Source organism: Rana temporaria, chromosome 4 (assembly GCF_905171775.1).
Source record: "Rana temporaria chromosome 4, aRanTem1.1, whole genome shotgun sequence".
Classification (NCBI taxonomy): Eukaryota; Metazoa; Chordata; class Amphibia; order Anura; family Ranidae; genus Rana; species Rana temporaria.
The window spans coordinates 470,742,589-470,809,826 of NC_053492.1; the positions used below are offsets into that span (position 1 = coordinate 470,742,589).

The following is a 67,238-nucleotide window of genomic DNA, read 5'->3' on the forward strand; positions in this document are numbered from 1 at the left end:
TGTCCACGCTCCAAAAATAGGTTCTGAGTGAGTGTCCACGCTCCAAAAATAGGTTCTCAGTGAGTGTCCACGCTCCAAAAATAGGCTCTCAGTGAGTGTCCACGCTGTAAAAATAAGTCCTCAGTGAGTGTCCACGCTCCATAAATATGTCCTTAATAAGTTTCCACGCTGTACAAATAGGTCCTCGTGAGTGTCCACGCTCCGAAAATAGGTCCTTAGTGAGTGTCCATGCTCCAAAAATAGGTTCTCAGTGAGTGTCCACACTGTAAAAATAGGTCCTCGGTGAGTGTCCAAGTTCTAACTTTTTATCGTTAGTTAAGAAAATAGAAGAGGAGATCAACTCCCAGCCTGAGATCTTAAACTGTCTTTAGTTTGATGTGTCCTGACCCGGCTTTACCTCCCCCATACTATGCCCATTATTACATAGGACCCCTCCCCCATACTACCCCCATAATTACACATGACCCCCTTCCCCCCCATCCACAGACTCCTGTATTGCCCCCCCCCCCCCCCCCCCAAGTGATCTCTGATTGATTGATAGCGTCTAAAGGATGTCAGACGAACACCAGGCACACCCCACGGAACCACCCAGCGAAGAAGTTCTTCGGTGGGCCGATGGTCTGAGGCTTGTCGGGGGTCAGTGTGACTGTTCCTGGGAGCTACAGGAGCTTTCCCTGGACAAGGTTTGCCTTACCGAGCTGGCCAATCACAGCACAGGTTGCTGACGTAACACTCAACCTATTACCAGCGTCCCGAACATTTAATTCCACCCTCGTCTCCGGAGTAATAGCCAAATCCACTTACCAACTATTTATGGGCAGATCGGGTTCAAGGAGCAGCTGCTTTGAGCCCCAAATAATGCCTGGGCCGAGGGCAGCTGCCCCACGTTAGAGTTAGGGCTGGGGGAAAGGGGCTCTTTCAAGTGAACCTGTCACTTTATGCATGTAAAGTTTCTGTAACCTTCTGCCCTATGGCACCAGATGTGACCTCATTGTGATGCATGAGCAGGATTAGCCTACATGGTGATGCTAAATGCACCAGATACACCGCACACGTCATTCCATACTTTACCTTGAAGGATCAGCAAATGTTATGAGTCTGATGAGAGATTGGAAGCTTTGGAGTTACTGTATGTCTGGCATCATATGATCTCCGTTGTGTCTCCAGGATGGCGGGAAGCACCTGCTGGAAGGGATGTCGGAGAACAAGACCCTGCTGGAGTTTGATCTGCGGCTGACCGATGTGGGACAGGAGAGCGAATTCTTCATAAACCAGGTTCTGAGAAGCAATCAAGAGCGGGCCCGACTACAGAGCCAACCAAAAACGGCACCAAGCCAAACCCAGGCTCTGCCCCAGATGTACTAAAAATGATGTTTCCATCACTAGGAGACAAGAAACGTTCTAAAATCCTCCAGTGTGATGTCTGGTTAGAGCCAGCCAGAGGGGTGAGGGGGCACAAATATACATATACCAAGTACATAATAAATTATATGCACAAAAATGTACAGTGTTGTTGGATTGTTTAACCACTTAAGACCCGGACCAATATGCAGGTTGGGGACCTTGCCCCTTTTTGCGATTCGGCACTGCGTCGCTTTAACTTACAGTTGCGCGGTCGTGCGACGTGGCTCCCAAACAAAATTGGCGTCCTTTTTTTCCCACTAATAGAGCTTTCTTTTGGTGGTATTTGATCACCTCTGCGGTTTTAATTTTTTGCGCTATAAACAAAAATAGAGCGACAATTTTGAAAAAAATACAATATTTTTTACTTTTTGCTCTAATAAATATCCCCAAAAAAAAGATATACATTTTTTTTTTTCCCTCAGTTTAGGCCGATACGTATTCTTCTACATATTTTTGGTAAAAAAAAATGGCAATAAGCATTTAACGATTGGTCTGCGCAAAATTTATAGCGTTTACAAAATAGGGTATAGTTTTATGGCATTTTTATTAATAATCTTTTTTTTTACTACTAATGGCGGCGATCAGCGATTTTTTTTCATGACTGCGACATTATGGCGGACACTTCGGACAATTTCAACACATTTTTGGGACCATTGTCATTTTCACAGCAAAAAGTGCTATAAAAATGCATTGATCATTGTGAAAATGTCAATTGCAGTTTGGGAGTTAACCCCTACAGCGCCCCCTAGTGGTTAAGTGTGACATCATATGTGTTTCTAACTGTAGGGGGGCGGGGCTGGACGTGTGACGTCAGTGATCGTCTTTCCCTATATCAGGGAACAGACGATCAATGACAGTGCCACTGTGAAGAACGGGGAAGCTGTGTTTAGACTCACCTCTCCCCGTTCTTCAGCTCCTGTGACCGATCGCAGGACACCGGTGGCGATCGGGTCCACGGGTGCCGCGGTCACGGAGCTTCGGACAGGGTCGTGTGCACGCTCCGGCGGCGCGCGCGACCCACGGCTGGGCTCTTAAAGGCGACGTGCCTGTGCTTAGCCGTGCCATTCTGCCGACGTATATGTGCAGGAGGCGGTCCTTAAGTGGTTAGAGAACATTTTCACATGGGGTAATGATAATACATGTAATACCCTGTCAGAACACAACAGATCAGTGGGGGAGACCGCTGAACTTCATGCAGTGTCAGGACAAGATCATCCAGTGCCCAGGGCAAAGATGTCAAATTGTGCCCCCCCCCCCCCTTCATTAGGAGCACGCTTATGAGGAGAAGGGGGAGAAAGAGCACAGCCTGCACCTCCTCCTCTTCTTGCCGCTTCCAGCGCTGACATGACAGAAGTAGTGATGCTGCTGTCACTACTCCTGTCAGCCTTATAGTAGAAGGAACTTGTGGTGCCCCCCCCCCCCATAATACACTCTATGCCCAGGGCAGCCTTACATTCTGCCCACCCCTTGTCCTGGCTCTTTAGTCTGTCAGCTCCTTGGGGGCAGAGCCTGCTGAGAACGTACAGCCTGTCTCTGCGTTATATAAATACCTGTAATAAATAATAATCAATAAAGAGTTCAGAGTCCGGCTGTGTTTGTGAACCGTCTGTGACTTTATTACACAGATGTCATTTACAATCTTCAATATTGCAACCAAAAGGCAACATTGTGGTAAAAGCTATATACATATATTTATATAATAAGAGAAGTAAAGAAAACACATAAAAAAATTGTCACAAAACATATTGTAAATCTGGATGTGCAGTGCAGAGACTACGGTGCCAACCCTCGCTGAATGGTTTGGGTCACATGATACTGAGAATGACTGGGGGGGGGGGGGGGGGTAATATGCGATGACGGTTCTGGCCTTCTGAGTGAAGGTGTGATATGGTGGTCACCATTGCGGGGTCCCTCCATCCAAATACATACAGGAGAAGGCCAGCGCAGGGTGTCCCCTCTCAACTGCCAGAGGAAGGTGTCATGGGGATGCTCGGTAAGGCCTCATTCACCCCGGAGTCACCTGAATGAAGGAGAAGCCTGTGAATGAGCCCGGCACTCAGATTCTTGTGTAGAGCAAATCATCGTCCCGCTATTAAAGAGTCACTCCTCCCCAACCTGATATGTTATATCTATGAGCGGTATGCCTCCTATCTTTCAGGGTCTCTATTGGTGAGTTCCTTGCTCTGCACACCTGCTGTGCCCATTATGAGGGGTTCCCACCATCCCTTACTGAATTTCTAGGTCTGCACACCTGCTGTGCCCATTATGAGGCATTTCCATCATCCTGTGCTGAGTTCCCATGTTTGCCATGCCCATTATGTGGGATTTCCTCCATCCCGTTGCTAAATTCCTGGGTCTGTACACCTGCTGTGCCCATTATGAGGGGTTCCCACCATCCCTGTGCTGAGTTCCCGGGTCTGTACATCTGCTGTGCTCATTATGAGGGGTTCCCACCATCTCTGTGCTGAGTTCCCGGGCCTGTACACCTTCTGTGCCCATTATGAGGGGTTCCCACCATCCCTGTGCTGAGTTCCCGGGCCTGTACACCTTCTGTGCCCATTATGAGGGGTTCCCACCATCTCTGTGCTGAGTTCCCGGGCCTGTACCCCTGCTGTGCCCATTATGAGGGGTTCCCACCATCTCTGTGCTGAGTTCTCGGGTCTGTACACCTGCTGTGCCCATTATGAGGGGTTCCCACCATCCCTGTGCTGAGTTCCCGGGTCTGAACACCTGCTGTGCCCATTATGAGGGGTTTCCACCATCCCTGTGCTGAGTTCCCGGGTCTGTACACCTGCTGTGCCCATTGTGAGGGGTTCCCACCATCTCTGTGCTGAGTTCCCGGGTCTGTACACCTGCTGTGCCCATTATGAGGGGTTCCCACCATCCCTGTGCTGAGTTCCCAGGTCTGTACACCCGCTGTGCCCATTATGAGGAGTTCCCACCATCCCTGTGCTGAGTTCCTGGGTCTGTACACCTGCTGTGCCCATTATGAGGGGTTCCCACCATCCCTGTGCTGAGTTCCCGGGTCTGTACACCTGCTGTGTCCATTATGAAGGGTTCCCACCATCCCTGTGTTGAGTTCCTGGGTCTGTACACCTGCTGTGTCCATTATGAAGGGTTCCCACCATCCCTGTGTTGAGTTCCCGGGTCTGTACATCTGCTGTGCCCACTATGAGGTGTTCCCACCGTCCTTGCTAGATTTTTATTAAGAAAGATGTAACCGGAAGAGTAGGAATGCCTCAAGCAGGCCAAAAACTGGGCTGGGGAGATCTCACGCCAAAAACAGCTAGGGAGTGATTTCGCCCATTCGACTTTGCATGCAACTGACATATCAGTCAGTGAACTGGCCCTTTAATACAATTTTTTTTTCCTCCCCGAATCAGGGCGACACTCCTCCCGGATCAGGGCATTACTCCTCCCTGGATCAGGATGGCACTCCTCCCCGGATCAGGGCATTACTCCTCCCCGGATCAGGGCATTACTCCCCCCGGATCAGGGCGGAACTCCTCCCCGGATCAGGGCATTACTCCTCCCCGGATCAGGGTGGCACTCTTCCCCCGTTCAGGGCGGCACTCCCCCTCGGATCAGGGCGGCACTCCTCCCCGAATCAGGGCGGCACTCCTCCCCGAATTAGGGCGGCACTCCTCCCCAAATCAGGGCGGCACTTCTCCCCGAATCAGGGTGGCACTCCACCCGGATCGGGGCATTACTCCTCCCCGGATCAGGGTGGCGCTCCTTCTGTTGAATCGTAGAGCTTTCCCTCAAACATCACTCTATTACTATCTGCAGAGCAATACATTTAGTAAATAAATTCGGTGGAGCTCTGATGCCATTTCCCACCACTGACCTGAAACTTCAGTTTGCGCTCCACCTGACGGACGCACCCAGGGGCGGACTGACTATTAAGTCACTCGGGCACTGCCCGAGGGCCCCATGCCACTAGGGGGCCCCATCAGGGTTGCCAGGCTCAGCAAAACCAGGGACAGTATGTAAAAATCTGTGTTTTTTTTACATCTTTCCCTGATATGTCCGAAACCGACATGCTTTTGATGTGAAAATCCCGAGATTTTAGCTGCCCGCCTCTGCACTGCCTCCTGGCATGGTGGCCATCTGTAAGCCCAGGGGCCCCATAATCTTCTATTGCCCAGGGGCCCCATGAGTTGTCAGTCTGCCCCTGGACGCACCGTTCCCCATTCACACAAGTGTCAGCTCTAATTGTTAAGTCACAGCACTCGTTTCCCATCCATAAACACTACAACGGGGTCACCAGGACCGTCTATAGAAGACTCAACTTTCTGGGACAGAATCTTTTCCATATAAATCTGGAACTGTGAAAAAAAAAAAAATCCATTAACGCTCCCTTCACACCTCAGCGCTCTGGTTCATGGCGGTAATGTGACACAACATGCATTATCCCGAGTTGGATTAAGGCAGCTCATTCATCTTGAATGGACTGGCAACCGACCACAACGCAGGAAAAAAAGAACTGCAGCTGATGTTTATTACAAGGCATTGGATGGGCAATGTAGCATCAGCTCCTACAGAGCCGTGTGCATTGCCATGGAATTCGTATATGTGCAGTACAACGTGCTTTAAAGTGGTTGTAAACCCTTCTATATATCCAGTGAAGTGAGTGGCCCTTAGGTGATAAACAGCGAATAAACAAATCCTCCTACAGTAGTTGTACCTCTTTATCTATAGCTGTCTTTCCCCTACATCCATTTAAAGTGCAGAATTTACACAGGATCTCTTACGGCTGGTGGTACATTTTGCGGGGGGGAGGGGGGGTTGGCAAACAATACACCCCCCCCCCCCCGGTCAGTCAGTCACAGGCAGCAAGCCACCCCCCCCCCCCAGGTCGGTCACCAAGTGCTATTGTCACACAAGTGGGTGGGCATGGGGCGCAGTGCTCTGCGCCCCGAACCCACCCTTTTCTGAAGCCTATTAGAGCATCTGGCTCTAATCACATGCTTAAAAAAAAAAAAAAACATTGAAATCCATGGCCCGGATTCACGTACAGCCGCGTATCTTTGAGCGGGAGTAACGTATCCTATTTACGTTACGCCTCCGCAACTTAGACGGGCAAGTGCAGTATTCTCAAAGCACTTGCTCTGTAAGTTGCGGCGGCGTAGCGTAAATAGGCCAGCGTAAGCCCGCCTAATTCAAATGTGGAAGATGTGGGCGTGTGTTATGTAAATGTTATGTGACCCCACGTAAATGACGCTTTTTACGAACGGCGCCGTCCGTGGACCTATCCCAGTGTGCATTGCTCCAAACTACGCCGCAAGGACGTATTGGTTTCGACGTGAACGTAAATTACGCTAGCCCCATTCACGGACGACTTAAGCAAACGACGTAAAATTTGACGCGGGAACGACGTCCATACAGATTGGTACGCCGCATGTACGCCTCATATAGCAGGGGTAACTTTACGCCGGGAAAAGCCGTAAACGTAAATGGTAAACGGCGTATCTGTACTGCGTCGGCCGGGCGTACGTTCGTGAATTGTCGTATCTAGCTGATTTACATATTTCTAGGTGTAAATCAGCGTACACGCCCCTAGCGGCCAGCGTAAATATGCAGTTAAGATCAGACGCCGTAAGAGACTTACGCCGGTCGGATCTAATACAAATCTATGCGTAACTGATTCTATGAATCAGGCGCATAGATACGACCGGCCGGACTCAGAGATATGACGGCGTATCTGGAGATACGCCGTCGTATCTCCTTTGAGAATCTGGGCCCTTGTGTCCGGCGTCCCACATGTAGATTAGGGGGCTGGACACATGGATTAGAGAAGCCACTGATCTCTTAGCTCTGAAAAGCAGGGGTCGGAGAGTTACATCAGTGAGGAGAGCTCTGAGAGCTGATTGGAGGGAACTGACACCCCACTTCCGCACAGCTCACAGATACAGAGTTGAGGCTGTCAATCAGCTGGAGGTCCCTCCCCTGTCACCATGTGTTTCTTGGTGTCAGGAAAACTTGTGAGAAGTGACTCATTTTGATAGCAGAGGAAGAAAGCAGCAGACAGAAATGGCGCCTAGTGCTCTGGACTGAGACAAGTACACACTATAGAGGGATACGCTATGTTCATATTTCATGTCTGAGGTTTACAACCACTTTAATACAACACATAGGAAGACAGTCTAAAGGAAACCTTTCCTGAGAGACACTTGGGAGCTGCCTGCCACTGTGTACAACTTTCTGAAGATGCTGCATGCCTGGCAACTACACTGACCAGCTAAATAGGACTGATAAAATGGGCCCACGGACCGATGGAAAGGTCCCCTACCAGTCAGGGGGGCCCTTAATGGCTTCTGGCACTAGGGCCCTGAAGGTTCTAGCTATGCCTCTTTGTCTGGAAAAATGCACAAACCACACCAAGATTCAAAGAAGAATACACACAGCTCTTGTGTTTGGATAATATTTTCTTAAACTGGAGTTCAGCTCTAAGTAGCGGAGGTTTTACATTTTGTGTGCCCATTGGGGAGATTTCGCTTTACTTCCTGTACCAGAGACACAACAGGAAGTGAGAGGGAATTTTTACAAAATTAGAAGAACTCCTCTCTCTGGCACAGGTGTCCACATTGGAAGATTTCTCATCACCTTCCGTTCTGGTGACACCGGTAAAATGTTTTATTCCTTCAATGGTCAATGGTTTTCAGGACAAAGGGAAGGGGCGAATCTCCCCAACAGGGACACAGACAGCAATAAAAATAGGACAAGAATTCTAATCTTTCAGAACTTTAACCAAAATCACAATAAAAGCTTTGGCTGTACATATACTTTAATGACCTTTGGCTAAGATGTCCCTCATGCTCTCTTCCAGGCCTGTACTGGCAATAGGGCAGACCGGGCATTTGCCCGGTGGGTCAGGGCCACCCGCTCCGTGGGCTGTTGATGTCCAGATGGCACAGCGGGAGGTGAACGGCGACTGCGGCCTCGAGAGGGTTAACACAGGTCGCGGTCCCCGCTCACCTACCGCTATGGGGCCATATGACCATCAGATTCCATCCTAGCGCACCAAAACATCCCTCTTTCCAGGCTCCATTCCTTCTTTGGTACTGAATGTTTAAATGTTGGTCCCCATGCCATGACATTGGATCATGAGAGACTCCAATCTGAGCCCCCCGACACTAAAGTGGCACAACTGAGTGAGTGAGAAACTTATATAGCGCAACACATGCAAACTGAATCGCCTCTGGGCGCTTAGTATCCTTTCCCTACTGTACTTTTGCCCTCAGAAAAGATGGGTTTTGAGTTTTTTTCTGAAGGCCGGGTGATTCACCTCCAACCGGACGCTGGTTGGTAGAGCGTTCCGTAGTCTAGGTCAGTGATGGCAAACCTTGGCACCCCAGATGTTTTGGAACTACATTTCCCATGATGCTCAGCTACTCTGAAGAGTGAATGAGCATCATGGGAAATGTAGTTCCAAAACATCTGGGGTGCCAAGGTTCTCCATCACTGGTCTAGGTCCTTAACTCCAGACATATCATACTCATTACATTGTCTAATAAAAGCACTTAATAACAGATAATCCCTCTGTGCCGGGACAGGGATTTTATAAAACATTCAGTAGTGATCTCACATACTACGTGATATCTGATATCCGTCTAATATGGAGAAGCGGGAGCGTTTTATCCCGGAAAGTCATCGAATCCGTGGGGACAACATTACAGAATTCCAGAATATAGGCTGGACTACAGAACCGGAATTCCCAATATTCTACAGGGATCCAAGGTCACATAAATGATATACTGGAACACATTACTGCATCAGTCTGTATACCCTATCCATCTCCTGACCTGGATCCTGGTATTCATCAAAATGCCCATAACCAGAATGCTTTGCTGTGCCACCATATGCCTGTCCCGAGGATAAACTATGGAGCTATACTCAATGCGACCGATGTGTTGTATCCTTAATTCCCTTATACTGGTTGATATTGTGGCATACGTTTCCAGGTACTGATCCCCGGAGGCCCCCATAGATAACCCTCCTATGGGTCATATATGGGTCATGGAGAAGTAATAAGGACACCTTCACCTTGAGACTCCCAATCCAATGACCAGCAAACTCAAGACTTCGAATCCACCGACCAGTAAACTCAAGACTCGTAATCCAATGACTTGCCACCCTAAATTCTTAGTTTATTGATCTCCCACCTTTAAGACTCCCAACCTGCTGACCTGACACATTAAAACTTCCTACATGATGACACACCACCTTGAGACAACCAGCTCACTGATCTGTCACCTTGAGACTCCCAACCCACTGGCTTGCTACTTTAAGATTCCTAATTTACTGATTTGCCATCTCAAAAATACCAGCCCACTGAGTTACTATTTCGAGACTACCAACCTGATGACCTGCCACTTCAAGACATCAAACCCATTGACCCACCACCTCGAGACTCTCAAGTCAATAACTTGCCATCTCAAGATTTCTAACCCGCTGCCACCAGCTAAAATTCCTGGTCCGCTGATCTGCCTTAAAACCTCATACACACAATCGGACTTCCATCTGATTTTTCCGTGGATTTTGGTCCAAAGGGCGTTGGCTGTGAAAAATATTCTGCCATGTGTATGCAGAACATTTTCAGCCAACATTTACCAAATCACATGGTTTTTCAGCTCTTTACCGACACCCTTTGGGCAACTTCTGCTATTGTCTGATGTTTAGCATTGGTTCCAAGCATGCGTGTTTGTACTTTGGATTTTAGTCCGATGGACTTTTGTTCACACGATTGGATGATCCTCCATCGGACATTTGTTGTCGGAAAGTTTGAGAGCATGCACAGCGAACATTTGTCCGTTGAAAAACCAACAATTGTCTGATGGAGCATACAGACAGTTGGATTGTCTGATAAAACACGTTGTTGTCGGAAAGTCCGATCGTGTGTATGGGCTTTTAGACTCCCAACCTGCTGACTCCCAACTTGCATCCTGCTGATCTGACACTTTAAGATTTCCTACCTGATGACCAACCACGTCGAAACACTAAACTCACCGATCTGCCACCTCGAGACTCCCAACCCACTGACCAGCCACCTCAAGTTTCTTAATTTACTGATTTGCCACCTTGAGAATCCCAACCAGCTGAGTTGCCATTTTGAGACTCCCAACTTGATGACCCAGCACTTCAAGACATCAAATCCACTGACCCAACACCTCAAGACTCTCCACTGGATAATCTGCCACCTCAAGATTCCTAACTCACTGAGCTTCCACCTCAAGAATCCTAACTCACTGAGCTGTCACCTCAAGACTCCCAGTCAACCGACTGGCCACCTTGAGCCTCCAAACCCACTGACCTGCCACCTAAAGAGTAGACTTCCAACCTGCTGTACCACCACCTCTATATCCCCAGGCACTGCCATGCTACCTTGAGACTTCCAACCTGATGACCCAACACTTCGAGACTCCAAACCTACTGACCTGCTACCTCGATTTTCCCAGCCACTGACCTGCTACCTTAAGACACCCAACCCACTGGCCTGTAAAAAGTCAGCCCCCATTTGGTTGGCATACACAATCATTTTTAACCAATCGGGGACCACATTCATACAAACTGAAAGGACGTCGTTTTTGGGTACGCAGTTGCAGTCACTCTGTACATTGGTCGCTGGCCAGACTTAAAGGGAGACTATAGGCTTATTTTTGGGGATGCACATCGGAATGTAATATAATCCTATCAGTCTGTGTTAATGTACTAAGAACTGTGCTTCTGCGTTTGTTTATTTTTTAAACCTCTGTGTCTACAGTTCCATTTATATTATGTTTTTTATATATATATATATATATGCAGCATTTGCTTCCTGCCTATTGCACAGTGATTGTGCTTTACTGGTCCTGCCTCTGATCTAATTATATGAATACAATTTCTCAGCACTTATTGATCAGGGAGGGATGATTTCAGAGAAATAACAGATGGATCATCTACATATCTGAGTTTGTAGTACAGTATCGAAAACGTGGCATAGCAAAACATAAAGATTTCGCTTAGGCATTATATAGTATGTTCTCACTGTAAAGTTTTCCTTTAAATACTGAATATAATATGCTAGGTTGGGGGTCCCTGCTGTCCATCAGTCAGTGCAGTCTGCATTATGCTAGACCGAAGGGGATGAGAATGAGAGATAGGGTACAACATTGCAAGATCTTAATACTAAGTGGAATATTTCTGCAGGCAGTGAGAGGGATCCATATAAAATGTCTACACCTTCCATAGTAAATAAATGGAGATGATATCTAAATGGTATGGCCGAGTCCTGCAACACAGGGGACCACTGTATGGAGTGATTAGGTCTACAATGTCTTATTTCAAGGGCCCATTCCATCTACCAGCCCCATATTCTTATTACATCTACTATATATACACACACAGGAAAAAATATATAGATTTCCCAACAAAAACATTCATTTGAGTCTTTATTGACATTTCATTTTCTGTCTAAACAGGAAGGAAGTGCGCCACCTGCAGGAGAGGCCAATAGGGCCTGGGTGGAGGCCACTGGACGGGTTGATGGGAGTTGGGCAGACGTCACTGGAGGGGCTAATGGGACCTGTGAAGAGGCCACATGGGGTCGGCTGTAAGACCTGTTAGGAAGCTGCTGGATGGGGCTGATTGGACAAAGTCAGAGGCCATCAGAGGGGGTGATGGTACCCAGGGAGAGTTGATGGAAGGGCTGTAAGACCAGTGAAAAAGCTACTGGATGGAGCTGATCAGACCTGGGCGGAGGACACCAGAGGGGCAAATGGGCCCGGGGAAGATTTAAGGGGCGGCTGTAGGTCCAGTCTATTTGCTGCTGGATGGGGTTGAAGGGACCAAGTCAGGGCTAATGGGACCAGGGTGGGACTGACTGGACCTGGGTGGAGGTCACTGGAAGGGCTGATGGGACCTGGGCAAAGGCCACTGGAGGGGCTCGTGGGTCCTGAGTGGAGGTTGCCGATGGAACTGACTGTACCTAGGTGGAGGCCACTGGAGGAGCAGGTGGAACCTAGGACAGAGTTGATGGAGGGGTTGTAGGACCAGTGAAGAAGCTACTGGATGGAGGTGATCAGACCTGGGCGGAGGACACTGGAGGGGCTGATTGGTCCCGGGGAGAATTGAAGTGGCGGCTGTAGGACCAGTCTATTAGCTGCTGGATGGGGTTGAAGGGACCAAGTCAGAGGCCACCGGAGAGGCTAATGGGACCAGGGTGGAGATTGCTGATGAGACTGACTGGACCTGGGTAGAGGTCACTAGAGTGGCTGATGGGACCTGGACATAGGCCACTGGAGGGGCTCATGGGACCTGAGTGAAGGTTGCTGATGAAACTGACTGGACATAGGTGGAGGCCACTGGAGGAGCTGATGGGACCAGGATGGAGGCCACTGGAAGAGCTGGTGGAACTTAAGACAGAGTTGATGGAGGGGCTGTAGGACCAGTGAAGAAGCTTCTGGATGGAGCTGATCATACCTGGACAGAGGGCACTGGAGGGGCTGATGCAACCTAGGGAGAATTGATGGGGTGGCTGTAGGACCAGTGAAGTGAGTCTTTATTGACATTTCATTATCTGTCCACACAGGAGTGAAGTGCGCCACCTGCAGGAGAGGCCAATAGGACCCGGACAGAGGCCACTGGAGGGGCTGATGGGACTTGGGCGGAGGCCAGTGTGGGGGGGGGGGCTAATGGGAACTGGGAAGAGGCCACTGATGGGGGCTGTAAGACCAGTGGAGAAGATGCTGATTGGGGCTTATGTGACCAGAGTGGAGGTTGCTGATGGGACTGACTGGACCTGGGTAGAGGTCACTAGAAGGGCTGATGGGACCTGTACAAAAGCCACTGAAGGGGCTGGTGGGACCTGGGTGGAGGTTGCCGATGGAACTGACTGAACATAGTTGGGGAACACTGGAGGAGCTGATGGGACCAGGACGGAGGCCACTTGAGGAGCTGGTGGAACCTAGGACAGAGTTGATGGAGGGGCTGTAGGAGCAGTGAGGAAGCTGCTGGATGGAGCTGATCAGACCTGGACAGAGGCTAGTGGAGGAGCTAATAGGCTGTAGGTGGAAGCTGGGGGTGTAAATTATACTGTATGTGTATGGCGGGGGTTCCAACTCGGTGTCATTCTTGAACTAATGCCTCTGTAAAGTCAATCAGTCATGACAGAATTATGAGCTACTGCCACTGCTGACTTCTTTTGAGAGGTGCAAGCTTTGGAGCTGTCATGATCATCCTTCTTTCACTACCTGACAGTTACAGCCACAGCATCTTGCACTGACATTATCTTGGGGAACTCTTTGTAGCTCTGTAAGGATGTATAAAATGTCTGATCAGCATTTTCTAGGTCTGAGATGTCGGCAAAGTGTAGATCTCAGTGTAGAAGAGCGAGTGCTCAGCACTGACAAGGTAAGGGAATCCCCTCCCATGTTAGAGTTGGTATTAGGGGTCATAGTTGGGGTTACAAGGGGAAAAAAGTTAGGGTTAAAGCTGACCCCAGGCAAAGATTTTTTTTAAAACAACACAATTTATCCCAGTTATGTATTCATTGAATACACGCTACAGGAATTTGTAGCTGAATCCATCTTGACATCAGCCTGCTGTAATCCTCTGCACAGCTTAGATCGGGAGAGAGAGAGCGAGGACTCTCAGCCAATCAGAGCTTTGCATAGTAATGTCAGTCTAACTCCTATAGGAGGGGTGAGCACTTGGATGACCCCATCAGGCATGCTGTTGCTTCTTCCTTGTCCAATCATAGGCTGTGGCATGGGCGTCCGCAGGTAGGGGCAAGGGGGGGCAAGCGCCCCCCCCTTGGAATCAGGGATCAGCAAGGTGTCTGCCATAGGCGTGTGCATGGGTTGTGCCCAGGCACCCTAATCACCCGAGAGCAGCGGGTGCCGGGCGCTGAAACGCTCTCCATGTACCGGCACCCGGAATTTAAAAATAAACACTTGCGAGTCGCGGCTAAGCCCCTTCCTTTCATGACATTGTCAAAAGGGGCAGAGCATTGGTAACCTTAAAATGATGCCCCCCCCCTGAAAAAAGTTTTGTGGACGCCCATGGGCTGTGGGTGGAGGGAAGCAACCATTATTTTTCCTGTAGTCACCCATAGATTTTTGATGTGTGGGGGAGGGGTAGGGGGTATTGAAGTGTGCACACAGAGGATAGTCGCAGCTATAAAAGTGAGGTAGGGCATATAACTGAGAACCTGAGATTACGTTTTTGCCTGAAGTTGATAGGGGAAGTATCGGGGTTAGATTAGGGTGAAGACTTACTTTTATGGGGTTCAGGTTTTAAGGTTGGGTTCTTTTTTTACATACGATAAAATAAAATCACCAAATCTAAAATTGTATTAATTAATAAACATGTAATCGTCCCATTAATCTTATAGGTGGTGTTTGGATGGACAGACACTTGGAGTGGTCACATGATGATGGTGGTGGTGGGGGGGGGGTGTCTCTTGTTAGGGACTTGGAGTGTGCACAGGGCTAGATATGTGCAATTAGTTTCCATCTAAATTAGTTTAACATATTTCGACAAACTCGCTAATTCGAAAATATCAGAGTTTCGTAAATTCTAAAATTCGTAAAATTCGAATTTCGTAAATTCTAAAACTCGAAATGCGAAAATTCTGAAATCCGAAAATAAGAATGAAAATCTGAAACTTCAAAACAACGAAAATCTGAGAATTCAAAGAATGAAAATCGGAAAATTCTAAATCCCGAAAATTGGAAAATCTGAAAATATCAGAATTTCCGAAATTCTAAAATTCTGAAATTCAAATTTCCGAAATTCTAAAATTTGAAATGCGAAAATTCGGAATTTTGAAAATTCAGAAATCCGAAAATAAGAATAAAAATACGAAAATTCAAAAGAACAAAAATCTGGGAATTCAAAGAACGAAAATATGAAAATTCCAAAACCTGAAAATTGGAAAATCTGAATTAATTAGGCTGTTAGTTACAAATTATCCGAAATAACGAATGCCGCATCTAAGTGAAAGGAACGCAACAAATGAATAATAATAAATAACAATAATAAAAACTTTTTATTATTATTATTATTAATTTTATTAATTTGATTCCATTCATTTAAGATGCGGCATTCGTCATTTCGGATAATTCGTAACTTCAGATAATTTTGTATTTGTTACGTTCACTAACAGCCAAATTTGAAAGGAAATTCCAATACCTATAATTTAATAGTTATTATTAGTTCGTTTTTTTATTATTTGGAATTTTTGTTCTTTCAAATTTTTGGATTTTATTTTTTATTTTCAGATTTTGTTTCTTATTTTTCGGATTTTCACATTTCTGAATCTCCGAATTCCGAACTTTTGAATTTTCAGATTTTTGAATTTCCGAATGTTTGAATTAAGGAATTTTCGAATTTACGAATTCCGAATTTTGGAATTTAGGGATTTTCAATTTTTTTTAATTACGGACTTTCAGATTTACGAATTTTCTAATTTTCAAATTTTCTAAATAACAAATTTAGAATTTCGGAATTTTCTAATTTTACGGAAAAAAAAAAACAAAAAACCGAATGAGACGAAAACGAACACATTTTTCGGCAGTGCACAGGGCTCCTTCGGTTCACTCCTCTTAAAAGCTGAACTCTGGGCAGAACAAACTTTATTTAAAAAACATTCCTCAATTGCCGCACAGGCTATAAATCCACTTTCTGTGCACTAATTGTCTTTGAGAACTCAGTTATAACCTTGTAAGTAGCAGTGACATCACTGTGCTGTACCATGTGCAAGGAGCTGAGTCATGGGAGGGGCCCAGCAGGCTCCACCCACTACAGAAAACTACAGGAGGGGGCGGCGACAAGACCAGTCCCCCTGCACAAGGAGAGGGGGCAGCAGTCAGCGGTCTTTATTACAGGAAGTCTCACACTGGATTTCTGCACAGATCTGGAAGAAATATACAAAGCTCACCGAGATTCAAGGAAGGATACACAGAATTCTTGTATTATATTTGATGATCCCGGAGTTCAGCTTTAAGGGGGTTCTACCCGCTGCGGGTGCCGCCATTAAAGTAAACCTGTTGCTTTGCTCATCACTTCAAGGCCATGACCACAATACTAAAGCTTTAGTTCACAATGGAGCTGATAACCCCAAGTCATATTGATAGGAACGAAATGCCGTCACATGACCCCAGGCCCAGCCAGTCCCTTTAATAACTGCACAGGTCAGTTGCACTGATGGTGGAGGTAAGTTGCACTGATGATGGAGGTCAGTTGCACTGATGGTGGAGGTCAGTTGCACTGATGGTGGAGGTCAGTTGCACTGATGATGGAGGTCAGTTGCACTGATGGTGGAGGTCAGTTGCACTGATGATGGAGGTCAGTTGCACTGATGGTGGAGGTCAGTTGCACTGATGGTAGAGGTCAGTTGCACTGATGGTGGAGGTCAGTTGCGCTGATGGTGGAGGTCAGTTGCACTGATGGTGGAGGTCAGTTGCACTGATGGTGGAGGTCAGTTGCGGGTAATTACACAACATCACTGAATTGCAACATTGGGAGTCAGAAAGGACCCGCCACTTAAATGATGAAAAATCTGCTTCATCTTGAGCTCACATCTAATTCTGTCCCTGCTCTGGCTGTGAATGACCTCATCAGTTGTATTATTTGCCGAAAACAAATCATAAGTCCCAACTTTGACCACCCAGAACTACAAGAATCAGCATGTCCACTGCACTACAATAGCAAAGTCAATGCAGGCACACTACCCGAGCCAGCTGGTCCGCTGCAGAGACACTACAAGAGCCAGCATGGCCGATGCAGAAACATTACAAGAACCAACTTGGCCAATGCAGGGACACTACAGGAACCAGCATTGTCAATGAAGGGTCACTACAGGAGCCAGCTGGTCCACTGCAGAGACATTACAAGAGCCAGCATGGCCGATGCAAGGAGACTACAAAAACCAGCATGGCCAATGAGGGGATACTACTGAAACCAGCATGGTCACTGTGAGACTACAAGGGCTAGCTGGTCCACTGCAGAGACACTACAAGAGCCAGTATGGCCAATGCCGAACCATTACAACAGCCAGCATGGACAGTGCAGGGAGACAACAAGAACCAGCATGGCCAGTGCAGGGAGAGTACATGAAACAGTGTGGTCAATGCAGGGAGAATACAAGAACCAGTGTGGTCAATGCAGGGAGACTACAAGAACCAGTGTGGTCAATGCAGGGAGACTACAAGAACCAGTGTGGTCAATGCAGGGAGACTACAAGAACCAGTGTGGTCAATGCAGATACACTACAAGAACCAGTGTGGTCAATGCAGGGAGAATACAAGAACCAGTGTGGTCAATGCAGATACACTACAAGAACCAGTGTGGTCAATGCAGGGAGACTACAAGAACCAGTGTGGTCAATGCAGATACACTACAAGAACCAGTGTGGTCAATGCAGATACACTACAAGAACCAGTGTGGTCAATGCAGATACACTACAAGAACCAGTGTGGTCAATGCAGGGAGAATACAAGAACCAGTGTGGTCAATGCAGATACACTACAAGAACCAGTGTGGTGAATGCAGGGAGACTACAAGAACCAGTGTGGTCAATGCAGATACACTACAAGAACCAGTGTGGTCAATGCAGGGAGAATACAAGAACCAGTGTGGTCAATGCAGGGAGAATACAAGAACCAGTGTGGTCAATGCAGGGAGAATACAAGAACCAGTGTGGTCAATGCAGGGAGAATACAAGAACCAGTGTGGTCAATGCAGGGAGACTACAAGAACCAGTGTGGCCAATGCAGGGAGACTACATGAACCAGTGTGGCCAATGCAGGGAAAAATACAAGAACCAGTGTGGCCAATGCAGGGAGTCTACAAGAACCAGTGTGGCCAATGCAGGGAGACTACAAGAACCAGTGTGGCCAATGCAGGGAGACTACAAGAACCAGTGTGGTGAATGCAGGGAGACTACAAGAACCAGTGTGGTGAATGCAGTGAGACTACAAGAACCTGTGTGTTCAATGTAGGGAGGATGCAAGAACCAGTATGGCCAATGCAGATACACTACAAGAACCAGCATGGTCAATGGGACACTACCAAAGCCAGCTAGTCCACTGCAGAGACAATACAAGAGCCAGCATGGCTAATGGAGAAACACTACAAGAACCAGCTTGACCAATGCAGGGATACTATAAAAGCCAGCATGGTCATTGCAGGGACACTACAGGAACCAGCATGGTCAATGGGACACTACAAGAGCCAGCTGGTCCACTGCAGAGACAATACACGAACCAGCATGGCCAATGCAGGGGGACTACATAAACCAGTGTGGCCAATGCAGGGAGACTACAGGAACCAGTATTGTCAATGGGACACTACAAGAGCCAGCTTGCATACAGCAGAAACACTGCAACAGCCAGCATGGTCAATCAAATGACACTACAAGAACCAGCATGGCCAATGCAGGGACACTACAAGGACACTGAAAGGACGCTACAAGCAGCTGGATAACATTCTGTCTGTACTGGAATTCCTTTACTGATTAAAGAGAATCTTTTTTTAATTATTTCATTTTTTTTTAGATAATATGTGGAAGGATCAGCTTAATAAAAATATTTGTTTTGTTTCTGTCTGCATGGAGTATGTATATAGACGTCTATGGGGGCGGCCATGTCCACTCATTAGATATGAAGTGTTCCTTCCGGTGGAGTGGTCACAATCCGCCATTCCCCTCTCTTATCGCAAGTCAGATCTGAATGATGGAAAATAATAAACTCTCTATAAGGCTGTCTCGGCTGTCCTTAAAGGGGACCTGTCAGCATAGGAATATGGGGGCTGCCATGTCTGACTTGGGTTCGAGGTCCAGGCTCCTGGGCTGTCCCCATTATCACAGGTGCCTCTGACCTAGAACTAGACATGTGCGGTTCGTTTCGTTCCAAATTAAAAATTCAGACAAATTTTCGTTATTCGGCTGTATCAGAATTTTCGAATTCGAATAGTACCGAAAATAAATGAATCCGAAATAATGATATTCGAAATTCAGATGAAATTCGAATACAGTAAAACCTTGGATTGAGAGTAACTTGGTTTGAGAGCGTTTTGCAAGACAAGCAACATTTTTGAATACATTTTGCCTTGATATACAAGCGATGTCTTGATATAAGAGTGGCGTCATGTCACCACCGAGTATAAAAAAGAAGAGAGGCGCCTCTAAGGCTCCATTCACACCTAGGCGTATTTACGCCCGACGCTCGATAAGCTGGAGGGGAGAAATACCATTGCTCTCTATGGAGATGGTTCACATCTCCACGCCGAACGCCGAACGCCTGAAGCTCAAAACAAGTCTCGGACCCTTTTTTTCAGGCGGCTTCGGCGTTCGGCATAGGAGATGTGGACCTGGGGGTTAAAACGCCACAAATCGCGGTACAAAACGCCACAATTTGTCGCGGGACAAAACGCCGCGATTAGGTGTGAATGCAGCCTAAGTGTAGCAATATGGTTACATTTAATGAAGGTGCAACATTTAGCAACTTACTAGAGGCGCCTCTCTTCTCTTTTATACTCTTTAAAAAAAATGCTTTGATATACAAATGCTTTGGATTACAAGCGTGTTTCTGGAACGAATTATGCTTGCAAACCAAGGTTTTACTGTCGTTTTCCAATAGTTTTCAAATTTAAATTTGAAAAGTTTTCAAATTGGAAAACTATTCGAATTCGAAAATAGATAAAAAATAAATTTCAAATAGATTTTTTTTCTGTCCCTTTATTTTCTATTCTATTTTATTCTTTTTGGAAATTGGAAAACAATTAGAAAAGTTTTCGAAATTGATTCAAAAACTTTTCAAATTCGAAAACTATTCGAAATTGATTCAAAAACTTTTCAAATTCGAAAACTATTCGAAATTGATTCTGAAACTATTCGAAATTTATTCTAAAACTTTTCAAATTTGAAAACTATTCGAAATTGATTCAAAAACGTTTCAAATTCGAAAACTATTCGAAAATTGATTCTGAAACTATTCGAAATTTATTCTAAAACTTTTCAAATTTGTAAACTATTCGAAAATTAATTCTAAAACTATTCGAAAATTGATTCGAAAACTATTCAAAATTGATTCGAAAATGTTTAAAATTTGAAAACGATTCGAAATTGATTCGAAAACGTTTTGAATCTATTCGAAAACGAATAAACAAAATGAATCCCTAAAACGAATTTATGCAAATAATGGATCGAAACAAAACCAATTCAAAAAGTTTTCGAAAACTATTCGAAATTGATTCAAAAACTTTTCAAATTTGAAAACTATTCGAAATTGATTAGAAAACTATTCGAAATTGATTCTGAAACCATTCAAAATTTATTCTAAAACTTTTCAAATTTAAAAACTATTCGAAATTGATTCGAAAACTATTCAAAATTGATTCGAAAACTATTCGAAATTGATTCGAAAACTATTCGAAATTGATTCGAAAACTATTCGAAAATTGATTTAAAAAACTCTTAAAATTTGAAAACTATTCGAAATTGATTCGAAAACTTTTTGAATCTATTCGAAAATGAATAAACAAAATGAATCCCTAAAACAAATTAATCTAATTTAACTAAACAAATTTATGCAAATAATGAATCGAAACAAAACTAAACAAAACCAATTCAAAAAGTTTTCGAAAACTATTCGAAATTGATTCAAAAACTTTTCAAATTTGAAAACTATTCGAAATTGATTCTGAAACCATTCAAAATGTATTCTAAAACTTTTCAAATTTAAAAACTATTTGAAATTGATTCGAAAACTATTCGAAATTGATTCGAAAACTATTCGAAATTGATTCGAAAACTATTCGAAATTGATTCGAAAACTATTCGAAAATTGATTCTGAAACTATTCGAAAATTGATTCGAAAACTATTATAAAAAAAAATTGAAAACTATTCGAAATTGATTCGAAAACTTTTTGAATCTATTCGAAAACGAATAAACAAAATGAATCCCTAAAACAAATTAAACTAATTTAACTTAACGAATTTATGCAAATAATGAATCGAAACAAAACTAAACAAAAGCAAATCAAAAAGTTTTCGAAAACTATTCGAAATTGATTCAAAAACTTTTCAAATTTGAAAACTATTCGAAATTGATTCGAAAACTATTCAAAGTTTATTCGAAAACTATTCGAAAATTGATTCGAAAACTATTCAAAGTTTATTGGAAAACTATTCGAAAATTGATTCGAAAACTATTCGAAATTGATTTGAAAACTTTTTGAATCTATTCGAAAACGAATAAACAAAATAATTCCCTAAAACAAATTAAACTAATTTAACTAAACAAATTTATGCAAATAATGAATCGAAACAAAACCAATCTTTTCGTTCTGCACATGTCTACCTAGAACAGGGATATGCAATTAGTGGACCTCCAGCTGATGCAGAACTACAAGTCCCATGAGGCATTGCAGGACTCTGACAGCAACAAGCATGACCCCCAGAGGCAGAGGCATGATGGGACTTGTAGTTTTGCAACAGCTGGAGGTCCGCTAATTGCATATCCCTGACCTAGAACAAGCATGCATCCACTGAAGCGTCTGGAAACGGCTGATATATACTGACGCGTTTCACCGGGCAAGTGACTTGCTAAGCAGTGGATGAAGGATGGGGATGACAGCTCCAAAAAGCTTGAACCTTCTAAAAAACAAATCAGAAGCACCATCTTCCCATCCTGATAGATTCCTTTTAACCAAGGCAGCCAATCACATTCCCTGATATACAAAATGCCCCATCCAAAAAGCATTTACACATCTTGATATGAAATACAACAATTCAAATATGAAACAGCAAATAAAAAAATAAAAAAGTGAAAGTCACATCAAACCTTACAGTGCTAACGCAAGAATGTGACTCACTGAAATACATTACAGTTTCCCTTTAAATTGCCAATGGTAAGGCATGCTGGGACGTGTAGTTCATAAGCATTCAATGGAACTCTATCCCGTGTATCCATCATTGATCTCCCTATATACAGAAATCCGGCATTGACCGCCATACCTGTGGTGGATCTCTAACCACACACAAATGCACGCCTCCTTTTTGCTGACTCCCGCGGCCTGCAGTGTATGGCGACTCTGCACTTTGTTGCAGCCCCTTTGGAGAGTGAAAGGGTTAAGGCAGCAGAGAGACATTTGGTAGTGACGGTAATTCCAAACACTGCAGCCCGGGGAAGGGAGGAGGGGGAGGGGGGGGGACACGTGCATGAGCGGACTGACCTTTTCGGGCACTCTGGCACCACCCGAGGGCCCCCTGTCACTAGGGGGCCCCATCAGGGTTGCCAGCCTCAGTAAAACCAGGGACAGTATGTAAAAATCTGTGTTTTTAAAAACATCCCAAGATTATAGCTGCCCCGCCTCTCCAGTACCTTTTCATTGTGTGTATATATGTATATTGTGTGTGTATATTGTGTGTCTGTGTGTGTAAACTGTGTATGTATGTATAGTGTGTGTGTATATATACTGTGTGTCTATACTATGTGTGTGTGTGTGTGTATACTGTGTATTTATACTGTATGTGTGTGTATACTGTGTATGTATACTGTATGTGTGTGTGTATACTGTGTATACTGTGTATGTATGTATACTGTATGTGTGTATACTGCATGTGTGTGTGCATACTGTATGTGTATACTGTGTATGTATACTGTATGTATGTGTGTATACTGTGTGTGTATACTGTATGTGTATACTGTATGTGTGTATACTGTGTGTGTGTGTGTATACTGTATGTGTATACTGTGTGTGTATGCTGTGATAGTATACTGTATGTGTATGTGTGTATACTGTATGTGTGTGTATACTGTGTATGTATACGGTATGTGTGTGTATGTATACTGTATGTGTATACAGTGTGTGTATACTGTGTATGTATACTGTATGTGTATACAGTGTGTGTATACTGTGTATGTATACTGTATGTGTGTGTGTGTATACTGTGTGGCCCCATAATCTATTGCCTGGGGGCCCCATAATCTCCTATTGCCCGGGGGGCCCCATGAGTTGTCAGTCCGCCCCTGTACATGTGACACCCAATTAGAGGAGTGTCGGTGTTTCATGTTACATAACTGAAGGGGGGGATGGGTGACATGCAATAAGAAGCTTGTTAACAATGTTGTAAGAGGTGAGATAATTCTTCGTAATCTGTGTATATACAACCTGAACATTCTCATGCTGAATATACTGTGAGTGGAGGGGGTGGGGAGGTAATTACTACATGTGAAAAGAATATTGAGAGAGAGAGAGAGAGAGGTCTGCAGTGATCCATTAATCCCACCAACTTTCCTCCCGCTTGTTGGCCTCCAGTGGCCGGTGACGCCTCCATTAACTAACCATCGTGTAATGGAGATATTGCACATTCGTCAGTGAGAAATGCTGAGTTTAGTGTCTCCTCTTCTCGGGAAAACCAGTTCCTGGCCCACAATTCCCTGCGCTATCCCATGTACAGCTCACTGGTTGACCATCGAGGGCAGACCGGTCCCCGAGAACATGACTTAAACACCTTGGAAGATGATCCAATGGATGGACAGGAAGTGCTAACTAATGGAATGAACTATTGCCTAATTTTCCGCTACTGAATATCAAATATCCAGTCCTGTAATGTCCACTTGGTGCCACATTCGACCCTTCGTCCAGAGTATAGTAGACAAGAGCCGGTGGAAGAACTTTCCATGGTCATCTAAGTCCTCCAATGGTCCGTGGTTTGGTTCTTGGCTTTGTACATCACTGTGGACATTGTACAGGACCGTTATGGCTCAATCCATCAAAGTCTAATGCCGCGTACACACGATCGGAAATTCCGACCAGAAAACCGTGTTTTTTTTCCAGACGGAATGTTGGCTTAAACTTGTGTTGCATACACACGGTCACACAAATCTTGTCTGAAATTCCGAACGTCAAGAGCGCGGTGACGTACAAGACGTACGACGAGCCGAGATCAATGAAGTTCAATAGGCAGTTCGGCTCTTCTGCTTGATTCTGAGCATGCGTGCTTTTTGGTGCGTCGGCATTGCATACAGACGATCAGAATTTCCTCCAATAACTTCCCTTGTCAGAAAATTTGAGAACCAGATCTCAAATTTTTCTTGGCGGAAATTTCCAACAGAAAAATTCAGATGGAGCCTACACACGGTCGGAATTTCCGACCAAAAGCTCACATCTGACTTTTCTTGTTGGAATTTCCGATCGTGTGTACGCGGCATTAGTGTATGAATGTCTTCATGTGTCTCATCCACATTCCACCCTTAGCCGCCAGTTTGGCAGCTTCCTCAAGACCTCTTTGCTTTTAGCACATGTACTTCATTGATGCCATGATCCCCGTTGGCATTGATATTTTTGCATGTTACTGGGCACCTCATGACCGTAACAATTAAGTCAACTCCTATGTGTTTTGTGATGATAACACAACATTTTAATTTTCAGCTTTTTTTTTTTTAACTCTATCACAGTGAGGTTTCTACACAAGAACCGTTGCGGTGGAGGCGTCGGTGGTCGTGGTTTGTGCAGCCTTCGTTGCGGTGGACAATGAGGATAGGGAAATAGAGAGCATCCTGGTACGGAGGAGGTTCCTCCTCTTCCACCGTTACCTGGCTGGACAACCTGGTCTGCTCAGTAGGAGCGCTTTGCTCATTGAGGCTTTCGCTGCGGCTCTGCCACAGGCAACTGCGGCGGGATCCGTACAGGCGACTCAGGGAGAAGCGACTGCTGCTGAACGGAATTCTGGGGCTGCCGTTACATATGCTGAGAGCACTACGGGAAAATATGGAGGAGCTGCTGATTGTACGGTGGCACCTATCGCAGTTCTGGCGATAGCCCTGGGTGTATCGGCAGGCGGTGTAGTTAGTAGACATGCCCGCCAGATCCATGAGGACAGCTTCGGAGTAGCTGGGCACCAGCTGCTGGTTGGACCGTATGTGCCACTCCAGCTCGGTGCTATCGATGGTGTTGACACGGGGCATTCTCCGGCACAAGGTCCGGTCATCGGCGGGCGTGACCGGTGTAAAGTCAAAGCCAAACAGCTTTTCCACGTGATAATGGACACACGATGTTCGGTACTCGTTCAAGACTCTTAGCGGCCAGGAGAGCGTTAGAAGAGCCGCCACCCAAAATACATAGTGGGAGACGTACCACGGAAGGTTGTCCGGGTCAGAAAATGCAACCATATATTCCTTAAAGTCCACGTTTTTTAAGTGCATTCCCTCCCGAGCTTCCATGTAATCATCCAGGCCCTCGTTCTCCGTAAAGAATCTTGCCCTCTGGGTCAGATAAGAGTTCTCAGACTCCACATTCGCAAAGCTAAAGCACTTTGTAAAACGCAGCCGTGTAACCGGATAGGTGTCAAGGCCTGTCAGTTCTTTCGAGACATCCTTGACTCCGCAATTGTTATAGTCAAATTCCGATTCAGCCACGTGGGTGTTGACCCGCTCGTGGTAGACCTGGGTGGTGGTGTAGGCATCTCCGTTTCTGTAACGGGTCACCTGCCGAGTCCGACGTACGTAGTGGTAGCTGATGGCCTTCCACCAAATGCACGGCGTGGCTTGCTGCATCCGCTGCACACGCTCCTGCACGCTCTCCAGGTCTACTTTATACTGCATCTCATTCCGCGTGTAGCAGTGCCAACATTCCACCAGGTAGACGACGTACAGCATGACCAGGAAGGCCAGGGGGATGTAGACGTAGCCATTGGAGCAGGGACTGTCGTGATACATCATGGAGTTGCCTTTGTAGGCGGTGTCGAAGGTCAAGCGGGTGACTTTGGTGACGTGACACCAGGTCATGGCACCCATGCAGCTGTAGATGAGAAGCGACAGAAGTAGGCATTTCCAGTGGGACTCCCGGCACAGCGACTTGCTGAAGGACTGCTTCACTGGCGTTTGCTGCGGAGATAAGAAACAAGAGAACACTTTAAATAAAATGAATCATTTAGAATTATCACTTTGCAAATATTTTCATATCTACCATATATACTCGAGTATAAGCCAAGTTTTTCAGCAATTTTTTTTGTGCTGAAAATGCCCCTCTCGGCTTATACTCGAGTCACCTTTTTGCGCCTGATCTCCTGGACTTTGGGGACCCGGTACCGGCCGGCCGTAGGTCCCCTGGCACACATGTAGCCCCACTCTTTCTTTACAAGTGTGCAAAGTATGTTGTCCGGGGGACCTACAGCCGGGGAGCACCGATTTTTCAAAGCCAGGCATCCCTTCCATAGACTCCCATGTTAAACGGTAATTTCTCCGGTGAATTTGGGGACCCAGTACTGGCCGGTCGTAGGTCCATGGACTCGAAACTTAGCACACATGTAGCCCCATTTCTTATCTACATGTGTGCAAAGTTTGTTGTCTGGGGGACCTACGGCTGGGGAGCACCGATTTTTCAAAGCTGGGCACCCCTTCCATAGATTTCCATGTTAAACGTCAGTCTAGTCATGGATAGTGTTGCTCACGAATATTCGTATTGCGAATATTCGGCTCGAATATGGCATATTCGACTATTCACGAATATATCGAATTTCGCGGCCAATATTTGCTATTCCGAATATTCGCATTTTTTCAATTTTATTTTTAAAACAGATCACATCCTAGTGCTGGTATGCTGGTATGATTAGAGACACTGGGCCGAGTAGCTGAAGCGATCATTTTATATTGCCGAATATTCGCAATGCGAATATTCGGCAATAGGAATATTGCGCGATTATTTTCTCCGCCCTTCTTTTGCATCGGCGCCAATCAGAGTTCTCCTACCACAGTTGTCGAAATTCCGCAATCATTTTCGCATTCGCTTTTGCGAAATTTCGATAATATATCACGAATATTCGATTTCAGCATGAGCCAATCAGAGTTCTCCTACCGCACTTGTCTAAATTTCGCAATTATTTTCGCATTCGCAATAGCGAAATTTCGCAAAAATTCCATTTGGATAAAATATCACGAATATTCGATTTTAGCGAATATTTCTCGAATATTCGGCTATATATTCGTGATATATCGTGAAATCGAATATGGCGTATTCCGCTCAACAGTAGTCATGGACACAGTGAGGCATGGACACAGTGAGGCATTAAGATTAACACCCTAGGCTTATACTTGAGTCAATACGTTTTCCCAGTTTTTTTTGTAGTAAAATTAGGTGCCTCGGCTTATATTCGGGTCGTCTTATACTTGAGTATATAAGGTATGTGTTGTTCTCGGCATTATCTGTAAAATCAGTCTTTATTCAACTTCCTATGCTTGTAACCCATAAGGAGCACCTACTGCTGTCTTCAGTGGGAAAAAGGGGAAGGGTCCAGCACAGTGCCAGGAGCCAATAGTCTGTCAGGAGGAGGGGAGTTGTCTGTGCTCAGGTTACATGCTTCCCGGGTTATTCTCACTTTGGTTTTCCTAGAGGATTTCCCCCCTATACACACGGGCAGTTCTGTTTCTGACCATCTCCATTGGGTGTACGGTTGCCATGCGTCCGGGAGTCACCCCTAACAGTCTGGGTTTGGAATCGTGTGTCCGGGTTTCAGACCTCCTGAAACCCCCGACACATTACTGAGAATAGACTGCAGTTCCCCAAGTAACTGAGTACCACAACCGTCTAGTACATAGGTGTGCCCCACCCCCATACAAGGACAGGAGAGGAGAGAGGGCTTGATTTCCCCTTGCCCTTACCCCTCTGTCTGCGTACCCACACTGCAATCCCCGGAGTTCAATGCTCGGGAAAGGGATGCGTGGGCTGGAAATGTGAAGCTCAGGCGCCAGCTCTGAGTGAGTGTGTACACTAAGATAAGAGGGACTCAGCTATAAGGGGTGCCCTGTGGACTCTGATGTACGGGGGGCTTTGGGAACCCAGATTTAGGGGAAATACTGGGAACTCTAAAGTAAGTGGGAGCTTTGGTGAGCAGAAACCCCCTTACATCAGAGTTTCCCTTTAAAATAATTTGCAGTGTGCCGCTAAAATGTTCAGGTTCGGACTGAAAAAAAGGTGGCAACCCTAAATGGGTGGTGGAGCCCTGAGTCTATGGAAAAGTCCAAATTGCAGTCCATCATCTCCTATTTCCTAGAGTTGCACAAATGGGCCCAGATTCTCAAAGGAGATACGCCGTTGTATCTCTGTGTCTGAGCCGTCGTATCTATGCGCCTGATTCATAGAATCAGTTACGCATAGATTTCTATTAGATCCAACCGGCGTAAGTCTCTTACTGCATATCTACGCTGGCCGCTAGGGGCGTGTACGCTGATTTACGCCTAGAAATATGTAAATTAGCTAGATACGCAAATTCACGAACGTACGCCCGGCCGACGCAGTACAGATACGCCATATACGTTAGGCTTTTCCCGGCGTAAAGTTACCCCTGCTATATCAGGCGTACATGCCGCGTACCAATGTTAAGTATGGACGTCGTTCCCGCGTCGAAATTTGAAAATTTTACGTCGTTTGCGTAAGTCCTCCGTGAATGGGGCTGGACGTAATTTACGTTCACGTCGAAACCAATACGTCCTTGCGGCGTACTTTGGAGCAATGCACACTGGGAAATATCAACGGACGGCGCATGCGTCAATCACGTCGGGTCACAAGTTATTTACATAAAACACGCCCCCCTGTTCCACATTTGAATTAGGCGGGCTTACGCCGGCCTATTTACGCTACGCCGCCGCAACTTACAGAGCAAGTGCTTTGAGAATACAGCACTTGCCCGTCTAAGTTGCGGAGGCGTAGCGTAAATAGGATACGCTACGCCAGAACAAAGATACGCCAGAACAAAGATACACCGATCTACGAGAATCTGGCCCTTAATCGTTAAAAAATTGTGATCTCGATTCAACCCCCCTCACGATCTCTATTGCACTAATGCGCTAATGCACTTCAAAGAAGTAAATGGGCCCTAAGAAAGGAGTTCTCTGCTTCCAGGTTGAAGGTTCATCCTCTCTTTGGCCCCATACACATGATAGAATCCATCCGCTGAAAAATCCCAGCGAATGGGTTTCAGCGGATAGATCCTATGGTGTGTACACTCCAGCGGATCTGTTTCCGCGGATATTTCTCCCCTGGGATGGATTCCAGCAGATAAATATTTGCTGACATGCACAACAAATCTATCCGCTGGAATCCATCCCAACGGATGGATCCGCTGGTCTGTATAGACTCACCGGATCCATCCGTCCGAAGGGATCCCCCGCATGCGTCGTAATGATTCGACGCATGCGTGGAATTCCTTATATGACAGCGTCGCGCACGTCGCCGCGTCATAATCGCGGCGACGGCGCGACACGTCATCGCCAGAGGATTTCGGCGCGGATTTCAATGCGATGGTGTGTACACTCCGTATTCGCGGATAAATCCTCTCGTGTGTATGGGGCCTTAGGCTATTATATGGGCAATGCAACTGCATCTATGTTTATAGCTTATGCTCTTTCATTAGTTGATTGCTTTTGGTTATGCTGCCACCTTCTGGTCATTGCATTGACTACATGTAGTTTTTTTGTAACTCCTTCCCTTTTGAATGATGTAACTTCCTTCCTTCCTCAGTGTGAGTTCCTGTATTGTTCCTGTAAGGTGCATTATAAGGCTCGGTAAGAAATATTTCTTTTGACCTTTAAATATTGCAGATGCCAACATCTAGTGCATTAAATTGTTTTCTTCAACCATTTGCATGCAATAAAGATATTTGTGGATGCCGAGTGTCTGGTATGTTCAGGCCAGGCATGGAGGACTCAGGAAAGCATACGCCAATATTACGGCTGGAATCAGAATTAAAAGAGCAGACTTTGCCCAAGCTGTTGCATTCATTGAAAGTCACCTGCTACTGCTATTGGAGGTTGATGGAAGGCAGCCTTATCTAATGGAGGCCGCCCCCTGCCATTGTTATTGGAGGGTGATGGAAGGCGGCCTTATCTAATGAAGGCTTGCTATTGGAGGGTGATGGAAGGTAGCCTTATCTAATAGAGGCTGCTTTCCGCCATTGCTATTGGAGGGTCATGAAAGGCAGCCTTATCTAATGGAGGCTGCCTTCCACCATTGCTATTGGAGAGTGATGGAAAGCAGCCTCATCTAATAGAGGCTGCCTTCCGCCATTGCTATTGGAGGGTGATGAAAGGCAGCCTCATCTAATGGAGGCTGCCTTCCGCTATTGCTATTGGAGGGTGATAGAAGGTGGCCTTATCTAATTAAGGCTGCCTTCCGCTATTGCTATTGGAGGGTGATAGAAGGTGGCCTTATCTAATTAAGGCTGCCTTCCGCCATTGCTATAGAAGGGTCATGAAAGGTGGCCTTATCTAATGGAGGCTGCCTTCCACCATTTCTATTGGAGGGTGATGGAAGGCGGCCTTATCTAATGGAGGCTGCCTTCCGCCATTTCTATTGGAGGGTGATGGAAGGCAGCTTTATCTACTGGAGACTGCCTTTCGCCATTGTTATTAGAGGGTAATAGAAGGCAGCCTCATCTCATGGAGACTGCCTTTCACCTTTATTATTGGAGGGTGATGGAAGGCAGCCTCATCTAATGGAGCCTGCCTTCCGCCATTGTTATTGGAGGGTGATGGAAGGCAGCCTCATCTCACGGAGACTGCCTTTCACCATTGTTATTGGAGGGTGATGGAAGGCAGCCTTATCTACTGGAGACTGCCTTCTGCCATTGCTATTGGAGGGTGATGGAAGGCGGCCTTATATAATGGAGGCTGCCTTCCGCCATTGATATTGGAGGGTGATGGAAGGAAGCCTTATATACTGGAGACTGCCTTTCGCCATTGTTATTGGAGGGTAATGGAAGGTAGCTTTATCTAATGGAGACTGCCTTCCGCCATTGTTATTGGAGGGTGATGGAAGGTAGCCTCATCTCATGGAGACTGCCTTTCACCATTGTTATTGGAGGGTGATGGAAGGCAGCCTTATCTAATGGAGACTGCCTTCTGCCATTGCTATTGGAGGGTGATGGAAGGTGGCCTTATCAAATGGAAGCTGCCTTCTGCCATTGCTATTGGAGGGTGATGGAAGGCAACCTTATCTAATGGAGGCTGCGTTCCGCCATTGCTATTGGAAGTTGATGGAGGGCAGCCTTATCTAATGGAGGCTGCCTTCCGCCATTGCTATTGGAGGGTGATGGAAGGTGGCCTTATCAAATGGAAGCTGCCTTCCGCTATTGCTATTGGAGGGTGATGAAAGGCGGCCTTATCTAATGGAGACCGCTTTCCGTCATTGCTATTGGAGGGTGATGGAAGGCTGCCTCATCTAATGGAGACTGCCTTCCGCCATTGCTATAGAAGGGTGATGAAAGGCAGCCTCATCTCATGGAGGCCCGGGGTGAAGATCAGGACATGGTTGAAGTCTCAGTAAACCTGGAGTGGAAATCCCATCCAGAGAGAAGACAGAACCGCTCCACATGCCGTAGTGTTGGGAATATCCCGGGGATCTTTGCTTTCACTTCCACAGCTCTCGGCCCCCACTAACGATCAGTAGCTGGCAGGACTGGATCCCTATCATGTGACCACTATGACAGCCATTTACAGTGGTCACATGATCACCGATTCTTCCCGCCCCTGGGGATTCAGAACTTTTTTAATGGATACCTGGGAGGCAATAACATAATGATCACTGAGGTGTTTAGTAGATTAAACTGTCAGGAATGAAGGAAGAGGAAAGCTTGTTGTGCCTGAGCTGCCTGCCCACCAACATGCAGGAAAAACCCAATTCTTTATCTGTCATTTATGAAGAGGTTCAACGAAGGTTGGATAAATATACAGGAGAGCTAAAACCTTCCCCGTATAATACTATAGATTCACTTCCACATACAGTCACCCCAGATCCTGATATGATACTACTGTGAAAATATGATGAGTGCCGGGAGAATCCTTGTGCATTAAATTCCTTAATTACTCTGCTTAGTCCCGGGCTGTAATCCAGCCTGTAATCCATTAAAATGGTTTAGGATTATCCAGCGGATTGGGTGGATGTGTAAAACAGGCAGATGTGACGCCTTTCTCTCACACACATCAGGATGTGAGGTTATATGAACCCAACAGGTGCCCGCCGCATGGGAGACAGCCACATCTGATTGGATATAGCAATGCCAGCAGGTGGCCAGAGAGAAGATGGCCTTATCTGATTGGATACAGCAACACCAGCAGGCGATTGAAGAGGAGATGGTCACATCTGTTCAGATATAGCAACACCAGCAGGTGACCAGAGGGGAGATGGCCACTTCTGATTGTATATAGCAACCCCATGAGGTGACCATAGAGTAGGACCATCTGATTGGATATAGCAATGCCAGCAGGTAAACAGAGGGGAGATGGTCACTTCTGATTGGATATAGCAATGCCAACAGGTGATCAACGAGGAGACGGCCACATCTGATTAGATATATCAACTCCAGCAGGTGACCATAGACAATATGATGACAATATGACTATTTATGATAATGTGTATTGTAGTTAGGGAGCTAGTAGACAGCAAGGCTAGGACCTGAAAGATCATGCCTATGAGTCACCTAAGCTGTCTAAGGCTGGGTTCACACTACTACACTACTTTCATCCTACTTTGCTCTGCTACATTGGTCCTACATTTATCCTACTTTGGTCCTACATCCATCCTACTTTCATGAACAGGATACTACTTTGGTCCGACTTCAATGATATTCAATGGGCCTGAAGTAGGATCAATGTAGGACCAAAAGTAGTACAGGGAGCATTTTCAAAGTCGGACCGACTTGTGTAGGACGCTGCAAGACGCTCTCATAGGGAAACATTGAACACAGAGCAAAGTAGGATGAAAGTAGTGTAGTAGTGTGAACCCAGCCTAAGGCTGGGTTCACACTTGTCCTACAAACGGTCCTACATTGGGAGCCTCATGTAGCATGACGTGTGAAAATCAATGTTTCCCTATGAGAGCTGTCTTAACAGGTCCTACACAAGTCGGTCCGACTTTGAAAATGCTCCCTGTACTACTTTTGGTCCTACATTGATCCTACTTCAACCCATTGAATATCATTGAAGTCGGACCAAAGTAGTATCCTGTTCATGAAAGTAGGATGGATGTAGGACCAATGTAGGATAAATGTAGGACCAATGTAGCAGAGCAAAGTAGGATGAAAGTAGTGTAGTAGTGTGAACCCAGCCTCAAGGATTAGATAATTAGCTCATGTCAATTAAATTTGTGGTCACAGCTGTATTTCCAGAGTAATATGAGCAGGAATTATGCACCTCCTCCTTTGACTGTGTATAAAACTTGTATTGCTTTCAATAAAGATTCATTCCTGCTTGACCCTCAAGACAGAGCCTCGTCTCGTATTTGGGGGGAGAATTATTCGTATGAGTTTCTTGTTGGGCTGGTTGTTAGTGTCCGGTAGCTGCCTTGGTGTTCAGGAATGGAATGTCCTAAACGACTTTAACCCCTTTATACTTGGGGCGTTGTTACAGTGACCATAGAGAAGACGGCCACATCTGATTGGACATAGCAATGCCAGCAGGTGACCAGAGAGGAGACGGACACATCTGATTGGATACATGAATGAATGCCAGCAAACACTCTGGAAAGGAGACGGCCACATCTGATTGGCTGTGTAACCTTCTACTTTCCTCTCTCTCCAGCAGTTCCTGTTTCCCAGAATCCCACCATCTCTGCTGGGTGGTGAAGTCTGGATTATGCGGCAATGTCCAGGCCCCTATCCTTCGAGTGGAGACATCCCTTGTGCCCAAAGGCTCCTATACACCTGATGCAGTTGAACGCATTTGCAAGAACAATGAATGTCGTTCACAACATGCTGGCCCAGATTCAAGAAGCAATTGCGCCCGTGTAACCATAAGTTACACGGCGCAATTGCTTACTTGCTCCTGTGTAACGAGTGCTCCTGATTCAGGAACCTCGTTACACCGACTGCAGCCTAAAATCTGCGCGGCATAAGGCTCTTATGGCTCGCAGATTTTAGGCTGCATTCTTGCGTGTGCCGCTAGGGGGCGCTCCCATTGTGATTAGCGTGTAGTATGCAAATTGCATACTACCAACTGATTCACAAACTTGCGCGGGCCCCGTGCAAGCCAGGTACGGAGTTTCCGTACTGCAACTTTAGCGCAAGGCTGCCCCTTCTAATAGTAGGGGCAGCCAATGCTAAAGTATAGCCGCCGCTTTGAATTTCACGTTGTTTGCGTAAGTGATTCGTGAATGGCGCTGGACGCCATTCACGTTCACTTTGAAGCAAATGACGTCCTTGCGACGTCATTTGCCGCAATGCACGTCGGGAAAGTTTCCCGACGGAGCATGCGATGTACGCTCGGCGCGGGAGCGCACCTAATTAAAATGATTCCCGCCCCGGCGGGATCATTTACATTGCGCGCGCTTACGCCGGGCAAGTTTGCCGGCGCGCTCTCGCAATTTACGGAGCTACTGCTCCGTGAATCGAGGGCCGCGCAAAATATTTGCGGGGGCGCAGGGCAAAATCGTTGCCCTGCTCCCCCGCAAATATTGCGCAGATGTACCTGAATCTGGGCCGCTGTTTTTTTCCACATGAATGAGATCAAATTAAAAATAATGCCCAAAAAAGCACCACAACCACGCCACAGACACATCAATGTGCACGTGGAACCCCGCGCTGAATGCGGGGATTATGTTATAAAGAGGCATAGAAAGTGGTCTCTCCATACTATTAGGATAAGCAAATTTGGGAGTTTCCATTCATTGCTTTTTTTTTAAATCAGGTTTTTGGCAAAATGGTTTGGCCATTATGAGGGGTTCCCACCGACACTGTGCTGAGTTCCCGGGTCTGTATACCTGCTGTACCCATTATGAGGGGTTCCCACCATCCCTGTGCTGAGTTCCCAGGTCTGTACATCTGCTGTGCCCATTATGAGGGGTTCCCACCAGGGGTGTTGCTAGGTCTACAAAAGATCTGGAGCCCATAGCAGTGAAGTAAAGAAAGTCATACGCTTGGACGGGCATACACATGTATATATCATTGCATATCTGAGTGCGGATCCCCCCCTTACACCAGGGTCCCCAGAGAGCCCCCCCCCCACTTACATCAGAGCCCCCCTCATTGCATCAGGGTCCCCAAAGAGCCCCCCCTTACATTAGGGTCCTCAGAGAGCCCCCCCTTACATCAGGATCCCTCAGAGAGCCTTCTCCTTTCATCAGGATCCCCAGAGAGCCCCTTCCTTACATCAGGGTCCCCAGAGAGCCCCTTCTTTACTAGTGTTGAGCAGAATACGCCATATTCGATTTCGCGATATATCTCGAATATATAGTCGAATATTCGAGATATATTCGCTAAATTCGAATATTCGTGATATTTTATCGAAATGAAATGATTGCGAATTTTCGCTATTGCGAATGCGAAAATAATTGCGAATTTTCGATAACTGCGGTAGGAGCACTCTGATTGGCTCAGAATATTCTTGATATTTTTTCGAAATTTCGCAAAATGCGAATGCGATATTTACTGCGCAATTTCGACAAATGCTGTAGGAGCACTCTGATTGGCTCAGAATATTCGTAAAATTTTACAATACAAAATAATTGCGAATATTCGGCAAATGCGGAAGGAGCACTCTGATTGGCTCAGAATATTCTTGATATTTTACAATACAAAATAATTGCGAATATTCGGCAAATGCGGAAGGAGCACTCTGATTGGCTCAGAATATTCGTGATATTTTACAATACAAAATAAAAAGTGTTTTGCATTGGTGGTGATTCTTTACTCTATCCATCTGTCACAGCCGTTTGTCAATCAAACACCTTGAAGATTGAACACGTTCATGCTGCATGCTTTGGACTTTTTTTCACTTCACATATCAAAGACATTTTTATGAAAGATTATTTTTCTATTATTGGGACTATATTTCTTTATATATTTGTTTCACTGTGTATTTCACAAGTTATTTGCGCTTGCTTATTTTATAATTTGCCCACATGTCTTGTCACTAGACATATTTTTTATTCTTGTAGAGCGACTCCATTTTCTGTCTTGTATTAATTTATGTTGTATAACATTTTTGAGTTGCTGCTGTATTCTCCCCTTTTTTAAGGTACAAAAAAAAAATAATATCAAACATACAAATATTCATAACATACACATACACAAAGCCCCCCCCTTTTGCATCAGAGACAATCAGAGTTCTCCTACCACAGTTATCGAAAATTCGCAATCATTTTCGCATTCGCATTAGCGAAAATTCGCAATTTTTTTTTTTTCAATTCGGCAACATAAAAGGATCGCCTCAGCTTAGCTACTCGGCCCAGGGTCTCTAATCATACCAGCAATGCTTTTAGACGTCGATAGGATGTGATCTGTTTTAAAAATCAAATTGAAAAAATGTGAATATTCGGAATTGCGAATATTCACCGCGAAATTCGAAATATATCGCGAATACTCGAATATGCCATATTCGAGCCGAATATTCGCAATGCGAATATTCGTGAGCAACACTATTCTTTACATCAGGATCCCCAGAGAGCCCCTCCCCCCCACCTTACATCTGCAGTTCCCAACAATTACATCGCCCGGCAGATCGGTATAGAAGTGGATGTCGGGACAATGATTAAATTGTAAGAACTGCTGAATATAGATAAGAACTTGTGTCTGATAACATTAACTAGTCATGTTCCTTTCCCGGCCACCAGCTGAGCAGATGGAGCCCAGAGCTAGCCCTAGGTAAGAGACTCGGATTCGGGGCTATATCCCCAGTAGCCACCCCCTAGCAAGGCCACTGGTTTCCACCATACCTGTATTGAGTTCCCGGGCCTGTATACCTGCTGTGCCCATTATGAGGGGTTCCCACCATCCCTGTATTGAGTTCCCGGGTCTGTATACCTGCTGTGCCCATTATGAGGGGCTCCCACCATCCCTGTGCTGAAGCCCCCACTCCAGGGGAATCTCTGGCCCCCAGTTCCAGCAGTGAAACGTTTTCAAATACTTTAAAGGAATGAATTACTTCTGCTCTGCTGTAAGTGCGTTCTCCGAGGACTCAGCACGCCGCGCGCCCACTTACGAATAGCATTAAAGTAACCCGTACATCTCTTCCTGCATTGTAATGCTGCCCATTACTCTCCATACATAATGTATAACAGGGCGTGCATCTGTTATTATTCCGCGACTCTGCTGGTGAGGATGGACATACAGGGAAATTTCCAGGGACTTCCCAAATATTGGGGCACCGAGTTCTATCTATAGGGAGCCATGTGTGGCTGAATGTTTATTGCCCCCGTCATGCCAGTACCTCTTTATATACCAACATACAGTATTATATAGACACTCAGTCCATCATTCATTCATATAACACCTCATGGTGGCCACCAGCGGTGGCTGGTGCTCAACATTTTTTGGGGGGGGGGGGGGGCAAACAAACTGAGAAAAAAAACATCAATTGCAGCCTCACTGTGCCATCAAACGCAGCCACTGTGCCCATCAAACGCAGCCACTGTGCCATCAAACGCAGCCACTGTGCCATCAAACGCAGCCACTGTGCCATCAAACACAGCCACTGTGCCATCAAACGCAGCCACTGTGCCCATCAAACGCAGCCACTGTGCCCATCAAACGCAGCCACTGTGCCCATCAAACGCAGCCACTGTGCCCATCAAACGCAGCCACTGTGCCCATCAAACGCAGCCACTGTGCCATCAAACGCAGCCACTGTGCCATCAAACGCAGCCACTGTGCCCATCAATCGCTGACACTGTGCCCATCAAACACAGCCACTGTGCCATCAAACGCAGCCACTGTGCCCATCAAACGCAGCCACTGTGCCATCAAACGCAGCCACTGTGCCATCAAACGCAGCCACTGTGCCCATCAATCGCTGACACTGTGCCCATCAAACGCAGCCACTGTGCCATCAAACGCAGCCACTGTGCCCATCAAACGCAGCCACTGTGCCCATCAAACGCAGCCACTGTGCCCATCAAACGCAGCCACTGTGCCATCAAACGCAGCCACTGTGCCATCAAACGCAGCCACTGTGCCATCAAACGCAGCCACTGTGCCATCAAACGCAGCCACTGTGCCTATCAAACGCAGCCACTGTGCCCATCAAACGCAGCCACTGCGCCCATCAAACGCAGCCACTGTGCCATCAAACGCAGCCACTGTGCCCATCAAACACAGCCACTGTATCCATAAATTGCCACCACTGTGCCCATCAATTGCTGACACTGTGCCCATCAATTTCTGCCAGTGTGCCTATCAATTGCTGACACTGTGCCTATCAATTTCTGCCAGTGTGTCCATCAATTGCTGCTACTGTGCCATCAAACACAGCCACTGTGCCATCAAACGCAGCCACTGTGCCATCAAACGCAGCCACTGTGCCATCAAACGCAGCCACTGTGCCATCAAACGCAGCCACAGTGCCCATTAAACGCAGCCACTATATCCATAAATTGCCACCACTGTGCCCATCAATTGCTGACACTGTGCCCATCAATTTCTGCCAGTGTGCCCATGAATTGCCGCTACTGTGCCCCATCAAATGCTGCCAGTGTGCCCATCAATTGCCGCTACTGTGTCCCATCAAATGCTGCCAGTGTGCCCATCAATTGCCGCCACTGTGCCATCAAACACAGCCACTGTGCCCATCAAACGCAGCCACTGTATCCATAAATTGCAACCACTGTGCCCATCAATTGCTGACACTGTGCTCATCAATTTCTGCCAGTGTGCCCATTAATTGCCGCTACTGTGCCCCATCAAATGCTGCCAGTGTGCCATCAAACGCAGCCACTGTGCCCATCAAACGCAGCCACTGTACCCATCAAACGCAGCCACTGTGCCCATCAAACGCAGCCACTGTATCCATAAATTGCCACCACTGTGCCCATCAATTACTGACACTGTGCCCATCAATTTCTGCCAGTGTGCCCATCAATTGCTGACACTGTGCCTATCAATTTCTGCCAGTGTGTCCATCAATTGTTGCTACTGTGCCCATCAAACGCAGCCACTGTGCCCATCAAACGCAGCCACTGTATCCATAAATTGCCACCACTGTGCCCATCAATTGCTGACACTGTGCCAATCAATTTCTGCCAGTGTGCCCATGAATTGCCGCTACTGTGCCCCATCAAATGCTGCCAGTGTGCCCATCAATTGCCGCTACTGTGCCCCATCAAATGCTGCCAGTGTGCCCATCAATTGCCACTACTGTGCCCCATCTGATGCTGCCCGGCACATACTTGTCTCGCAGCGGGTCAGCGGCGGTCTCCTGCACGTCCTCCGTGTCTTCTTCCGTCCTCTCTCAGGCGTCCAATCACAGTGCCAGACCCGGCAACCTGATTGGCTGAGAGGCGGATTCAGTGTTAGCAAAGCGAATTCCTTCGCTTTGCTAACACACAGCTAATTGAACAGCGAACACCCAGCATGGCGCCCGCTGTTCAAATTTTTGGGTGCCTATTAGAGCCTAAGGCTCTAATCAGGTGCTTCCAAAAAAACACCCCCGCCATTGTAATTCAGGTGCCCGGTGCCCGAAAAGGAGCCGGACACCTGAATAGGGGGTGTCAGCGGCGACCATAGATCGATTATTCAGAAAAAAATACCGCAATTTGGCCACTAGATGGAGCTGACAATCATGTGTTTTAGCTTTGCTGCATCGCTTGCAAGACCCCCCCCCATTGTTAAATAGCATGTGGACTGGTATGGTATAGGGATGGGGAAGCAATCCCCCACCATTGGTGTAATTGGGAGGACTGGTGCCCTATCATTGGTGTTATCAGGGCCGCCATCAGGAATAATGGCAGAGAACCGGAGAACCGGGGGGGGGGGGGGTGCTGCCGCCTGAAATTGAGAAGCGGGGGGGGGGGGCTCCTTTACAAAAAAAAGGAGAAATAAAGAAAAGTATATATAAAAAATAAAAAAAGGGCCCCCAAAATAAAAGATATATATAAAAAAAGGGGGGGTTGTCATCCGGGGGGCCTGGGGATCTCCGGCCCCTGGGGACCTCCGGACCCCCCAAAAAAAATTGGGCCTTTATTAAAAAAATAAAATAAAAAAAAAGAAGGGTTGCCATCTGGGGCCCTGTGGGTCTCTGGGCAAACCCGGAAAACCGGACCCCTAAAAAAAAAAAAAAAAAGGGGTTGCCATCCGGGCCCCTGGGGACCTCCGGGCCCCTTACAGGTGTACTGCCTGTACCCCCCTGATGGCGGCCCTGGGTGTTATTGGGAGGATTGGTGGCCGATCATAGGTGTCAGTGGGAGGAATAGTACCCCATCATTGGTGCCATTGGGAGGCATCATGCCCCGTCATTGGTTTATATTGGAAGCAATTGTGCTCTTCATTGTTGTCATTGGGAGGAATTGTGCCCCTTCCTTGGGAGGAATCATGCCCCATCGTTGTTGTCTTTGGGAGGTATAGTGCCTCATCATTGGTGTCAGTGGGAGGAATTATGCCCCATCGTTGTTGTCTTTGGGAGGTATAGTGCCTCATTGGTGTCATCAAAAAAAAAAGAGTGCCCCAAGTTCCAGATAAAAGCAAGCAAAGGCCCGCATCCGGCCCCCGGGCCTCAGTTCGGAGACCACTGCTCCATACCCTCCACATCCGTGGGGCAATGTCATGTTGGTGACTATATATATATATATATTCCCGAATCCTGTAGCGGTTTAATAACCTAACAATGTAAATACCCCCCCGCTGAGTTTAAAGAGCCACACCCATAATGATATGCACATTATTCCCGCCATACACATAGAATTCAGCACGCCGCACGGCTTTTGGCACATTTATTTTTAGCATTGTACCCATCGCCCTCCAACATCTCCCATATTCCATATTGGATTCTCAGAACAGATGTTCGGGACGAATGTCGCGTTTTCCAGAACACAAACAGCCACCCAATCATCTTCCAAGCTAGCTAACTACCATAACCCCGCCTTCCTCAGCGGCAGCGGGCGGTCCGCTTTCAGATAAAAGTGGTCTCTGCGGCGGTATCTTTGTGAGATCGCTTTTATCGGCGGTGGGAGAGGGGGCCCCTCCCGCCGCTCTCCGGTGCCCTCCACCGCTTGCCGCGGAGGCGATTGTGTCCTCCCTGGCTTGGTATGGTATTTTTTTTTTTTATTACATTTAATTTTAATTTTTTTATTTTTATTTATTTTTTCGTTTCTTTTTGCTTGTTTTTGACCCCCAGATCTCATATTTAAGAGGACTTGTCATTTTTTTTCTATTACAAGAATGATGTTTGCATTCCGTTTCACCCAGGGATCCTATCAGTTGATCCCAGAGTATCCCGTGTCACCCGGTGATCCCAGAGTATCCTGTGTCACCCGGTGATCCTATCAGTTGATCCCAGAGTATCCCGTGTCACCCGGTAAACCCAGAGTATCCCGTGTCACCCGGTGATCCCAGAGTATCCTGTGTCACCCAGTGATCCTATCAGGTGATCCCAGAGTATCCCGTGTCACCCGGTGATCCCAGAGTATCCCGTGTCACCCGGTGATCCCAGAGTATCCCGTGTCACCCGGTGATCCCAGAGTATCCTGTGTCACCCGGTGATCCCAGAGTATCCCGTGTCACCCGGTGATCCCAGAGTATCCTGTGTCACCCAGTGATCCTATCAGGTGATCCCAGAGTATCCTGTGTCACCCGGTGATCCTATCAGGTGATCCCAGAGTATCCCGTGTCACCCGGTAATCCTATCAGGTGATCCCAGAGTATCCCGTGTCACTCAATGACCCCAAAGTATCCCGTGTCACCCAAAGAGTATCCGTGTCACCCAATGACCCCAGAGTATCCGTGTCACCCAAAGAGTATCCCGTGCCACCCAATGACCCCAGAGTATTCCGTGTCACCCGGTGACCCCAGACTATTCCGTGTCACACGGTGATCCCAGAGTATTCCGTGTCACCCGGTGATCCCAGAGTATCCAATGTCACCCGGAGATCCGAGCATATCCTGTGTCACCCAAAGAGTATCCTGTGTCACCCGGTGATCCCAAAGTATGCCGTGTCTCCCGGTGATCCCAGATTATCCCGTATCACCCAATGATCCCAGATTATCCGTATCACCCGGTGATCCCAGAGTATCCCATGTCACCCGGTGACCCCAGAGTATCCGTGTCAACCGGTGACCCCAGAGTATCCGTGTCACCCGGTGATCCCAGAGTATCCAATGTCACCCGGAGTTCCGAGCATATCCTGTGTCACCCAAAGTGTATCCCGTGTCACCTGGTGATCCCAAAGTATGCCGTGTCTCCCTGTGATCCCAGAGTATTCCGTGTCACCCAATGATCCCAGAGTATCCCGTGTCACCCGGTGATCCCAGCATATCCCGTGTCACCCAAAGAGTATCCCGTGTCACCCAGTGATCCCAGAGTATTCCGTGTCACCCAATGACCCCAGAGTATCCGTGTCATCCAAAGAGTATCACGTGTCACCCAATGACCCCAGAGTATCCGTGTCATCCAAAGAGTATCACGTGTCACCTGGTGATCCCAGAGTATCCAATGTCACCCGGAGATCCGAGCATATCCTGTGTCATCCAAAGAGTATCACGTGTCACCCGGTGATCCCAGAGTATTCCGTGCCCCCCGGTGATCCCAGAGTATTCCGTGCCCCCCGGTGATCCCAGAGTATTCCGTGTCACCCGGTGATCCCAGAGTATCCAATGTCACCCGGAGATCCGAGCATATTCTGTGTCACCCAAAAAGTATCCCGTGTCACCCGGTGATCCCAAAGTATCCCGTGTCACCCGGTGATCCCAAAGTATGCCGTGCCCCCCGGTGATCCCAGAGTATCCCGTGTCACCCGGTGATCCCAGAGTATTCCGTGCCCCCCGGTGATCCCAGAGTATTCCGTGTCACCCGGTGATCCCAGAGTATCAAATGTCACCCGAAGATCCGAGCATATCCTGTGTCACCCAAAGAGTATCCCGTGCCACCCGGTGATCCCAGAGTATACCGTGTCACCTGGTGATCCCAAAGTATGCCGTGTCTCCCGGTGACCCCAGAGTATCCCGTGTCACCCTGTGATCCCAAAGTATCCCGTATCACCCAATGATCCCAGAGTATTCCGTGTCACCCAATGATCCCAGAGTATCCCGTGTCACCCGGTGATCCCAAAGTATTCAATGTCACCCGGTGACCCCAGAGTATCCCGTGTCACCCGGTGATCCCAGAGTATCCAATGTCACCCGGAGATCCGAGCATATCCTGTGTCACCCAAAAAGTATCCCGTGTCACCCTGTGATCCCAGCATATCCCATGTCACCCGGTGATCCCAGAGTATCCCGTGTCACCCGGTGATCCCAGAGTATTCCGTGTCACCCGGTGATCCCAAAGTATCCTGTGTCACCCGGTGATCCCAGAGTATCCCGTGTCACCCAATGACCCCAGAGTATCACGTGTCATCCGGTGACCCCAGAGTATCCCGTGTCACCCAATGACCCCAGAGTATCCCGTGTCACCCAATGACCCCAGAGTATCACGTGTCTTCCGGTGACCCCAGAGTATCCCGTGTCACCCAATGACCCCAGAGTATCACGTGTCATCCGGTGACCCCAGAGTATCCCGTGTCATCCGGTGACCCCAGAGTATCCCGTGTCACCCGGTGATCCCAGAGTATCCCGTGTCACCCGGTGATCTGAGCATATCCTGTGTCACCCAAAGAGTATCCCGTGTCACCTGGAGACACCAGAGTAGCCCGTGTCACCCGGTGATTGTATTCAAGGAAAATTTTAATTGTATAAACTTTAAAAAAAATTTTTTTTTTTTTTAGTAAAAATTATTTCGTCTGGATTAGGATTTGAGCGTTTTGGTGATTTTTGGGTCCCCGCCATTTTCAGTTCTTGGGGGACCCCTGAGAAATGTTTTTCTGACCTTCATCTCACAGAATCTACAATGTAACAAAACCAATCCTTCTGCCCTGAAAAAGTCGGAATCCGGCGAGGAAGGGATTGTATTCAGGGAATGGATTGAGTTTAGCTGAGTCAGCAGAATTCGGATTGTCTGGGAGGTCATTTGTAAGACGACTCGGGAGAAATTTGGGGGAACATCGTCCGCATTACCGCGTCACCTTACCCGTCCGCAGGGGGCGTGTCTGCCCGAGAGTCGCGTGAGGTTGTGAAAACAGACAAGTGGGGTTACTTGATGTCAGGAGCCCGAGGAGGTTTGGGGCCCCTTCAGAGCGGCGGGCGTGCGCTATGGTGCGCCCAATGCCTGCGTGTGCGATGTGTTGTTACAGAGTATTTAAACTCTGTGCACAGCGGTCCGCTACACCGCGCTGACACCCATAGCAATGCATTGTGCGTCTTCAGTGCGTTCTCCACGCGTTGCATATTTTTACCAAAGCACACAAAAGATGTAACACAGCGCCCCCTATGGCACCGATGAGAAACGTTTCATAGATTGTCCATTTTATTGTGAGTTTAGCGCTCTGTGTTGCTTTTAGCGCTCTGTGTCGCTTTTAGCGCTCTGTGTTGCTTTTATCTCTCTGTGTTGCTTTTAGCGCTCTGTGTTGTGTTTAGCGCTCTGTGTTGTGTTTAGCGATGTGTTGCTTTTAGCGCTCTGTGTTGCTTTTAGCGCTCTGTGTTGCTTTTAGCGCTCTGTGTTGTGTTTAGCGATGTGTTGCTTTTAGCGCTCTGTGTTGCTTTTAGCGCTCTGTGTTGCTTTTAGCGCTCTGTGTTGCGTTTAGCGCTCTGTGTTGCATGTAGCTCTCTGTGTTGTGTTTAGCACTCTGTGTTGCTTTTAGCGCTCTGTGTTGCTTTTAGCACTCTGTGTTTTGTTTAGCGTTCTGTGTTGCTTTTAGCACTCTGTGTTGCTTTTAGTGCTCTGTGTTGCTTTTAGCGCTCTGTGTTGCTTTTAGCGCTCTGTGTTGCGTTTAGCGCTCTGTGTTGCATGTAGCTCTCTGTGTTGTGTTTAGCACTCTGTGTTGCTTTTAGTGCTCTGTGTTGTGTTTAGCGCTCTGTGTTGCGTTTAGCGCTCTGTGTTGCTTTTAGCGCTCTGTGTTGTGTTTAGCTCTCTGGGTTGCTTTTAGCGCTCTGTGTTGTGTTTAGCTCTCTGGGTTGCTTTTAGCGCTCTGTGTTGTGTTTAGCTCTCTGGGTTGCTTTTAGCGCTCTGTGTTGTGTTTAGCTCTCTGGGTTGCTTTTAGCGCTCTGTGTTGTGTTTAGCTCTCTGGGTTGCTTTTAGCGCTCTGTGTTGCTTTTAGTGCTCTGTGTTGCTTTTAACACTCTGTGTTGCTTTTAGCGCTCTGTGTTGCTTTTAGCGCTCTGTGTTGTCTTTAGCGCTCTGTTTTGCTTTTAGCGCTCTGTGTTGCGTTTAGCGCTCTGTGTTGCATGTAGCACTCTGTGTTGCTTTTAGCGCTCTGTGTTGCTTTTAGCGCTCTGTGTTGTGTTTAGCACTCTGTGTTGCTTTTAGCGCTCTGTGTTGCTTTTAGCGCTCTGTGTTGCTTTTATCGCTCTGTGTTGCTTTTAGCACTCTGTGCTGTGTTTAGCGCTCTGTGTTGCTTTTAGCGCTCTGTGTTGCTTTTAGCTCTCTGTGTTGTGTTTAGCGCTCTGTGTTGTGTTTAGCACTCTGTGTTGTGTTTAGCGCTCTGTGTTGTGTTTAGCACTCTGTGTTGCTTTTAGCACTCTGTGTTGCGTTTAGCGCTCTGTGTTACGTTTAGTGCTCTGTCTTGCTTTTAGTGCTCTGTGTTGCTTTTAGCGCTCCCTGTTGTGTTTAGCGCTCTGTGTTGCTTTTAGCGCTCTGTGTTGCTTTTAGCGCTCTGTGTTGCTTTTAGCGCTCCCTGTTGTGTTTAGCGCTCTGTGTTGCGTTTAGCGCTCTGTGTTGCTTTTAGTGCTCTGTGTTGCTTTTAGCGCTCTATGTTGCGTTTAGCACTCTGTGTTGCGTTTAGTGCTCTGTGTTGCTTTTAGCGCTCTGTGTTGTGTTTATCGCTCTGTGTTGCTTTTAACGCACACACCATTTTGTTGCAGTGCGGTCACCAGGCCCGGACTGGCCATAGGGCATATGCCCGGTGGGCCGCGGTGGGGGGAGGGGAGACTGCTTCCTCCTGCTTGCAGCAGACTGATGACATCATCTCAGTCTAGGCCAAGTCAACAGCTGGAGTCAGGTTCTCTTTCCTGTATTTTTGTACTGATATCAGATTGCCCCTCCCACAAGCACCTCCTCCCTCTGGGGATAATCTGATTGGTTGTTCCGGCGCTGTGCCGGCGGTGTGATCCTCACCTGGTGAGTTAATAATAAAATTTGACGCTGAATATTTTTACAGCTCTATAAATAGTCAGCGCTGTGTATAGTATACAGAACACGCGCAACGCCGCGTCCCGCGCTCCACCGCCGGGATAGGGATGATGTACGGGCACCTGGGTGCAGAGTGTGCGCCGAAAGCTGCATCAGATTCTTTCTTCTTTTTTTTTCTGTGTGGGAGAAAAATGACATTTCTACTTTTTTTTATAGAAGAATCGCCCTAAACAGAGTGGTAAGAAATCTGTCCTAACAGGTCAAGCCGCCAGGGGGCGCCACAAGACCATGTGATGTTCTAAAGGAGCAAATGGTCAAATCTGGACAGCCTGAGGATCCTGATAATAATAATACAAAACATGAATTATCTACAGGAACTGTACAGAGGTACCTAACCCCCCCCCCCCCCCCCCGGTGCAGGGGGGGTGAGATACTGGGAGGAATGGCCTACAGAGATACCGTGCCTTGAAAAAGTATTCATACCCCTTGAGATTTTACACATTTTCTCATGTTACAACCAAAAACGTAAATGTATTTTATTGGGATTTTATGTGCGAGACACAAAGTGTCGCATAATTGTGAAGTGGAAGGAAAATTATAAACGATATCTGTAAAGTGGGGGGGGGGGCATTTGTATTCAGCCCCCTTTAACCACTTGATCACTGGGCACGTAAACCCCCTTAATAACCAGACCAATTTTCAGCTTTCGGTGCTCTCACAATTTGAATGACAATTACTCAGTCATACAACACTGTACCCAAATGAAATTTTCGTCCTTTTTTTCACACAAATAGAGCTTTCCTTTGGTGGTATTTAATCACCGTTGGGTTTTTGATTTGTTGCGCTATAAGAGAAAAAAGACTGAAAATGTTGTAAAAAAAATGAATTTTTCTTTGTTTCTGTTATAAAATTTAGCAAATTTTGTATTTTTTCTTTATTCTTTTGCATAAATGTGAAAGATAAAGTTACGCCGAGTAAATAGATACCCAACATGTCACCCTTCAAAATTGCACACGCTCGTGGAATGGCGCCAAACTTCGCTACTTAAAAATCCCCATAGGCGACTTTGCAGGGTATTGTGGGGTATTGCAGAGTAGTGTGGGGTATTGCAGAGTATTGTGGGGTATTGCAGAGTATTGTGGGGTATTGCAGAGTATTGTGGGGTATTGCAGAGTAGTGTGGGGTATTGCAGAGTAGTGTGGGGTATTGCAGAGTACTGTGGGGTATTGCAGAGTATTGTGGGGTATTGCAGAGTAGTGTGGGGTATTGCAGAGTAGTGTGGGGTATTGCAGAGTATTGTGGGGTATTGCAGAGTAGTGTGGGGTATTGCAGAGTATTGTGGGGTATTGCAGAGTAGTGTGGGGTCTTGCAGAGTAGTGTGGGGTATTGCAGAGTAGTGTGGGGTATTGCAGAGTAGTGTGGGGTATTGCAGAGTATTGTGGGGTATTGCAGAGTAGTGTGGGGTATTTCTGAGTAATGTGGGGTATTGCAGAGTAGTGTGGGGTATTGCAGAGTAGTGTGGGGTATTGCAGTGTAGTGTGGGGTATTGCAGAGTAGTGTGGGGTATTGCAGAGTAGTGTGGGGTATTGCAGAGTATTGTGGGGTATTGCAGAGTAGTGTGGGGTATTTCAGAGTAGTGTGGGGTATTGCAGAGTAGTGTGGGGTATTGCAGTGTAGTGTGGGGTATTGCAGAGTAGTGTGGGGTATTGCAGAGTAGTGTGGGGTATTGAAGAGTAGTGTGGGGTATTTCAGAGTAGTGTGGGGTATTGCAGAGTAGTGTGGGGTATTGCAGAGTATTGTGGGGTATTGCAGAGTAATGTGGTGTATTGCAGAGTAGTGTGGGGTATTGCAGAGTAGTGTGGGGTATTGCAGTGTAGTGTGGGGTATTGCAGAGTAGTGTGGGGTATTGCAGAGTAGTGTGGGGTATTGCAGAGTAGTGTGGGGTATTTCAGAGTAGTGTGGGGTATTGCAGAGTAGTGTGGGGTATTGCAGAGTATTGTGGGGTATTGCAGAGTAATGTGGTGTATTGCAGAGTAGTGTGGGGTATTGCAGAGTATTGTGGGGTATTGCAGAGTAATGTGGTGTATTGCAGAGTAGTGTGGGGTATTGCAGAGTATTGTGGGGTATTGCAGAGTAATGCGGGGTATTGCAGAGTATTGTTATGGGGCAGGGATGGCTGAGCAGGGATGGATGGCTGGCTGGATCTGTGACTTCATTTGTCACAGATCCAGCCCACAGCACTCGTGCTGCATCCGCTCTCTCCCCCCCCTCTCCTCTCACACTGTACCGTTCGGTACAGAGAGGGGAGGGAGGAACCGGTGTCATCACGTGATCCGTGATGCGCCGGGTCCGCGCCCCAGAGTGCGCGTGGGAGCGCGATTCTGGGAGGACGTCCAAGGAGAGCATTCATCAGAGAAGCAGCCAAGAGGTCCTATGGTAACTCTGGAGGAGCTGCAGAGATCCACAGCTCAGGGGGAGAATCTATCCACAGGACAACTATTAGTGGTCTCTCCACAAATCTGCCCTTTATGGACGAGTGATGTAGCGCCCCCTTTGCTTTCAGCATGGGCACTACGCCTAAATTTAGTGGGAAGGGAGAGTTACCTTGCTCCCTTCCAGTGTTTGTTTAAATTTGGGACCTCTGTCATTCTGGAAATGTCCACTGGGTCAGTCTGCGGTCAGGGAGTGCAATGCCACCCCTGGCCGGCAGCTGGCGCCAGAGGGGTTCTAGCAGAGCAGATCTTCTCTCAGCAGCCAATTAGAGGATGTTTTCCCCTCGCGGGTAGAGTTGCCACCTTTTCTTCAAGCCAAACCCGAACACTTTAGCGGCACAGGGCACAATTGTTTTCGTAGTATACACAATAGGATTATAAAAGACCTGGGGCACCTTTGGGTCCCTCAAGGAGAGTGGTAATGCAGCGCGCTGCGGCAAACAGTGGGTGTGGCCAAACTGCTCTTGTTGACATCATGACTTCCCCCTCAGTGATGCCAAACCTGCCCCCAGACGGCGGCCCGCATCTCCTGAATGGCAACAGATTTTTGTGTGACTACCTCAGTTACTTGGGGAGCCACAGCCCAGTCTAAATAATGTGTCCGGGTTTCAGGCAGACTGAAACCCGGACACAAGATCCCAAACCCGAACTGTCCGGGTGATTCCTGGACAGGTGGCAACCCTACTCGCGGGGGCATGCTGGGGGAGGTTATATCTGGGACAGAGGTCATGTGTTGAGAAATCTTTCCCCGTTCCAGGTGCGGTACCCACCTTCAGGGTACGCGCAACCATGGACCCCGCCGGCGCGGCCCACCTGGCCAAAGCTGAACTCTGCAGCGAGCCTCATCCTGATGAGAGAAGGGACCTCAGCGTCCCACTGGGTTCCAAGGCCTATTGACAGAATCCCAGCCTGGGATCGGGTGCCCGGACCACTGACAGGTATGCTTGCTGTCACCCGGGGACCATTCATAGAAAAGATTACTGGGAGGATTCTCTTTTCCTTATTCACCCAAGTCCTCTATTGAAATTGGCCCGTGGCCCTAGAGACAGGTCTGTGTGAGAGGCCCGTTCCTCCCAGTATTATCCTAAGTGACACCTCGGCTGCCAGGCCTATCATAGGGGTCTGTCCGGGGGCACTTCACCCACTCAGGGTAGAGTGGCGACGTGTAACCAAATTGGTTCAATGCAGAGCAGTGTATTGCTCGGTTCTATATCCAGGCCTGATACCCAGAGGCAGCTCTTTAATTAGGCAAATTAGGCGATCGCCTTAGGCCTCGCCCACAATAAGGCCTCGCGCGATTGCCTAATTTGCCTTTCAGGAGGTCAGTGTGTGGGACTCACAAAGTCTAGAGCCGCCTCTGCTGATACCGCATGGTTCTCTTCTTCTTCCTTTATCAACTTTGATCTCCCTAAATTGTGTTGATGTTGGCCGTGTTTGGCCTGGGCAATAAAGCATTGAAACCTTTTATTGAATGTCTGGACCTCCACTCACTGTTGCTATTCTCACTGTTACACCCCTAGACACTGCCAGGGTAACTTAGTAGGCCGATCCCCAAATCAACCAGCGGCTCCTTCGGGGGTAGCGCTACAGTGACAAGAAGAAAGACATAAGAAGTCCTGTTTGCAGTTTGTGAGAAGCCATGTGGGGGAGGGGACACAGCAAACATGTGGAAGAAGGTGCTCTGGTCACATGACGCCAAAATTTTACTTTTTGGACTAAAAGCAAAACTCTATGGGCCAGATTCAGAAAGAATTACGCTGCGCAGCGGCGGCGTAACGTATCCCATTTCCGTTACACCGCCGCAGGTTTACAGCGTAAGTGCCTGATTCACAAAGCACTTACCTGTAAACTTGCGGCGGTGTAGCGTAAATCCGCCCGGCGCAAGCCCGCCTAATTCAAATGGGGCGGGCACCATTTAAATTTCCCTTTCCCGCGCTGAGCGTACTGCGCATGCTCCGTCCGTCAAATTACCCAACGTGCATTGCGCTAAATGACGTCGCAAGGACGTCATTGGTTTGACGTTAATGTAAATGGCGTCCAGCGCCATTCACGGACGACTTACGCAAAGGACGTGAAATTTAAATTTAGACGCGGGAACGGCGGCCATACTTAACATTGGTAGACCACCTAGGAGGCAGCCTTAACTTTACGATGCGTATCGCTACGGAAACAACGTAAATTTTGATCGACGGGCATCGCGGACGTTCGTGAATCGCCGTAACTAGTCATTTGCATATTCTACGCCGACCGCAATGGCCTCGCCACCTAGCGGCCGGCCTAGAATTGCAGCCTAAGATCCGACGGTGTAACACAAGTTATACCTGCCGGATCTTATGGCTATCTATGCGTAACTGATTCTATGAATCAGGCGCATAGATACGACAATTGTATCTTAGAGATACGACGGCGTATCAGGAGATACGCCGTCGTATCTCTTCTCTGAATCTGGCCCAATGTGTGGGGGGAAACTAACACTGCACATGACCCTGAACACACCATCCACACCGTGAAACATGGTGGTGGCAGCATCATGTGGTGGGGATGCTTTTCTTCAGCAGGAACAAGGAAGCTGGTCAGAGTTGACGAGAAGATGGATAGAGCCAAATACAGGACAATCTTAGAAGAAAAGTGTCTGCAAAAGACTTGAGACCGGGGGGGGAGGGGGGAGTTCACCTTCCAGCAGGACAACGACCCTAAAGTACAGCCAGAGCTACAATGGAATGGTTTAGATCAAAGCCTATTCATGTGTTAGAATGGCCCAGTCACAGTCCAGACCTAAATCCCATTGAGAATCTGTGGCAAGACCTGAAAATCGCTGATCACAGACGCTCTCCATCCAATCTGACAGAGCTTGAGATATTTTACAGAATGGGCAGAAATGTCCCTCTCTAGATGTGCAAAGCTGGTAGAGACATCCCCAAAAAGACTTGTAGAGAAAGGGGGCTCTACAAAATATTGACTCCGTGGGGGGCGCCATACAAATGTACCCCCCCCCCCTAACTTTTCACATATTTATTTGTATCATTTTCATTTCACGTCACAATTATGTGACACTTTGTGTTGGTCTATCACATACAATCCCAATAAAATACATTTACGTTTTTGGTGGGAACATGGGAACATGTGGAAAATTTCAAGGGGTATGAATACTTTATCAAGGCACTGTAGGTTATGTATACAGAGATAGGTAGGTAGTATACAGAATTAAGTTCAGCTAGGGGGTATACAAGGGTGGTTACAGATTTAGGTGATATACAGAAACAAGTGCAGGTGGACAAAGGTAGGTAGATGATATACAGAGGGAGGTGGGTTGTTGGATAAATAGACTGTAGATAGGTAGATGATGTACCGTATATACTCGAGTATAAGCCGAGGCACTTCATTTTACCACAAATAACTGGGAAAACGTATTGACTCGAGTATGCATGCCTCACTGTGCCCATTACTAAACATGGGAGTCCATGGAAGGGGTGCCCGGCTTTGAAAAATTGGTGCTCCCCGGCCGTAGGTCCCCCAGACAACAAGCTTTGCACACTTATAGAGGAGAAATGGGGCTACATGTGTGCAAAGGTCCGGGTCCAGGCAGGGCCGGCCTTTGGGGTGTGCGAGCTGTGCGGCTGCACAGGGCGCCATGGGCAACAGGGGGCGCCCTGCGGCACACACAACTCACAGAATGTGAGTCACATCAGGGCCGATCCTAGATGGGGTGCAGTTCACCCAGGCGCCACAGAGGTGGGGGGCGCTCAAGCCCCAGCCTGCCCTATGCCACCGCAACCTGCCCTATGCCACCCCAACCTGCCCTATGCCACCACAACCTGCCCTATACCACCCCAACCTGCCCTATGCTACCGCAACCTGCCCTATGCTACCGCAACCTGCCCTATGCCACCGCAACCTGCCCTATGCCACCGCAACCTGCCCTATGCCACCCCAACCTGCCCTATGCTACCACAACCTGACCTATGCCACCACACCCTGCCAGGGCTGGACTGGGACAAAAATTTGGCCCTGGACTTAATCCAGACTGGCCCACTTTAATTCAATAAAATGCTGCCCCCAACCCCCCCAAAAATCACGCCCACCAAAAGGCCCCTACATCCATTATTGTATGTCATGAGAGGGTGAGAGAGAGGGGAATGAGAGAGAGAGGGAGGGTTGAGGGAAAGTGGGTGAGAGGGGGTGGGTGAGAGAGGGGGGTGAGTGTATGAAAAAGAGAGTGAGTGTAAAAGAGAGGGGGTGAGTGTAGGACCCCTTTTTACACTGAGGAGTTTTTTAGGCACTTTTGGGCTAAAAATAGCGCCTGTAAAGCGACTGAAAAACGCTTCCGCTGCAGTCCCAGTGTGAAAGCCTGAGTGCTTTCACACTGGGGTGCTGCCAGGGCATTAGAAAAAGTCCTCCAAGCAGCATCTCTGTTTTAAAAAACGGCCCACTGAGCCATCGGCCCACCGGGAAACTCCCTGTAGTCCCTATGGCCAGTCCATCCCTGCACCCTGCTCTATACCACCCCAACCTGCCCTATGCTACCGCAACCTGACCTATGCCACCACACCCTGCTCTATACCACCCCATCCTGCCCTATGCCACCCCAGCCTGCCCTATATCACCCCAACCTGCCCTATATTGCCCCAGCGGTCCCAATACCACCCTATACTTGAATTTACAGGGGCCATTTGGGGGGGGGGGGGCGCCACAGGATTATCTCGCACAGGGCGCCTGAACACCTAAGGCCGGCCCTGGGTCCAGGGAACCTATGACTGGCCGGTACTGGGTCCCCAAAGTCACCAGAGAAATTACTGTTTAACATGGGTGTCTATGGAAGGGGTGCCCGGATTTGGAAAATCGGTGCTCCCCGGCCGTAGGTCCCCCGGACAACAAACTTTGCACACTTGTAGAGGAAGAGTGGGCCTACATGTGTGCCAAGGTCCATGTGTGTTTGGGGTCCAGAGGACCTACGGCCGGCCGGTACCGGGTCCCCAAAGTCCGGGAGAAGAAAAAGGTGACTCGAGTATAAGCCGAGGGGGGCATTTTCAGAACAAAAAAAGTGCTGAAAAACTCGGCTTATACTCGAGTATATACAGTACATAGTTTGATATATAGTATACAGAGGTATGATGTATACAGAGATTAGTAGGTAGGTGGGATTCAGTGGTACACAGCTTTCAACTGTCCCTGATTCGCAACAATGTCCCTCTTTCCTCCTCATCTTTGGTCTGATCTACAGAGTTGTATATAAAATGCACTTTTTTTTATCTCTCAAAAAGTGTTCCCCAGTGATAAACCTTTCATCTGATTTCTAAATTGCTACATTTGTACATTTCAGAAGCCAATATAAAGGAATAGTAATGGTTATTTGTATAATTATCCTTTAACCACTTAAGGACCTTGGCTGTTTTTCAGACTCGGTGTTTACAAGTTTAACCACTTGCGGACCGCCGCATGTACATATACGTCGGCAGAATGGCACGGACAGCCACATTGGCGTACCTGTACGTCCCTGCCTAGACGTGGGTCTAGGCAGGGACGTACATGCGGCGGTTTCCGTGGCTTCAGGAGCGATCCGGGACGGGGGCGCGGCTATTCGTTTCTAGCCGCCCCCTCACGACCGCTCCCAGGAGCTAAAGAACGGGGCTTCCCCGTGCTTCACTGTGGCGGCTGCATCGATCGAGTGATCCCTTTTATAGGGAGACTCGATCGATGATGTCAGACCTACAGCCACACCCCCCTACAGTTGTAAACACACACTAGGTGAACTCTAACTCCTACAGCGCCCCCTGTGGTTAACTCCCAAACTGCAACGGTCATTTTCACAATAAGCAATGCAATTTAAAGCGGAGTTCCGGCCACAATTTCACTTTTTAAATATAAATACCCCTGTAATACACAAGCTTAATGTATTCTAGTAAAGTTAGTCTGTAAACTAAGGTCCGTTTTGTTAGGTTGTTACAGCATTTAGACACTTTATAAAATAGAAATTGACTGGGGCCATCTTAAGTGTGGGCATCATGAAGCCAGACTGTATGACTTCCTGGATTTCAGCCTTGCAGATCTCGCACATGCTCAGTGCTGCACAAGCAGTGTCAGATCAGGTTTCAGCACCTGTACTGTCCAAGTCACATGATTCTTTGAGACTGGGGAGTGCACAGACTCCTGGAAAGTTACACCCACTACATTCCCAGGAGTCTGTGCGGTGTAGGTTAGGAAGCATTAAGCACCTAGGTGCAGGAAGTGGGAAGATTAACTATTCTGCCTAGCAACAACACTTTGAAGGCATCTAAAAAAAAAAAAAAAAATTTGTAAAGGACTAATGACATTTTTTTAAAACTACTGATGTAATGTTATATTTATGGGTGGAACTCCACTTTAAATGCATTTTTTGTTGTGAAAATGACAATGGTCCCAAAAATGTGTCAAAATTGTCCGAAGAGTCCGCCATAATGTCGCAGTCACGAAAAAAAATCGATGATCGCCGCCATTAGTAGTAAAAAAAATAAAATAATAAAACTATCCCCTATTTTGTAAACGCTATAAATTTTGCGCAAAGCAATCGATAAACGCTTATTGCGATTTTTTTTTACCAAAATTAGGTAGAAGAATACGTATCGGCCTAAACTGAGGAAAAAAAATGTTTTTTATATATGTTTTTGGGGGATATTTATTATAGCAAAAAGTCAAAAATATTGCATTTTTTTCAAAATTGTCGCTCTATTTTTGTTTATAGCGCAAAAAATAAGTTCTTATGGTATAGAAATATAGATGAAATATAGAGGTAGGTAGGTGCGTGGTAGGTGACATAAATAGGTAGTAAGGTAGTATACAGAGTTAGGTAGGTGGTATATATAGCAAACAGGTGGGTGGTCAATATATATAGACAGGTAGGTAGTCAGTACATATATACAGAGAGGTAGGTAGCTCACCAGTTCCCGCACGGCCTCGGGCTCCTCTCGCGGTACGGACGCGGTGCTGCTCTCGCTGGCCGCAGACGCCGGAGGGGACATGACCGAAGTCGGGAGCAATCTGCCCAATCCAGGGGCAAATCCAAGCTGTGAGAGGCAGAACCCAGCAGAGAATCATACCCCCACCTGGGGCTCGGGGCCCTCACACCCCTGGGGCCTGCGCCCCGCGCCGCACTCCATGGCTGTGCGGTCACACGTGTGTGCCGGTGTGCGTGACATGAGGGGGGGGACAGACACACACGCCTGTCACACGCACCAACGCGCATGCAGCGCACGACGCCGCCTGACACCGACGGGGGACGCAAACACACCGCGCTCATATATACACACCGCGCTCATATGTACACACCGCGCTCATATGTACACACCGCGCTCATTAATACACACCGCGCTCATATGTACACACCGCGCTCATATATACACACCGCGCTCATTAATACACACCGCGCTCATATGTACACACCGCGCTCATATATACACACCGCGCTCATATATACACACCGCGCTCAAATACACTGCACACACACGTATTGTATGTACAGATAAACACACTGTATACACCCCGTACACACACACACTGTATACACACAGAGTATATCACATCGCATACACTGACACCATACACTGAGGTAAACAAACACGCAGACTGACAATGGCACACCGCGGTGTCACACCGTCCTCACACACACACACACATACATACATACAGACACAGACGGATGGATGGATGGACGGACGGAGCGGTGCGGGGGCAGGAGGGAGGGGGACGGGGTAAGGAGGGAGTGGAGGGAAGGATGCTGCAGGAGCCGGAGGATGGAGAAATTCCCGGGGAAGATGGGAGGGAGAGCGAGGACCAGAGGAGGAGGAGGAGGAGGAAGAGGAGGAGACCAACCTGACCTTCACTCATCCCAACGCTGCCTGCCTCATCCCACAGCATCTGTCTCATCAGCATCTCTGCCTGTCTCATCTGTCTTCTGTCATCTCTGCCTGTCTCCTCTGTCTTCTATCATCTCTGCCTGTCTCATCTGTCTTCTATCATCTCTGCCTGTCTCATCTGTCTTCTATCATCTCTGCCTGTCTCATCTGCCCCCATCATCTCTGCCTGTCTCATCTGCCCCCATCATCTCTGCCTGTCTCATCTGCCCCCATCATCTCTGCCTGTCTCCTCTGTCTTCTATCATCTCTGCCTGTCTCATCTGTCTTCTGTCATCTCTGCCTGTCTCCTCTGTCTTCTATCATCTCTGCCTGTCTCATCTGCCCCCATCATCTCTGCCTGTCTCCTCTGTCTTCTATCATCTCTGCCTGTCTCATCTGTCTTCTGTCATCTCTGCCTGTCTCTTCTGTCCCCATCATCTCTGCCTGTCTCATCTGTCTTCTGTCATCTCTGCCTGTCTCCTCTGTCTTCTATCATCTCTGCCTGTCTCCTCTGTCTTCTATCATCTCTGCCTGTCTCATCTGTCTTCTATTATCTCTGCCTGTCTCATCTGTCCCCATCATCTCTGCCTGTCTCATCTGTCTTCTATCATCTCTGCCTGTCTCATCTGTCTTCTATCATCTCTGCCTGTCTCATCTGTCTTCTATCATCTCTGCCTGTCTCATCTGTCTTCTATCATCTCTGCCTGTCTCATCTGTCTTCTATCATCTCTGCCTGTCTCATCTGTCTTCTATCATCTCTGCCTGTCTCATCTGTCTTCTATCATCTCTGCCTGTCTCTTCTGTCTTCTATCATCTCTGCCTGTCTCTTCTGTCTTCTATCATCTCTGCCTGTCTCATCTGTCTTCTATCATCTCTGCCTGTCTCATCTGTCCCCATCATCTCTGCCTGTCTCATCTGCATCTCTGCCTGTCTCATCTGTCCTCCATCATCTCTGCCTGTCTCATCTGTCTTCTATCATCTCTGCCTGTCTCATCTGTCTTCTATCATCTCTGCCTGTCTCATCAGCATCTCTGCCTGTCTCATCTGTCTTCTATCATCTCTGCCTGTCTCATCAGCATCTCTGCCTGTCATATCTGTCTTCTATCATCTCTGCCTGTCTCATCTGTCTTCTATCATCTCTGCCTGTCTCCTCTGTCTTCTATCATCTCTGCCTGTCTCATCTGTCTTCTATCATCTCTGCCTGTCTCATCTGTCTTCTGTCATCTCTGCCTGTCTCATCTGTCTTCTATCATCTCTGCCTGTCTCATCTGTCTTCTGTCATCTCTGCCTGTCTCATCTGTCTTCTGTCATCTCTGCCTGTCTCATCTGTCTTCTATCATCTCTGCCTGTCTCATCTGTCTTCTGTCATCTCTGCCTGTCTCATCTGTCTTCTATCATCTTGCCTGTCTCATCTGTCTTCTATCATCTCTGCCTGTCTCATCTGTCCTCCATCATCTCTGCCTGTCTCATCTGTCTTCTATCATCTCTGCCTGTCTCATCTGTCTTCTATCATCTCTGCCTGTCTCATCTGTCCCCATCATCTCTGCCTGTCTCTCCCCTGTCTTCTATCATCTCTGCCTGTCTCTTCTGTCTTCTCTGCCTGTCTCATCTGTCCCCATCATCTCTGCCTGTCTCTTCTGTCTTCTCTGCCTGTCTCATCTGTCCCCATCATCTCTGCCTGTCTCTCCTGTCTTCTATCATCTCTGCCTGTCTCATCTGTCTTCTATCATCTCTGCCTGTCTCATCTGTCTTCTATTATCTCTGTCTGTCTCTTCTGTCTTCTGTCATCTCTGCCTGTCTCATCTGTCTTCTATTATCTCTGTCTGTCTAATTGCCCCCTCCTCTGTCCTCTGTCATCTCTGTCTGTCTCCTCTGTCTTCTATCATCTCTGCCTGTCTCTTCTGTCTTCTCTGCCTGTCTCATCTGTCTTCTATCATCTCTGCCTGTCTCATCTGTCTTCTATCATCTCTGCCTGTCTCATCTGTCCCCATCATCTCTGCCTGTCTCTCCCCTGTCTTCTATCATCTCTGCCTGTCTCTTCTGTCTTCTCTGCCTGTCTCATCTGTCCCCATCATCTCTGCCTGTCTCTCCTGTCTTCTATCATCTCTGCCTGTCTCATCTGTCTTCTATCATCTCTGCCTGTCTCATCTGTCTTCTATTATCTCTGTCTGTCTCTTCTGTCTTCTGTCATCTCTGCCTGTCTCATCTGTCTTCTATTATCTCTGTCTGTCTCTTCTGTCTTCTGTCATCTCTGCCTGTCTCATCTGTCTTCTATTATCTCTGTCTGTCTAATTGCCCCCTCCTCTGTCCTCTGTCATCTCTGTCTGTCTCCTCTGTCTTCTATCATCTCTGCCTGTCTCTTCTGTCTTCTCTGCCTGTCTCATCTGTCTTCTATCATCTCTGTCTGTCTAATTGCCCCCTCCTCTGTATTTGCACTCCCTCCTCTGTAATTGCCCCATCTCTGTAATTACCCCCCTCCTCTGTATTTGCACCCCCAATCTCTGTAATTGTCCCCCCAATGCCCGCCTTCTGAACCCCCTGCTGTCCGGCCCCCCCCCCCTGTGTGCTGGGCCCCCGTGATACCCCCTGTCGGCTGTCATGGGGGTATTGGAGGGAGGAGGATTTGTAATAGGAGGGGATAATGGCACCCCAATCACGAAGCAAAACTTCTTTTGGGTGACAGGCATCCCACAATTCTGTTTACGCGATTTTGCCGCGATTTGTCGGATGACAATTGCGGGAAAAATCGCACCGTGGTTGGGGTGCCATGCGCCACTAAAGTGTTCGGGTTTGGCTTGAAGAAAAGGTGGCAACCCTAATCCACGTGCAATCCATAAGGTTAAGATGGATCAGCAAAGGCCAACACCGGTGCTTCAACAAGGCTCCTCTGGCACACCTAGCAATGTAATTAACCACTTAAGACCCGGACCATTATGCAGGTAAAGGACCTAGCCCCTTTTTGCGATTCGGCACTGCGTCGCTTTAACTGACAATTGCGCGGTCGTGCGACTTGGCTCCCAAACAAAATTGGCGTCCTTTTTTTCCCACAAATAGAGATTTCTTTTGGTGGCATTTGAACACCTCTGCGGTTTTTATTTTTTGCGCTATAAAAATAGAGCGACAATTTTGAAAAAAATGCAATATTTTTTACTTTTTGCTATAATAAATATCCCCCAAAAATATATAAAAACATATCTTTTCCTCAGTTTAGGCCGATACGTATTTTTCCTTTTTTTTGGTAAAAAAAATCGCAATAAACGTTTATCGGTTGGTTTGCGCAAAATTTATAGCGTTTCCAAAAAAGGGGATCGTTTTATGGCATTTTTATTAATACATTTTTTTTACTACTAATCAGCGATTTTTTTTCGTGACTGCGACATTATGACGAACACTTCGGACACTTTTGACACATTTTTGGGACCATTGGGGTAGATTCAGGTAGGGGCGCGCACTGCTACGGCGGCGCAGCGTACCGTTTTTACGCTACGCCTCTGTAAATTACTGGAGCTACGCTTCATTCACGAAGCATTTGCTCCGTAATTTGTGGCGGCGTTTCGTAAAAGGGGCCGGCGTAAGCGCGCGTAATTTAAATGATCCCGTAGGGGGCGTGGATCATTTAAATTAGGCGCGTTCCCGCGCCGAACGTACTGCGCATGCTCCGTCGGGAAAATTTCCCGACGTGCATTGCGGTAAATGACATCGCAAGGACGTCATTTGCTTCGACGTGAACGTAAATGGCGTCCAGCGCCATTCACGATCCACTTACACAAACAACGTAAATTTAGAAAATCGCGACGCGGGAACGACGTCTATACTTACCATTGGCTGCGCCTCCTAATAGCAGGAGCAGCCTTACGACGAAAGCGACGAACGCAAACGACGTAAAACACGACTGCCGGGCGCGCGTACGTTTGTGAATCGGCGTGAGTATGCAATTTGCATACTCTACGCTGACAACTACGGGAACGCCACCTAGCGGCCAGCGTCAGAATGCACCCTAAGATACGACGGCATAAGAGCCTTATGCTAGTCGTATCTTAGGCTACAGTCGGCGTATCGAGCTTTCTGAATACAGAAAGTTGATACGCCGGCGCTACTTAGCAATTACGCTGCGTATCTATGGATACGCAGGCGTAATTGCTTGCTGAATCTACCCCAGTGTCATTTGCACAGCAAAATGACAATTGCAGTTTAGGAGGTAACCACTAGGGGGCGCTGTAGGGGTCAAGTGTGACCTTATATGTGTTTCTAACTGCAGGGGGGCTGGGCTGGACGTGTGACGTCAGTGATCGTCGTTCCCTATATCAGGGAACAGACGATCAATGACACTGCCACAACGAAGAACAGGGAAGGTGTGTTTACACTCACCTCTCCCCGTTCTTCTGCTGCGGTGACCGATCACGGGACACCGGCGGCGATCGTGTCCCGCGGGCGCGGTCACGGAGCTTCGGACCCCACGGCTGGGCTTAAAGAGACAGATACAGGTAAGTTGATGTGCCCAGCTGTTTCATTCTGCCGACGTATATCGGCGTGAAGGGGTCCTTAAGTGGTTAATGGAATAACTCCTCAGGAATACACAACACAGTTCTTCTTGTAGTTTACTTGAAGAAAAGTAAAGTTCAGGTTAACATTAGTCAGCCAGGACCTGTGTAAGTACCCGGGACTTGGTTGAAAAGTTTAAAGAAAACAGTCGGGAACTCTATACAAACAACGAAAGCAAAAGGTAACAATATGTACAGATTAAATAGACTCCCCAATAACTTGTGGTGTGTGTGGGATGCTGTGGCTAAAGGGGAACCCCAGGCCAGCCTACGATACCTCTAGAACACACCCAGTGAAATGATATCAATACCTGTGGTGTGTCCCCTTTAAGAGCAACCGCGGTAATGTTTTATTATCTTCACCGGCAATGTAGGAGCTCTGTGGACAATATCTGGACGTGGTATTCTATGAAAAGCATTAAAGGTTCCTGGGCAAAGCCCCCTCACCAAAATCCTGTACACAGTCAGCGGTCCTCCCCTGAGCAATCGATCGATCTTAGATGCAGGTGTGTCGCAGTGGCATTCAGTCCTTGAGCTGTTTCAGGGTGTCCTTCTTTAGCATGGACAATCTGTTCCTCTGGGCTAGAGCTGCATGAACAATCTGTTCCTCTGGGATGGAGCTGCATGAACAATCTGTTCCTCTGGGCTGGAGCTGCATGAAAAATCTGTTCCTCTGGGCTGGAGTTGCAGGCTGTGCTCGCCTTGGTATGCCACGATTCCACACACACACATAGAGTGCAGGAGATGCTCTCCTGATGGGGTGCAGGCAAAAAGAGGCTCTGGCCTAGTTCCTCTGGATTTTTATCTCCTCCCCCACAGTCCTTTGCTGCTGTCTGATGATTGGCTCAGGCTCTTCCAATAACAGACAACCTCCAATAGGGAGTTTCCAAACAAGCCCATCCTCAGATTACAGATCACATTGGACCTCAAGGGCTCTCACTAATGCCGCGTACACACGACCGTTTTTCAAAAAAATGACGTTTTTAAAGGTCTAGAAAAAAATGCTCTAGCAAAGCGCGGTGACGTACAAAACACGTACGGCGGCACTATAAAGGGGAAGTTCCATACGGATGGCGCCACCCTTGGGGCTGCTTTTGCTGATTCCGTGTTAGTAAAAGACGATTTGCGCTTTTCTGTCTGTTACAGCGTGATAATTGTACTTACTCCATTATGAACGCTAGTTTTACCAGAACGAGCGCTCCCGTCTCATAACTTGCTTCTGAAAATGCGCATTTTTTCACTTCGTTAAAGCCCACACACGACAATTTTTTGCAACCTTAAAAACGACAACGTTAAAAACGTTGCGAAATTTTTAATGCCCATTTTTTAGATCGTGAAAAATGCTCTGGAGCCCACACACCATCGTTTTTAATGACATTAAAAAAAAAACGTCATTTTTCAGAACCCGAAAACCGGTCGTGTGTACACGGCATTAGTCGTTGCCGTTTCACAGCCTCTGAAATACTCTACTCTTCCATGGCCTGGAGGGCCTGATTCATCCAGGTTTCAAACTCATCTTCCCCCACAGGAGTCTACACCTGCCCTGCGATAGCTCTGGTTGGCATTTCCAGACCCATTCTTCACTAAGCTATAGACTAGCCCAGGGGTGGGCAAACTTTTTGACTCAAGGGCCGCAATGGGTTCATATATTGGACCCGGGGGCCGGACCAAGAGTAGATGGGTAGATGTGTGAATTAATATAAATTAAATTTAAATTTGTAACATTAAGGGGCAGATCCACAAAGCGAGTACGCCGGCGTATCTACTGATACGCCGGCGTACTTTCAAATTTCCCGCGTCGTATCTTTGTTTTGAATCCTCAAAACAAACATCTGTGGTGACAGGTGATAATGAGGGGGGTCTCTGGGGTATTCAGATGACGCAGCCGGGGACTCTGATTGGCCTAATTAATTGCAGTTCTCAGCTGGACTTTGATAAATTAGACACGTCTAGTCAGTGTGCAAATCTGCAGATAATGATCTCCAGTTCTCTAGTTACCGTCCCCTCTCATCTCTATTATATCATCCCTACAACATGGAATTACTGGCTGCTACTAATAATGCCCCCTCCCCCCCAGAAGGTCTGTGTATCTTAAGGTGGCCAAAGATGGGTGGAAATCCGGCCTATTCAGCAGGGAACAGTCAATATTCAAACCATGTGTGGCCACTGAAATATAGACATCTGTTCAACTGCCCTGTCAAATCATGGGCGTTCAATCAGCACTGCAGGCAATAGACTGCAGCGCTGATCTGTGTATTCTGACAGAGGAGGAGTCTCCCTGCTGTCAGAATACAATAGCTCAGTGGGGAGGATTTCCCCATCCACTATAAATGGACCAGCTTTAGACAGGTTCTCTTCATTGACAGGACAGGCGGTGGCGGCCCGTCCATAGAGGGTGCACAGGCACCACCCCCCCCTATCCATGTGTCCGCCACCCTGATCTACACATTAGTGGCACCGGACTATGGATTCCAATGTGGCGGGGTGTTTTTTCAAAAAAGGGAGGCCTCAGAGCCATAGTAAATCATTTTTCTTTATTATCACCTTTAAATTTCCTCCCCGCCAATCAGGAGGCAGGTCTGTGAGATCTGTTTCCCGATTGGCCAAAGCGTCAGGCAATCTTATTGGACGCCTAGTGCTTTGGCTGAAGAGGAGACACACGGCGGAGGGAATAGGCCGGATTTGTAAATTTTCGAAATTCGTAAATTGGAAAATCCAAAAAATAAGAAAGAAAATCCAAAAATTCAAAAGAACGAAAATTCGAAATAATAACTACCGTATTTATCGTGGTATAACGCGCTCACCGCGTATACCGCGCACCCCTAAAGTTGCCCCGTTTCCTGTGGAAACATTTTTTTTGTACTTACAGTTTTGGTGTCTTGCGCGGCGTCCATCGGCGGCCTCGTCGGGTCCGGCGTCCGTCTGCGGCTTCGGGGGTCCTCTTCGTCGGGTACGGGTCCTTCTGCGGCTTCGGTGTCCTCTTCGTCGGGTCCAGCGTCCGTCTGCGGCTTCGTCGGGACCGGCGTCCTTCTGCGGCATCCTCACGTCCTCCCCGCTCGTTTCCTGCACCGAGTTTGAATACTGCGCTAACATATACAGAGCGCAGTACACTCGTGTATAGTCGGGCAGGCTCGGCAACTCTCGCGCTGACGTCCTGTACGTCCAGGACGTGAGCGCGGAAGGAGCCGAGACTGCCCGACTATACCCGAGTGTACTGCGCTCTGTATATGTCGGCGCAGTATTCAAAACTCGGCGCGGGAAAGCGGGTATCGGCATATACCGCGCACCCACGATTTTGCCCTGATTTTCAGGGCAAAAAAGTGCGTGGTATACGCCGATAAATACGGTAACTAACTAACAATAACTAACTATTAAATTATAGGTATTGGAATTTCCTTTCAAGCATGGCTGTTAGTGAACGTAACCAATACGAATTTATCCGAAGTTACGAATTATCCAAATAATATATATACAGTAAATAATAATAATAAAAAAATCATTATTATTGTTATTTATTATTATTCATTTGTTACGTTCATTTAAATGCAGCATTTTTTATTTTGGATAATTCATAACTTTGGATAAATGTGTATTCCTTACTTTCACTAACAGCCAAATTTGAAAGGAAATTCCAATACCTATAATTTAATAGTTAGTAATACTTAAGTTATTATTAGCTAGTTATTACTTCAGATTTTCGTTTTTTCTAATTACCGAATTTCAGAATTAATGAATTTGTTGAAATTCGTAAAAAAAAATAAAAAATGTGTAATGAAACAAATTGCACATGTCTACTTTTGATTGTTTCCAGATTTGATTGTTTTTATCGATATCAATGCGTATGTGTGTATATATATATATGCAATTTACTAATATACTTATAAATATTTAGGGCCAGATCCTAAAAAGAAATTATGCCGGCGTATCACTTGATACGCCGCGTAATTTCAAATTTTGCACGTCGTATATTTGTTTTGGTATCCACAAAACAAGATACAACGGCATCTGTGTTAGATCCGACAGGCGTACACCTTAGTACGCCGTCGGATCTTAGATGCAATTTTTCTGCGGCCGCTAGGTGGCGTTTCCGTTGTATTCCGCATTGAGTATGTAAATTAGCTATTTTCGACGATCCACGAACGTACGAGCGGCCGTCGCATTTTTTTACGCCGTTTCCGTTCGGCTTTTTCCGGCGTATAGTTAAAGCTGCTATATGGTGGCGTACTCAATGTTAAGTATGGCCGTCGTTCCCGCGTATAATTTTGAAAATGTTACGTTGTTTGCGTAAGTCGTCCGTGAATGGGTCTGGACGTAATTTACGTCCACGTCAAAACCAATGACGTCCTTGCGACGTCATTTAGTGCAATGCACGGCAGGAAATTTTAGGGACGGCGCATGCACAGTTCGTTCGGCGCGGGGACGCGCTTCATTTAAATGAAACATGCCCCCTACCCGCCCAATTTGAATTCCGCGCCCTTACGCCGCGAGAGATACACTACGCTGCCATAACTTATGGCGCAAATTCGTTGAGGATTCAAACCAACTCAAAGTAAGTTACAGCGGCATAGCGTATCTGACATACGCTGCGCCCGGCGCAGATGTATGTGGATCTGCCCCTTAATGTGTATATATGGTGTGCGTATATATATATAGATATATATAGATATTTATATATAAACAGTATACTGTATATCCATCAGTATATGTATATGACCAGTGAGATTCCAGTACGTTTCTGGATTTTTGGTGGTTATACTGGGATGCAGCCTGCACCATTTTTTTTAGAGCCGGTGTTCTGTTAAGAAGTGGCCCCCCATCGAATAGTGCCCAGGACAAACTGCGGATGCGCCGTACGTCATAGCACAACCGCTGATTTGCCATGGCGCATGCGCACATTGTAGGAGGTATCGCTCGATGGGAGATACCACTTCACGGGCACAATTGAAACCTATACAAACAGGTCTCCCCCCGCTATTTGTATAGGTTTTAATTGTGCCCGTGAAATGGTATCTCCCATCAAGCGATACCTCCTACGTTGTGCGCTTGCGCCCTGGTCACGTCACTCCAGCTGATCAGCAACTCACCTGGAGTGCGGTTCTGTCACGGGGGGCACTTCGACAGAACAACAGCGTTCGGTTCTCTTGTAAAAGCAATCCTAGCGGCTAACTAGCCACCGGAATGCTTTTACAAGCAGCAGGAGGAAACGCGCCCCCTCCCCCCCCCCCCCTTCCACCGGAAGACCAGAGCGACCAGCCCGCTGACTGGACACCCGAACAAAGCTCGGATCAGTATTGATCTGTTCTTGGCTGTGGCAACCCAAATGCGATGACCTGACATCACTTCCGGTTTACCTGGATATCAACGGCGCCATTTAAAAAAAAAATCGAAAGCTTTTAAAAACGCAGATCTTGGCGCTTTGAATGCTTTTTTAGGGTTGAGGGGGGATTTGGGGTTTTATAGACAATGACCCCTCCATAAAGAGGACCTGTCACTGCCTATGGCTGTCACAAGGGATGTTTACATTCTTTGTGACAGCAATAAAAGTGATAAAAAAAAATAAAGAAATTAAGCAACACTGCAAAAATAATAAATAAATTAATAAATAATAAAAAAAAAACATTTTTTTTTAACGTACACACATCCCCCAAACTTGCAAGCAAAGGCGAACGGGCATGTCGGTCCCGCATGCACGTACGCAAACAGTGATCGTCCCACACATGTGAGGTATCGGCGCGAACATCAGATCATGGGCACTAATTCCAGCACCCGACCTTCTTCTATAAATTCAAAGTGGTAACCTGTAAATTCT

At 47.2% G+C, this 67,238-nt stretch overlaps 2 protein-coding genes across 2 annotated transcripts in view; one reads left to right on the plus strand and one right to left on the minus strand.

The window, feature by feature from the left end:
• Positions 1-1,559, plus strand: part of TCTE1 (t-complex-associated-testis-expressed 1) — a 30,152-nt gene extending 28,593 nt beyond the window's left edge. The window contains exon 5 of the mRNA XM_040351789.1: positions 1,168-1,559. Coding sequence (XP_040207723.1) covers positions 1,168-1,365 — 198 coding nt within the window. The 3' untranslated portion in view covers positions 1,366-1,559. The remainder of the gene's footprint in view (positions 1-1,167) is intronic.
• A 23,001-nt stretch (positions 1,560-24,560) lies between these two features.
• TMEM151B (transmembrane protein 151B) lies at positions 24,561-56,697 on the minus strand. The gene is made up of 2 exons (XM_040351790.1): positions 55,935-56,697; positions 24,561-26,278 (listed from the first exon to the last, which is right to left on the minus strand). The coding sequence occupies exons 1-2, from the start codon at positions 56,013-56,015 to the stop codon at positions 24,845-24,847; spliced, it is 1,515 nt and encodes a 504-aa protein (XP_040207724.1). The 5' UTR covers positions 56,016-56,697; the 3' UTR covers positions 24,561-24,844.
• Between the last annotated feature and the right edge of the window lie 10,541 nt (positions 56,698-67,238).

Excerpts from the sequence above, each read along its gene's own strand:
- TMEM151B (XM_040351790.1), bottom strand. The coding sequence starts at position 56,015 with ATGTCCCCTCCGGCGTCTGCGGCCAGCGAGAGCAGCACCGCGTCCGTA. Across the intron at positions 26,279-55,934 it reads CCGAGGCCGTGCGGGAACTG|CAAACGCCAGTGAAGCAGTC; the intron begins GTGAGCTACCTA and ends TTATCTCCGCAG.